This window comes from Nicotiana sylvestris, chromosome 8 (genome assembly GCF_000393655.2).
Source record: "Nicotiana sylvestris chromosome 8, ASM39365v2, whole genome shotgun sequence".
NCBI lineage: Eukaryota > Viridiplantae > Streptophyta > Magnoliopsida > Solanales > Solanaceae > Nicotiana > Nicotiana sylvestris.
Window position 1 is genome coordinate 147078022 of NC_091064.1, and position 72089 is coordinate 147150110.

General features: G+C 40.0%; 1 protein-coding gene across 1 annotated transcript; it reads left to right on the forward strand.

Moving 5' to 3' along the window:
- Window positions 1-23909: 23909 nt before the first annotated feature.
- On the forward strand, window positions 23910-26830 carry LOC138875810 (uncharacterized). The gene is made up of 3 exons (XM_070154680.1): window positions 23910-24098; window positions 24445-24878; window positions 26584-26830. Exons 1-3 carry the CDS (start codon window positions 23910-23912, stop codon window positions 26828-26830), a joined length of 870 nt encoding a protein of 289 aa, XP_070010781.1.
- The last annotated feature ends 45259 nt before the right edge of the window (window positions 26831-72089 follow it).

The following is a 72089-nucleotide window of genomic DNA, read 5'->3' on the forward strand; positions in this document are numbered from 1 at the left end:
CTTCCTGATGGTTGTAGCTTATAAAAATCTGATTCAGTTTATAAACTATCCTATGGTTTGCCTAAGTGTTAAGACGAAGATCTATAGGCATGATGTCTGCTGATTTCAGAAAAAGATGGAGTATACTGATTTTAGAAAAAGGTTGTCAGTTATTCAGGAAAGACGAGTTTTCACAAAAGGATCATGTGTCATTGCTACTGGTTTTAGACTTATAAGCGAGTGAAGCAGTTCAGATTCAATTAAAGCTCCTATAGGCATGCTTTCTATGTGTTGTTGATTTTAAACACTTTACAGACATAACAAGAGTGCCGAAATCTTATAGGCATGGCATCTAAATGATGTACTTCGTTTAAGCCTATGAACATGATATCTAGATGCAGTTAATTATTTAAGCCCTATAACAGGTTTGCATAATGACAGATGCATATGTAGGATTCGGATTTCCAGTTAACTATGAGCATGGTATATATATAAGGGATGCAAAAATTTAACTATAGGCAGGATATCTATATGAATACAGAATTTAAGAAACCTATATGTAGGATATCTATATGGGTACAGAATTCCTTATGGACATGGTATTTATATGAGAATGCAGAAATTCTTATAGACATGATATCTATATGAGAATGCAAGATTCCTATAGGCAGGTTATCTATGTGAGGATGCAAGATTCCTATAGACATAATATCTATATGAGAATGCAGAAATTCATAAACTCCTATAGGCAGGATATCTATGTGATATGCAGAGATCAGAAATTCCCTATGAACAGGATATCTACCCCTTTTACATACATAATTACTCACCCCCTTTTCACTAGTCGTCCCCAATAACTTATTACAAATTTATTACAGCCTAAAAAAATAAAGTAAAGAAAAATACATCAGAAGTTTGAAAATTACAACCAAGGAGAGCCTGATTCAGACTTCCTGTTATGGAAGGGCCAGCCCTCAGGTGTCTAAGTTCAGAGGGAACTCAAGGTCCCAAGGCAAGGCTCACAATAGGGGGGCAGAACTTAGGAACTAAGAGAGAGTGTAAGTGCAGAATTCTGAAATGGGTAAAGGGAAAAAGAAACAGCACACATAGGGATATAGGGAATGGGGAGTTGCAAGAGGTGAAAAGCAGGCTCGTGGGCATAACCCAACAATGGAAGATGTTGGCACACCCATAAGCCTACTAAAACGCATTGTTTAGAGGTTAGGATCCCCCGAGGGATCAAGTTCAAACCATAGACAATAACTTGCATATTGCCATGTTTTAAACTGTCACTCAAAGCACATAAAGGGGAATAGGGAATAGGGATTCATAGCAGAAACATGCAAAAGGAAATCAACATCCTAGTTTAAGTATTTAACTCTGCAGAAGTAGTAAAGTAGACATAGATGCAGAAAAGCTGTAAGTAAACACATTATGGGGATGCTAAAATTTGATGTTAGGACATACCAGTTTCAAAGAAATGAGAAGAGAAAAATGCAGTAGTCTGGTAAAAACCTCAGTGCAGACAAGAAGAGAGAGATCTATTATGTGAGTAAGAGTTCAGAAGAGATTTAGAATTGTGAAGTGCGTAGTCATTTCCTCTGTGAAAAAGGGTCGTGCCTTTTATAGTGTAGAAAGCAAGAAGAAATAAGGCAAGAAGATAATTTGAAAAACTGATTGGCAATCAATGACACAAAGCTTTCCTTAATTAAGCGATTCAGATTCAAATGAGTATAAACCAATTAAGGAAAGAAATTAATCAAACACTTTGTGCAAAATAGCAAATTAGGGGCAAATACATAAACGTTATTTAAGGACAAGGTCTTTGAAATATACGGTTGTACCATTTAAGGAAACAAAATCAATTAACAGCCAAGAAATCAGAGGTCAAAGATTTGTTACGAATGAACCAAGTCAGAAAGATGGAAAAGGCTTTAACTTAAGGAAAATCAGCAGACGATTAATTAGACATGTTTAAAAGGAATTCTGAATCAATCACTAGTTTGAAAGTCTTTTTGAAGAAAGATTCATCATATATAAAAAACATATAGACATGTTAAACATAAAAGAAACTTGTTATGTCATTGTAAAATTAGTAGCAACTCCAGTGTTGAAGAGTTTAGCAAAAGGATCAACATTGTATGAAAACAAAAATGTCCAAACTCAGTTCAGAGACTCAAAGTCAGTCTGAAAGAGTTAAGGGTTCTAAAATAAAACCCTAGTTCAATCAAACCTCGGCAGAACCCCCAAATTCTAGGGTTTCCACCTTGAATAAAGTACAGAGATGAGGAGGCAAGTAGTCGAATCGAAACATGTTTAGAGGTTTCAGAAAAGAACCGAAACTTCTAACATGCTTCTTCTAGCAATAGAATTCAAGAATAGCATGTAAATACAGTAGAGGGCTTCAAGGAAAACAGAGTAAAGAAACTATTTCGAAACATGATGAGAAAAGACTGATAAGAACAACAGAAGAAAGCATACTTAAGAAGATCCTTTTAAAAGAAACTTAAACAAAGATCAATAGAAGAAAAATAGTAAGAACACAGTAGAAGAATACAGTAGGCGAAACATACCAGAACATAGTAGAAGAAAATAGAAGGACATAGTAGAAAAGCATACAAGAACATAGTATAGAAAGCACGGTAGAAGAACGTACAAGAACGGAACATAGAAAACACAGTAGAATAACATACATAGTAGAAGGAAAACATAGAACACAGTAGAGGCAAATACACACAAAAGAAAAGGAAAAAAAGTCAGAGAAACAATTAAGCATTTTTCAGAAAACCCTAAATCGTAAAAGAAAGATTTTGAAAAGTAATTTTCGAAAGAAAAGTTAGGGAGATCGTTTGAAAACTCAAAAGGAGCACAGATACACAGCAGATCTGAGTCGGAGAAAACCTCAAAGGCTTAGGGTTTCAGAAGAACCCTAGAAATGAGAAAGGCTTTGAAAAGGTCACTGATCAGAGTCGGAGAGGTCGGAACCAAGCTCAGACGACAATGGTACGCCGGAACAGAGCCAGAGAGGGTCGTAGAACCTTGAATCGGCAGAGGCCTGGGTGAAAACCTTCGATGTCAGACCTCGAATCTTCAAGTATCAAGTGTATAAGAGCTAAGGGAGGTGAGTATAGGGATCCCATGGCCTAAGAAGCCATGGATTCTGGTGGTTTCAAGGTTGAAGACGATGAGAGGCGGTTAGGGTTAGGGAATGTTCGAGAGAGTTTGAGAAAGGGGAGGGGTTTCAGGGGTGGCGGGTTAGGTGAAATGAATTAGGGTTGGGGGGTGTTTGTGAATTTAAAAAGAAAAGAGGGAATTGTGGTTGTTGATCAAAATGATCAACGGCCTGGATCAAAAGGGAAGGCCAGGTGGGTAAAAATAAATGTGTTAGGGGTGGGTTAAATTGAAATTGGGCCGGTCAATTTGGGGTTTGAAATTGGGTTAATTGGGGAGGCTGATTTGGCTAAAATCGAAATAGTTAGGGCAAAATTTTAAATAGCCACTTTTTCTCCTTTTATTTTATAAAAAATAGTAAAGTGATTTCTGGAAACAAATTAAAGGTACTAAATTAACTAATAATGTACAAATATTAAATTAAAAATACTGGAATCAATTTTTGTATTTATAAACGCAATTAAATCTTAAAATAGGCTAAAATTGCAATTATATGCAATTTAGCTTTAAAAATACTAAATGAATTTGTAAAAATGTGTAAAAATTACCTTAGCTATATTTTTGTATAAATATGAGAATAAAATAAGTTAATCACCAAAATGATAATTCGAGGAACAATTATTGGTTTTTGTACAGTTAAAATAGGGTAATAAATTGATTTAAAAATCTTTTTAAAATTTAGGAAAAATACTAAGACACTTGGACATACTTATATATGCATATACATGCTATTTTGAAAGTATTTTGCAAATAAAAATATACAGGGAAAAATTGGGTATCAACAGTTGTCCCTTTTTACCTGGGAAGGATGAAAGAGTTATCGGGTAAAGATATGATGGCCAATTTTGACCGAACGGAATGGTTTGAAGAATTTGACTGAGATCTGGCTCTTGAGCTGCCTACATACCCTTGGTCTTGTAGGAATCAGGCCTTATGTAGTTCAGGATCCGTCGGCAGAATATGTCGATGGAGGTTTTCCAAGACCGACGCGCTATTTGAGTTGGGATGGACGGTTAAAATCTGACAGGGTTGCAAGAACTGGAGCGGGATTGCTCTTGCTAAGATGGCCATTGCTCGCCGGTTTACCTACAAATAAGCAATACAAGTGTATACTGTGCGAAAAATTTAAACATGATGCAAGTTCCCATTGGACCATGAATTTTGTCTTTGGACGGTTAGGATGATGTCCCCAGACCATGACGTCCTGGGCCATGAAGCGTATAATAAGGATTCCCAGGCCATGAGAATGATGCCTCCGAACTATGATGCCTTTGAATAATGATATACAAAAGATAAAAGGGGTCCTCAGGCCATGGCATGGCATTCTCAGGATATGAAGATGGTGCCTCCGAACAATGACGTCTTTGGACAGATTGGCGATCTTTCAGCCCATGAGATGCAGAAGGTGGCGATCTTTCAGTCGATGCAAGATGTAAGTGCAGTGGCGATCTTTCAGCCATACAAAATGTAAATGAAGTGGCGATCTTTCAGCCATGCAAGATGTAAATGAAGTGGTGATCTTTTAGCTGATGCAAGGTATAAATGAAGTGGCGGTCTTTCAGCCATGCAGGATGTAAATGAAGTGGTGATCTTTCAGCCATGCAATATGTAAATGAAGTGGCGATCTTTCAACCGATACAAGGTGTAAATGAAGTGGCGATCTTTCAGCCGATGCAAGATGTAAATGAAGTGGCGATCTTTCAGCCATGCAAGATGTAAATGAAGTGGCGATCTTTCAGCTGATGCAAGATATAATTGAAGTGGCATTCTTTCAGCCGATGCGAGATGTAAATAAAGTGGTGATCTTTCAGCCATTCAAAATGTAAATGAAGTGGCAATCTTTCAGCCATGCAAGATGGAGGTAGAGCTTAACCTCGGAAGGCAGAATGGCAGCCTTATGCAATGCAGAGAATGCAGATGGAGGTAGAGCTTAACCTCGGAAGGTAGAATGGTAGCCTTATGCAATGTGGAGAATGCATATTGAGGTAGAGCTTAGTCTCAGAAGGCAAAATGGTAGCCTTATGCAATGCAGAGAATGCAGATGGAGACAGAGCTTAGTCTCGGAAGCTAGAATAATAGCCTTATGCAATGAAGAAAATGCATATGGAGGTAGAGCTTAACCTCGGAAGGCAGAATGGTAGCCTCGGAAGGCAGAATAGTAGCCTTATGCAGGAAGTAAAAATGGCAAATGGAAATAAAGTTTTCTTAGCTGATAACAGATTGCGGTATCGTGATTGCTGGGGATATTGTGCCTGCTGGGGGACACTGTTGTACGGATAGTAGTTGCGAGCAAGTGCAACAGTTCGGAGAGTTGTATTCCTGAACTTTGCGAGTGAGCATATAGTATATTTGATGATTTTGCAACTCAAGTGCCTGCATCCAAAGAAAAATCGTGAGTTTGTAAAGGGGGAAAAGTTAGTTCGTATCTTCGTTAGCTTTTCTTGACCTGCTCGGCTTTGATCGGGCGATATTGTACGTATTATTGGGGTAGCATTGCTAAATAAGGCAATTTTAGTAATAAACATGCATGATTTAGTAAAAGCATAATGTAAGTACATAATTAAGAATAGTTTTCTTTAGATGAACCGACGACTGCGACGTGGTTCAAAACATTGCAACTTCGCCTGCTCTGGAATTTTTAGGGTCCTCCTCAAAATTTTGCCCCAGTTTACTGGGTTGATGCTCCTGACAGCTGTTAATGATAAATGGCTGGAATCGACTTAGGAATTTTGAGGGTCCTCCTCAAAATTCTGCCCCAGTTTCCAATTGCGGGGGAAATGAAAATTTTATTGAATTGTGACCGAACCCATAGGGCTGCCTACGTATCCCCTCTTAAACGGAAATCAGGTCAGGCGTAGTTTGAATTACATCATATGGGAAAGCACATAGATTACACATAGTATCGCTTGACTGCATCTGAATTGATCGGCTTTGGCCAAACTTTCCCGTCCATTTCTGCAAGTATGAGGGCTCCTCCTATTAGAACCCGGTGAACCATGTACGAACCCTATCAAATGGGAGAGAATTTCCCTTTGGCTTCATCTTTATGCGGAAAATTTTTCTTTAACACCAGTTGCCCCGGTGTGAATTGTCTCGGCTTGACTATTTTGTTGAAGGCTCTGGACATTCTGTTCTGATAGAGATGATCGTGGCAAACTGCATTCATTCTCTTTCTGTATATAATAGCTAGCTGCTCGTAACGACTCTTCACCCATTCTACGTCATCGAGCTCAGCTTCTTGTATGATCCTCAATGAAAAGATTTCTGCTTCGGCGGGAATGACCGCTTCTGTACCATAAACCAACATATAGGGGGTTGCCCCGGTTGATGTGTGGACTGTGGTGCGATACCCCAATAGAGCAAACGATAGCTTCTCGTGCCACTGCTTATGCTTCTCTATCATTTTCCTTAGTATCTTCTTGAGGTCTATAAGCTATAGAATTCTTGTGTTTGATCTTGAAGGTTTCACACATGGCTTTCATTAGGTCACTGTGGAGGTTGAAACCATTATCAGTGACAATTGACTCGGGGATCCCGAACCGACACACGATACGGTTGCGGACGAAATATGCCATGACTTTCTTAGTCACTGCTCTGTAAGATGCTGCTTCAACCCATTTGGTGAAATAATAAATTGCTACTAGGATAAACCTGTGCACGTTTGATGTGGAAGGTTCGATTGGTCCGATAACATCCATTCCCTAGGCGGCGAACGGCCACGACGAGCTTGTTGCATTAAGCTCATTTGGAGGCACCTTTATCATGTCTGCATGTATCTGTAACAGTGGCACTTTCGGACATACTGGATGCAATCTGTTTCCATAATCATCCAAAACTAACCAGCTCGGAGTATTTTTTTTTCTAAAACAAATCCATTCATATGTGGACCGCAAGTCCCTGCATGAATTTCCTCTAATAGCCTGGATGCTCCCTTTGCATCGACACACCTTAGTAATCCCAAATCAGGAGTCCTCCTGTACAGGATTCCTCCGCTGTGAAAGAAATTATTGGATAACATCCGAAGCGTGCGCTTCTGAGTAGCATTTGCGAGTTCTGGGTATTCTCCTTTTTCTAAGTACTCCTTGATATCATGAAACCAAGGCTTTCCGTCTGCTTCTTCTTTGACATGAGCACAGTAAGCGGGCAATTATGGATCATTACCGGAATGGGATCAATGAAATTCTTATCTGGATGTTGTATCATGGATGATAGGGTAGCCAGTGCATCGGTGAATTCATTCTAGGCCCTGGGAACATCCTAGAATTCTATCTTTGTGAACCTCTTTCTCAACTCCTGTACATGATGCAGATAAGGGAGTTTCTTGGAGTTCTTGGTCGCCCATTCTTCTTGGACCTGATGTATAAGCAAGTCTGAATCCCCAATTACTAGCAACTCTTGGATGTTCATGTCAATGGCCATCTTGAGCCCTAAGATGCAGGCTTCGTACTCGGCCATGTTGTTTGTGCACGGGAACCTGAGTTTGGTGGATACCGGATAATGCTGACCGATTTCTGGTACTAGGACTGCTCCTATGCCAACTCCTATTAAATTTACTACTCCATCGAAAAACATTCTCCAACCGTCATAGGATTCTGCAATGTCTTCTCTTATGAATGATACCTCTTCATTAGGAAAATATGTTTTCAGGGGTTCGTATTCTCCGTCCAAGGGATTTTCAGCAAGGTGATCTGCTAGTGCTTGTCCTTTAATCGCTTTCTGAGTCACAGAGACAATATCAAATTCACTCAACAAGATTTGCCACTTGCCAGTGGGCATGGGCTTCTGAAAGATGTACTTCAAGGGATCCATCGTTGATATGAGATATGTAGTATAGGCACAGAAGTAGTGCCTCAACTTCTGAGCTACCCAAGTCAAAGCACAACAGGTGCGTTCTAACAGAGAATACTGAGCCTCGTATGGGGTGAACTTCTTACTGAGGTAATAGATGGCCTGCTCCTTCCTCCCTATTTCATCATGCTACCCTAGAACACAACTGAATGCTCCATCCAATACTTCAAGGTAGAGGAATAAAGGTCTACTGGGCTCAGGCGTAACTAGGATTGGTGGTGTTGATAGGTATTCCTTGATTCTGTCGAAAGCTTTTTGTCAATCATCAGTCCATTTGGTAGCAGCGTCCTTCTTCAACATCTTAAAGATCGGCTCACAGATAACTGTAGATTGTTCTATGAATCGGCTGATGTAGTTAAGTCTCCCCAAGAAACTCATCACGTCCTTCCTGTTCTTTGGCGATGGCAGTTCTTGAATAGCTTTGACCTTTGATGGATCCAGTTCTATTCCTTGGCGACTCATAATGAACCCAAGTAGCTTTCCAGCAAGAACCCTAAATGCACATTATACGGGATTCAGTTTCAGGTTGTACCTTCGCAGTCTATTGAAGAATTTCCTCAAATCTTCCATGTGATTAGCGACTTTCTTGGACTTGATAATAATATCATCTACGTACACCTCAATCTTTTTGTGTATCATATCATGGAAGATGGTAGTCATGTCCCTCATGTAGGTGGCCCCTACATTCCTTAACCCAAATGGCATCATTTTGTAGCAATACATTTCCCACGGTGTAATGAAGGCCATTTTATGAGCGTCTTCTTCATCCATCCAAACTGATGATACCCAACGAAACAATCTACAAATGATTGTAACTCATGCTTGGCGCATTGTCAATCAGGATGTGTGTGTTTGTCAAGGGGAAGTTGTCTTTCGGACTAGCCCTGTTGAGATCTCGATAGTCGACACAGACTCCGACCTTCCCATCCTTCTTCGGTGCTGGCACGATGTTGGATAGCCATGTTGGGTATTCTACTACCCTGAGGACCTTAACTTTGACCTGCTTAGTGATTTCTTCCTTGATTTTCAGACTCATGTCGGGTTTAAACTTTCTGAGCTTCTGTTTCACCGGTGGACATGTCAGATTAGTTGGTAGTTTGTGCACCACAATAGATGTACTTAAACCGGTCATGTTATCATATGATCAGGCGAATATGTCCTCATATTCCTTCAGAAATTCTGTGTATTCTTCATTTTCTGATGGTGACAAATGAACGGTGATCCAATATTCTTTGCTATTTTTTACATCTCCTAGGTTAACAATCTCAGTATCGTCCAGGTTGGTCATGGGTCTATTCTCAAAATTTTCAACCTCTTTAACAATCTCTTCCGGTATATCATCTTCCTCTGAATCTATGTTCGTTTGTTACGTTATCTCGTTGCAAGTCACAGTCATTGGTTCATCAAGATAGGTAATAGTAATGTTGTGTAAATAAAGTAATGAGAGAAAATAATAAGAGTAAGATTTGTAAGGAAACCGAAATGCTTTGAAATATTTCATAACTGTTTTGAACATTGGAAGATCTTATTGCGAAAATTCAAAATGCGAAAGGCAAGTCAACTAGTAAAAATAAAAGATAGTGCATGATGCTTTGTTCAGCCTTGCTACCCCGAGGCTTTCCGGGCTCTGGTGGTTCTGATGGTCTAATTGTTGAGGCATGCTCCTCGTCTTACGGTCTGTATGGAAGGTCCTTCCTCCCCCTCCTCCTTAAAACTGACACAGCAATCCATGTCATCATCTTCTAGGAACAAATTCCTCACTGTTGCCAGTGCTTCCTCTTCTTTCGAGCCATAGACAACATCGGCTGGTCGGAAAGTCTGCTCCAAATGTGGTATTAGTTACTCCATCGGGTAGTATGGACTAATACTTGTTCATCTGTTCTTCTTCTAAAGCTGGTCTGACCTTAGCAGCTTCTGATCTCCAACGAGTAGCGTACTCGCAGATTGTTTATGTGGGCTTCTTCTTTAAATTTTGGACGTAGAACACATCTAGCGCGTTTATGTGTTGAACATGAACCTGTCCATAATGTCGGATGCCATACTCACCCAGTTCGACCATTTCTTTGGGTTTTGGCTAATGTGCCAGGACAGAACATCTCCCTTCAAACTCCTCATGAAAAGCTTCATGCGAATCCTTTCGTCTTTCCCTACTCCGACGAGCTTGTCGCAGTATGTTCTCAAGTGGACCCTCGGATCCCCTGTACTGTCAAACATCTCAAACTTAGGAGGTTTGTACCCCTCGAGCAGTTCGCCATCCGGTTGTATGCAAAGATCTTCGTAGTTCAACCCTTCAATTCCCTTGCTTCCTTCGACACCCTAAATTTGACTAGTTAATTTCTTGAGTTCCGCAGCCAGATTTCTGATGAGTAAGTCTTTATCATCAGATTTGGGTGTGCTTGAGATAGTTTGGGTGGAGTGTGTCATGGTTTCCACATAGATGGGGGTGTTATGGTGGGCGTGGAAATGATTATTTGTGGAATTCAGAGGTTCTGGGATGAGTAGTGGAGTATTGATGGATGTATGTCATGTATTGCAGTGGTGGTGAGGAGCGGGATGGTTTTGTGGTTTTGGGATGTTTTGAGGAGGCGTGGGGTTCTGAGCGTTTGGAAAATTGATATCTGGAGTGGTGAGGGAAAATGACATGTTTGCCAGATTCCGAACCTGATCAAGTTCCTCCTGAAATTTCAACAGTTTCTGCTTGAGTTGGGACACACTTTCTTTGGAGACCGAAGCACTATGAGTTACCTCTACCTGTTTAGTTGAGTTTTCCTTTCTGGTGTTGTTCAAATCTTCCATCTTTCCTTTGTTTCTGCTTCTGATAGGACTAGGAGGAGGAGTGGGTGGAGGGCCCTTTGATTTTGTGGAATATGATGACGATGCCAGAGTGCACGAACTAACCTTTGGGGAGGGGAGTAAATAAACAAAAAGTAAAAACAAAAAGGTAACAAGTCAGTGGGGATTATAAGAAAGTGCTGCGATATTTAAACATATAGTGCAATAATGTAAATCGCTTCCTAATTTGGGAGACTCATTGTGCCCGAGGAAGGCCTAACGACAAGTTGATTTGGAGAACTTAGAATGCTAAATGCCCCATTTTATTGATAAAAAGTAGACGAGTCCCAAATCAACACTAAATAACAAGGAATGGCACTAGTGGCCATCGGCCTTATTACATTTCATAAACCAAAAGAAAACTCCTATCTATTTGGTCCCAGAAGGACCTTCCTCGGGTTGAATTCTCTTGTTGATCAGATCCTCCAGTTCGCGTAGGTTCACCAGTAAAAATGCCTTTGTCAGGTGTTCTCCTTCGTTTCCCTCAGTGTTCTGGCAGTCGGTGACTCTCTTTCTCATTTTTCCTTCCAATTCCAGTAGACTGTATTCCAGATATTCCAACTTTTCGCTAGCTTTGGCGGCCCTTTCTTTTAACTCATTGATTTGGTCATTTGATAGAATACTCCTCCACCAGTCTAGCAAGAGTGGGGGTGTGCTAATCATACCGAAACTGGGGACCTCGTGCCTCATTTTCTCAAAAACAAAAGGGTTAAGACCATACACCTATTGGACTCGACTATTTAATATCAACAATTAGCATAAAAGCATTTAGTTATCCAAATAAATGCACAAAACGTGATAGTGTTCGTTTGGGTTTTTGGGAAACCCAATGGACTTTGGATAAGGCTATCTTAAAAAGTCATTATGCGGACAACATAACTGACTCAGCTAGGATTGAACATGATGCATAAACAGAGTAAGGTTTCTATGGGGGTTTTAGACTAGTACCCTTGAGCGGATAACTCAAGAGGGAAAGGCACAGAACCGTCGACTACACCGTTGATCGATTGGTTTTACCACAAATACGCCTTTGCTGGATTTAAAGGGTGATAATATCGAAAGAGCGCAACCACTCATTATAAGAGTTGCTATGGTATTTGTTTGGCATGAGTGGAATATGATGTTTAAAACATGCTTATGTAATAATTAAAACAAGTTGTCACGTATTTGCACGTTCATAAAGTAATAATTACAATAATTTAAAACAGTAATAAAGGAGTGCAGTAAAGGAAAGCAGTGAAAGAAACAAGAGACAAGTTAGTTTTTTTCAGTAGAAGAGGGAACTAAATGCTTAAAGGTATTAAAAAAAATAAGGCACATAAGAAATGTAAAGTCACAGTAATAGCTTGAATTGGTAGAAGCCTAAAAGATATCCCCAGTAGAGTCGCCATGCTGTCGAGCCCCCTTTTTTCTCGCGAAATCGGGTTCATGACATTTGGGAAGACAACTCATTCCCTTTCGGGAATTGGGTTTGAATTGAAGAGTCGCCACCTAATGATTTGAGTGCATTAGGATACTATGGAAGTTTTGATTTGAACAACCAGAGATTGGGTAAGGGCTCGCAATTATCTCAAGGGGAAGGTGTTAGGCACCCCTCAAGATCCACTAATTTGGTTCCCGGCCAAGCTATTATTGTGACTTTGAGTGCAAATAAAGACTTGAAATAGGAGGGGATTTTCACGTAATGGTTACAAATAAAAACAAAGCAAGGAAAAGGAACTAAAAGGAGTTGATTAAAGGAATGGTAAAAAAAGATTTAAAAGAAACAAAGAAAACAAAAGGAAGGAGGGTCCTAGGTTTATTAATAATATGGATCACCCTACACAACATCCGGTAATCACTCCTCAAAGAGGGTCTACACGAGATGTTACCGCATGGTCATCATATCCATATCTACCCTTCCCCACCCCGTTGAGGTATTAAAATGCAAAATGGTCTCGTTTACTTATTGCATGCTATTACCCGCCCCAATTCTATCAGTCCCGGAGGCACTTAGGACTACTAATCCTAAAGGGGAGGTATGTTGGGCTTATTTATGGTTTCAAAGTTAAAAATACTAAAGCGACAAGCAAAAACATTTATATAGCAAGTATGGGGAAGCACATAAACAAATAAGGCTCAAACAAACCTCCTTAAATCAAAGAAAAACATATAGTTTAGCATGTCTTACACGTACTGATTAGGGTCTGATTAAACTTAACAGTTGGGGCAGACTGATTTATTACATATTTCATATAAGAAGCCCGAGTCAGGCCTGCCTGATGGTTGTAGCATATAAAAATCTGATTCAGTTTATAAACTATCATATGCTTTTCCTAAGTGTTAGGCGACGATCTATAGGCATGATGTCTCCTGAATTCAGAAAATGATGGAGTATACTGATTTTAGAAAAAGGTTGTCAGTTATTCAGGAAAGGCGAGTTTTGACAAAAGGATCATGCGTCATTACTACTGCTTTAGACTTATAAGCAAGTGAAATGGTTCATATTCAATTAAAGCTCCTATAGGCATGCTTTCTATGCGTTGTTGATTTTAAACACTTTACAGACATAACAAGAGTGCCGAAATCTTATAGGCATGGAATCTAAATGATATACTTCGTTTAAGCCTATGAACATGATATCTAGATGCAGTTAATTATTTAAGCCCTATAACAGGTTTGCCTAGTGACAGATGCATATGCAGGATTCAGATTTCTAGTTAACTATGAGCATGGTATCTATACAAGGGATGGAGAAATTTAACTATAGGCAGGATATCTGTATGAATGCAAAATTTCAGAAACCTATAGGCAGGATATCAATATGGGTGCATAGTTCCTTATAGACATGGTATTTATATGAGAATGCAGAAATTCTTATAGACATGATATCTATATGAGAATGTAAGATTCCTATAGGCGGGTTATCTATGTGAGGATTCAAGATTCCTATAGACATGGTATCTATATGATAATGCAGAAATTCATAAACTCCTATAAGCATGATATCTATGTGATACAGAGATTAGAAATTCCCTATGAACAGGATATACACCCCTTTTACATACATAATTACTCCCCCACCCTTTTCACTAGCCGTCCCCAGTAGCTTATTACAAAGTTATTACAGCCCAGAAAAATAAAGTAAAGAAAAATGCATCAGAAGTTTGAAAATTACAACCAAGGAGAGCATGATTCAGACTTCCTGTCTGAAATATGAAGTAAACCAACTCCAAAATCATATTTCAAAGCCTTTCTCCCTCTTGGGTGTGTGAGAGTTCCCAAGAGTTTCATAAGAACTCCGGGTAGTGCTTACACCTAAATGTATCACCATATTAAGCCCAAGTGTAGTGTGGAAGGTCCAACCTTCAGGTGTCCAAGTTCAGAGGGAACTCAAGGTCCCAAGGCATGGCTCACAAGAGGGGGGCAGAACTTAGGAACTAAGAGAGAGTGTAAGTGCAGAATTTTGAAGGGGGAAAGGGAAAGGAAAACAACACACATAGGGATATAGAGAATGGGGAGTTGTAAGAGGTGAAATGTAGGCTAGTGGGCATAACCCAACAATGGAAGATACTGGCACACCCATAAGCCTACTAGAACACATTGTTTAGAGGTTAGGATACCCTAAGGGATCAAGTTCAAACAATAGACAATAATTTGCATATTGTCATGTTTTAAACTGTCACTCAAAGCACATAAAGGGGAATGTGATGACCCAGCCCGTTATCACGTGAGTTACCGCCCCGTTTCCCTTATTTTATGCTTCTTCATGTTTCATTATCGGTATTCGGTGTGTTAGAGTTAAATCGGATTGGTTTTGATAGAAAATGAGACACTTAGTCTCTTTTAAGAAGGTTTAAGTTGGAAAAGTCAACCAGATGTTGACTTATGAGTTAGAGGGCTCGGATGTAAATTCCGATGATTCGATTATCTTCGGGGGATAATTTGTGACTTAAGAGTGTGATCGGAAGTAATTTTGGAGGTCCGGTGTAGAATTAGGCTTGAATTGGCGAAGTTAGTATTTTGGCAAATTCCGGTTGATAGGTGAGATTTTGATCCGAGAGTCAGAATGGAATTATGAGAGTTGATGTAGCTTCATTAGGTGATTTGGGACATGTGTGCAAAATTTTAGGTCATTCGGACATGGTTTGGTCGGGTTTTTGATCGAAAGTGTATTTTAGAAGTTTTAGAAAATTAGGCTAGAATTCGATGAGTTTTGGGTAATTTGATGTTGTTTGAGGTGTTTTTATGATTGGAAGAGGTTTTAATAATGTTATGGATTATGTTGGCATATTTTGTCGGGGTCCCATGAGGCTCGGATAAGTTTTGGAAGAGTTTTTGGAAGCTTTTTGTCGTTTGAGCATAAACATGTAATGATCCAAAGGTCCATTTTTAGTTCTAGATATTGAAATTTTATTTCGAGATTTCCAAAATTTAAATAATGAATTATAGGAGTGATATGGAAAGTTTGGTCTAATTTAATCAAGTCGCGATTGGGTTTTTGACACGAAACATGAGTTAATTGTTTAACGAGCGAAATGGATATCGCACTAAGCAAACGAGCTCCGAATTGAGTTTAGATTGAAGGACTATGTTCGTATCATTATTTGTGACTCATAAGAACAAGAATCGTCGAATTCCGAGTTCGTATGATGGAGTTAGAGCCATTTTTGTAAAAAGAAAAGTGCTGCAATTTCTGGCTGCTGCTGTATTTTTTTAGCAGCGTGAACAGTAACCGCGCGTGTGAACAGTACTTCTGAAAAAAATTCTGGGCAGAATGTTTAAAGAGATTTCATCTACGAGCTAAGTCATTTCTTTCACCATTTTTGGGCATTTTGAGAGCTACTTGGGAGCAATTGAAGAGGGATTCGAAGAGGATTGATTGGAGGTAAGTCCTATGAACTAAATACATGATTATAGTGTGAAATCATCCTTGAAATTCATGAAAATATCGCCAAATTGTAAGAAATTAGGGCTTGAGATTGAAATTCTAAATTTGGGATTTGAGGGGCCATTTGTGGTCCGATTTGAGAGATTTTAGTATGTATAGACTCGTGGCGAGATAAGGAACCCGATGACATAAAACAAAATTCTTAATTTCGAGACGTGAGCCCAGGGCTCGGGTTTTGCCAAATTCGTGAATTTTGATATTTTTCGAGTGCTTTTGATTGGGTATTGTCTCTTTAGCATTATGTGACATATTCGTTGTGATTTTTGGCAGATTCGACGCACGTGGAGGCCAATTCGAGGGGCGTTGCGAATTAAAGAAATAGTCGGTTTGAGGTGAGTAATGAGTGTAAATGATATCCTAAGGGTTTGAAACCCCGAATTTGCACATCGTAGTGCTATATTGAGGCGAGACACGCGCTGGATAATGCGCGCGAGGTCTTTTTACTACTGGTGATTGTGACTTGGTCCCTCCTGATTGATGATTTTACTGCGTATTTTACTGAAACTTATTTGTTATCATCATGATTTAGGCTGTTTGCCATATTTGGGCTTCGTGCCAATTGTTTGAATCCTTTGGGAATTTTTATCACTATTTTCTCACTGTTTTGACTTGTATTTGAACTCAGTCCCATTGACAATTATTGTTTTACAAACTCTGCCACTTTATACAGATTTGAAACTTAAATGATATTTTTGGGCTGAGAACTACTATTTTACAAATGCCCAAGGGGCTTATGATGATTTACTGACTGAGTGAGGCCGAGTACCATATGTGAGGATATGCTGAGTGATATGAGGCAGAGGGCCTGTGATACTATTTACGCCACGCGGTGGCTTGAGTGATGTGAGGAGGCTTTCAGGCCTCATGAGTGATGTGAGAAGGCTTTCAGGCCTTATGAGTGATGTAAGAAGGCTTTCAAGCCTTATGTTATTATTGCGCTTGGGCTGTAGGAGCCCCTCCGGAGTCTGCACACCCACAGTGAGCGCGGGTACCCATTATGCTGAGTGATTGATACTACGCCCGAGGGGCTGATACTGTACTGAGTGACTGATACGGTGCCTGAGGGGCAAATTTCTACTTGTTATTTTGATACTGAGCCCGAGGGGCAAATTTCTACTTGTTAATTACTGCCAAATTACCTGTTTTACTGGTTTTAAAAGAGATTTCATTGATATTTCTCTGAATTATTGTTTTAAGTGATTTTACTACTTCTGTATAGAATGCTTTATGCCTTTACGCGTTTTCTTGCTTTCAGCCATTATTTATATTTATTACTCACTGGGTCGGAGTACTCACATTACTCCCTGCACCTTACGTGCAGATCCAGGTACACCACAGGCTGAGTGAGGATTTGTTTAGCTGAGCAGCAGTATCTGGGAGTGTTGAGGTAGCTGCATGGCGTTCGCAGCCTTGATCTCTCCCCTCTATCTCTATCTTTTATTCCGTATTTTTCCTAGACAGACTTGTAATAGGTGGATATTCTGTATTAGAGGCTCATATTCGTGACACCGGATTCTATTGGGCTATGGTGTGGTATTTTAGTTGAACTTCCGCAGATTTTATTATTAATTATACACTTGAAAGTGATGACTTAGTAAATTCTCTGTGATATTTATCTATTATCTGAATAAGAATTTGGGATAATGTTGTTGAATGGTCGGGCTTGCCTAGTAGTATGTTGGGCGCCATCATGACCGGGGTTGGGGCCGTGACAGGGAATAGGGAATAAGGATTCATAGTAGAAACAAGCAAAAGGAAATTAACATGCTAGTTTAAGTATTTAACTCTACAGAAGTAGTAAAGTAGACATAGATGTAGAAAAGATGTAAGTAAACACATTGTGGCGATGCTGAAATTTGAAGTTAGGACATACCAGTTTCAAAGAAACGAGTAGAGAAAAATGCAGTAGTCTGGTAAAAACCTCAGTGCAGACAAGAAGAGAGAGTTCTATTATGTAAGTAAGAGTTCAGAGGAGATTCTAAATTGTGAAGTGTGTAGTCGTCTCCTCTGTGAAAAAGGGTCGTGCCTTTTATAGGGTAGAAAGCAGGCAGAAATAAGGCAAGAAGATAATTTGAAAAACGGATTGGCAATCAATTACACAAAGCTTCCCTTAATTAAGGGATTCAGATTCAAATGGGTATAAACCAATTAAGGAAAGAAATTAATCAAACACTTTGTTCAAAGTAGCAAATTAGGGACAAATACATAAAGGTTTATTAGGACAAGGTCTTTGAAATATACGGTTGTACCATTTAAGGAAAGAAAATCAATTAATAGCCAAGAAACCAGAGGTCAGAGATTTGTTATGAATGAACCAAGTCAGAAAGATGGAAAAGGCTTTAACTTAAGGAAAATCAACAGACAATCAATTAGACCTGTTTAAAGGAATTCTGAATCAATCATTAGTTTGAAAATCTTTTTAAAGAAAGATTCATCACATATAAAAAACATACAGACATGTTAAACATGAAAGAAACTTGTTATGCCATTGTAAAATCAGTAGAAACTCCAGTGTAGAAGAGTTTAGCAAAAGGTTCAACATTGTATGAAAACAAAGATGCCCAAACTCAGTTCAAAGACTCAAAGTCAGTCTGAAAGAGTTAAGTGTTCTAAAATAAAACCCTAGTTCAATCAAACCTCGTCATAACCCCCATATTCTAGGGTTTCCACCTTGAATCAAGTATAGAGATAAGGAGGCAAGTAGTCGAATCGAAACATGTTTAGAGGTTTCAGAAAGGAACTGAAACTTCTAACATGCTTCTTCCAACAACAGAACTCATGAATAGCATGTAAATATAGTAGAGGGGTTCAAGAAAAACAGAGTAAAGAAACTAATTCGAAACATGATGAGAAAAGACTGATAAGAACAGTAGAAGAAAGCATGCTTAAGAAGATCCTTCTAAAAGAAACTTAAACAAAGTTCAATAGAAGAAAAATAGTAAGAACACGGTAAAAGAATACAGTAGGCGAAACATACCAGAACATAGTAGAAGAAAATAGCAGGACATAGTAGAAAAGCATACAAGAACATAGTATAGAAAGCACAGTAGAAGAACATATGAGAACGGAACATAGAAAGCACAGTAGAAGAACATACATGGTAGAAGGAAAACATAGAACACAGTAGAGGCAAAAACATACAAAAGAAAAGGAAAAGAAAGTCAAAGAAACACTTAAGCATTTTCAGAAAACCCTAAATCATAAAGGAAAGACTTTGAAAAGTAATTTTCGAAAGAAAAGTTAGGGTGATCGTTTGAAAACTCAAAGAGAGCATAGATACACAATGGATCTAAATAGATCGGAGAAAACCTCGAAGGGTTTGGGTTTCAGAAGAACCCTAGAAATGAGAAAGGCTTTGAAAAGGTCACCGATCTGAGTCGGAGAGGTCAGAACCAAGCTAAGTCGACTATGGTACGCCAGAACAGAGCCGGAGAGGGCCATGAAACCTTGAATCGGTAGAGGCCTGGGTGAAAACCTTCGAGGTTAGACCTCGAATCTTCAAGTATCAAGTGTATAAGAGCAAAGGGAGGTGAGTATAAGGCTCCAATGGCCTGAGAAGCCGTGGATTCCGGTGGTTTCAAGGTTGAAGACGGTGAGAGACGGCTAGGCTTAGGGAATGTTTGAGAGAGTTTGGGAGAGGGGAGGGGTTTCAGGGGCGGCGGGTTAGGTGAAATGAATTAGGGTTGGGGGGTGTTTGTCAATTAAAAAAGAAAGGGGGAATTATGGATGTTGATCAAAATGATCAACGGCCTGGATCAAAAGAGAAGGCCGGGCGGGTAAAAATAAACGGGTTAGGGGCGGGTTAAATTGAAATTGGGCCGGTCAATTTAGGGTTTGAAATTGGGTTAATTGGGGAGGCTGATTTGGCTAAAATCGAAATAGTTAGGGTTAAATTTTAAATAGCCACTTTTCCCCTTTTTATTTTATAAAAAATAGTAAAGTGATTTCTGGAAACAATTTAAAGGTACTAAATTAACTAATAATGTACAAATATTAAATTAAAAATACTGAAATCAATTTTTGTATTTATAAACGCAATGAAGTCTTAGAATAGGCTAAAATTAAAGTTATATGCAATTTAGCTTCAAATACTAAATAAATTTGTAAAAATGTGTAAAAATTACCTTACCTATATTTTTATATAAATATGAGAATAAAATAAGTTAATCACCAAAATGATAATTCGAGGAATAATTATTGGTTTTTGAACTATTAAAATAGGGCAACAAATTGATTTAAAAATCTTTTTAAAATTTAGGAAAAATACTAAAACACTTGGACATACTTATATATGCATATACATGCTATTTTTAAAGTATTTTGCATATAAAAATATTCAGGAAAAAATTGGGTATCAACATTACATACTCAGTATAATTTTCGTACCGACGCCCTATTTCACGGGCCCTGCGTTTCATGCCCGCAGGTGCAGGTAGGCAAGCTGACGGTCCCCCTTCTTAGGATCCTTGATCAACGAGAGTTAGCGCTCTCCACTTGGTCTGGAGCAGCTTTTGATATTGGTACGATATGTTGTGTATATATATATATATATATATATATATATATATGGGTATGGCGTGGCTCAGTCCCGTCTTTGTACATTTATATTTATATTAGAGGTCTGTGGATAGTATGTCTAATTGGATAGTATGTGGACTTGTCAGCTTCTAGTTCTGAGTTATATAGTTGTCTATAGCAGCCTTGTCGGCTTGCCCTATGTATGTTGCACGTATATGTTTATGTATGCCTTTTTGGGCAGATTTCCTTCATGTACATTATTCTCTAATTCAGCAGATGTTATTCAGGTTACATCTAAGATGCATGCTTAAGGGTGTTTGACAGGTAGGACTCAGGCACATGTCGTGGTCTATTGGTTTGGGTCATGACAGAAGTGGTATCAGATCAGTTCTGTCCTAGGGTTTTCTACAGACCGTGTCTAGTAGAGCCTTATTTATGGGTGTATTGTGCACCATTAATGTAGCTCACTTAGCTCAAAATCAAGTAGGACTTCTTTTTGGATGTAATGGAGACTCTTGGATTTGGGAGTGACATAATATGGATAAGTGGTTACACCTTTCTTAAGCACTCCATCTTTCAATTCTCGGCTCACACTTTGCCAATTCCTTGAGGCATTTTCTTTTCCACGGGGGATTAAAGAGACTTAACATCCCTCTTTCTTGATCATTACATTCATATTTATTCATGTTTAGGATCATTGCTTTTCTTCAAATCCTTTCAACTCTTCCATTTATTTACCTTTTGCATTTCTCTTTTTGATTTTTTCTTTTCTTTGCCTTTCCTTCTCATCATTTCATTTCCCTTTTTTTGTGCCTTGATACATTTGTTTTATTTCCTCATCTCTCCCCTAAACTTATGTTTTTAGCCATTTGTTTCACATGAGTATTAAGGAATGCTCGGGTGCCAAGAGAGGGTCATGATAGAACAGGTAAAGGCTTGTAAAATAGTTTTCAAATGAGAAAGGCTAAAGGCTCGAAGGGGTTGACTTGAGATGACATCATTGGTAGGCAATAGAAAACTCAAACAGGCCAAGAAAAGCGTACAATCACTTCTCAAGCCAAGCAAAACAAATGATTTCCCCTTAAAACACATTCGGGGCAAGTTCTAAACCTTTCGCACAGGTACTCGGACTAGCAACAAAGCATCTCACCCCTCACGCAACTAGATTATTAAATAGGGATAGAGTCAAGGGCCCACAACAACTACATTTAGGATTGAAGATCACTATGGCCCACTTAGACCACTCGATGGTATCAAAGTCAACACAAAAGTCACTAAGTCAATAACTAGAGCTATTTCCTTTAAAATCCTTGTGTCTAACCATGTGTTGGTGCCAAATTAAGCATGTTTGAATCTTCGAGTTTTACCTAATCATTCTTGCTACCCGTTAGATATCCACCTAGGTGAAAGTCACTACCCTAGTTCCTTTAAACCCTTAAAAACAATCAAGAAAAACATTGTACTTAGTTTCAAATACCGCATGTTATAGAATAGAAGTAGAAGTAGAAAACAACCAACCATTTGTGGAAGTGCAATTAAGAGCAAAACCTACATCTAGACTTGGATATAAACCTAATTCGAAACAAATTAACTCCATGTGGATTCGATCCCAACCTAGTTGGGTAAAACTGCATCGACCATCCTCGCTACTCAATAGTAGTGCAGGTTAGACCCGATCAATATTTGGCGCCGTTTCTGGCAAGTTAGACAGTTTTAGCTATATATTCGAGTATTTGTGTGTGTTTTTTCTTTCCTTCTATTTTTCTAATTTGTGTGTGAATTGCTTTTAGGTATCGAATGGCTTTTAACATTAATGCCCTCGGAAATTTGCCATTGGGGGAGGAGGTAGATGGTGATAACATGGATGTGATTCAACTCGAACCTCAATTACAAAGGAGAGGCCGACCGCCTCATGATAATATTCCAAACCCTCTCCCACCTCCTGCAAGGGCATCACCAGGTGTTGCCCAATGAAGGCTATGCAAGTGCAATAGTCCCGCCTCGGATTAGGGCGGGCAACATTCAAATAACCAATGTCATGCTTACACTCTTGGAACATAGGGGTTTCTTCACCGTTGCTCCACACCAAAACGCTTACAAGCAGTTTTGTTGATATGTGTTGGGGCAGCAAGAAAACTAAAATTTCTGAAGACGTAGTGAGGTTAAGGCTATTCCCATTTTCTCTAAGGGCAAAGGCTTTGGATTGGCTAGAAAGGTTGGCCAACCATTCCATCACCACTTGGGATGAGTTCCGAGAAGTTCATCTAAAAGTTCTTTTCTCCGGGTCATATGGCAACGCTAAGAGATGAGATCCTTGCTTTTAAACAAGAGCCAAATGAACCGCTTCATGAGATTTGGTAAAGGTATAAGATGATGGTTAAAGAGTGTCTGAATAATGATATGACCGATGCCATTATGCAACAAACAGTCTACTGTGGCATAAATACAACAAACCAATGTTTCGTTAACCAACTCACCGGAGGGAATTTCATGAACATGCCATATGCCGAAGCATGTGAAATACTTGATGAGATGGCGGATACCTCTTCGGTATGGCAAAGTCGAGCTAATGTGCCATAAGGTGACCCTAATGTTATTTACCTACACAAGGAGCTCCATGACCACGGCCAAGCAATAGCCGAGTTGACTACTACCATGAACCAATTGGCCAAAGCTCAGTTGCAACAAGTTCAAGGGCCAAAACAAGTGAATGCCATGGAAGGAGTGAATATGATGATCAATAAGAGAAGGCAACGAGGTTAACAAGTTCAAAATAATCCAGACCAATTTGAGCAAAGTGGTAATCGGTACATTCAAGATGATTCTTGTGATGATCAAAGTGAAGAGGTGCAATATGTCCACAATTATCAAGGTCAATGGGGCAATGCTCCGAATCAACAATAGTGGGGATCACAAGGCAATTAGGGAAATAAAAGGTCAACAAGGAAATTGGAATAGTGGAAACAACAACCAAAGCAATTGGGGGAACAACAACAATCAAAATTGGGGTAACCAAGGAAACCAAGGCAATTGGGGTGGCAACAATAATAACAATTGGGGAGGCAATAACAATCAAGGGGGTTGGAACAACAATAATCAAGGGAATCAGGGGCCAGGCTTTCAAAAGCCTTTGATGTATCAACAACCAAACAACCTGCCTCCATATCCATCACAAGGTCTTAACTCGTCTAATCATGAGATAGGACGGATTGAATCCATGTTTGAGCAAATGCTGAAGAAAATTGCCGACTCTGATGCCCAATTGGCCTCCCACAACACTTCCATCCGCAACTTGGAAGTCCAACTTGTCCAAATTTCTCAAGTATTGAATACTCACCCTAAGGTGGTATTACCAAGTCATATGGTAGTAAACCTGAAGGGTGGGAACAATACGGGCCATACAATGGCGGTGACTACAAGAAGTGGTAGGGGTGGAGTTGCTAGTACCTCTAATCCAAGAAAGATTGTGAGTGACGATGTGTTGGTGCAAGATGATGATGAACCGAGCAATTATTTGCATGTGAATGATGAGAATGTGAATGATGAAGTGATGATAGACATTGATGACGACGTGGAATAGACACAAAATGATGTGAACCCCTCTAGGAAACATGTGATAGGCATACCAAAAATGGTAGTTCCCAAAGCCAAAGCTCCCTTGAGAAGGCCACCTCTACCATATCCTCAAAGGCTCGCAAAGCAAAACAATGAGAATCAGTTCAAGAAATTTATTAATATGATGAAAAGTTTGTCCATAAATGTGCCTTTGGTTGAAACTCTAGAACAAATGCCGGGATATGCCAAGTACATGAAAGACTTGGTAACAAAGAAGACATCCATGAATTGTAAAATGGTCTAGATGACACATCATGTGGGTGACATTGTACATTCCATTGCACCAAATCTAGAAGACCCTTGTGCCTTTACAATCATGTGCACTATTGGTAGTGCCGATTTTTCCAAAGCTTTGTACGACTTTGGGGCAAGCACTAACTTGATGCTATATTATGTGTTCAAGACATTGGTGATTGGGTAGCCAAGGCCCACATCCATAAGGTTGCAAATGGTGGAAGGACAATGAAGAGGCCATTAGGGATAATTGATGATGTGCTAGTTCGGGTCGACATGTTCATACTTTCGCGGATTTTGTGATACTTGACTGTGAGGTTGACTATGAGGTGCTGATCATATTGGGGAGACCTTTCCTAGCTACATGGAATACCTTAGTTGATGTGGAAGAAGTGGAGCTCACCTTCCGGGTGGGAAATGAAAAAGTTGTGTTCCATGTTTTCAAGTCAATGAGGAATCCCAATAGAAACGAAGTATGTTCGTTTGTGGATCTTGTGACCGAAGTGCTTGTTGAAGACACAAGTGTTGTGATTAATGTGGAAGATCCATTGGAAGCTGTGTTGTTGAATCATGATGTGGATGAGAAGGAAGGCTTGGTTGAATATGTCAATGCTTTGCAAGGAATAGGTTCATATACATATGAGCCTCGAAAACTTTCCTTGGACCTTGAGAAATGGAAGGCTCCACCAACAAAGCCCTCAATCGAGGAGCCTCCCATATTGGAGTTGAAGCCTTTTCCTTCACACTTCAGGTATGAGTTCTTAGGCCCCTGTTCCACTTTACCTGTTATTCTTTCCTCGTGCTTAAGTAATGTGCAGGTAGATACCACTCTTGTGGTACTCTAAAGGAGGAAGAAGGCAACAGGTTGGACATTGGCGGATATTCGGGGTATAAGCCTCGCTTTTTGCATGCACAAAATCATATTGGATGAAAATTCCAAACCCTCCTTGGAACATCCAAGAAGGTTGAATGAGGCTATGTAAGAGGTTGTGAAGAAAGAGGTTATCAATTGATTGGATGTTGGGGTGGTCTACCCCATTTCTGATAGTTCATGGATTTCACCGGTACAATGTGTCCCAAAGAAAGGGGGCATGACTATGATTAGAAATGACAAGAGTGAGTTGATCCCCACTAGAATTGTCACCGATTAGAAGATATGCATGGATTATAGGAATCTCAACAAAGTGACTCGGAAGGACCATTTTCCGCTTCCATTTCTTGATCAAATGTTGGATAGGTTAGCCAGACGTGCTTATTATTGCTTCTTGGATGGGTATTCAGGGTATAACTAGATTCTTATTGCACCTTTCTTCTTTTCACTTGTCAGTATGGTACAGTTGCATTCCCAAGGATGTCGTTTGGTTTGTGTAATGCACCTGCTACTTTTTAGCTGTGTATGATGGTAATATTCACGGATATGGTAGAGGACTTTCTCGAGGTTTTCATGGGGGATTCTTTTGATGATTGTTTGGGCAATATTGATAAAGTCTTGGCACGTTGTGAAGAGACTAACTTAGTACTTAATTGGGAAAAGTGTCACTTTATGGTTGAGGAGGGCATTGTCCTCGGCCATAAGATCTCCAAGAATGGTACTGAAGTGGATAAAGCAAAGATTGAAGTGATATAAAAACTCCCTCCCCCTACTTGCATCAAAGGAGTGAGGAGCTTTCTAGGGCATGCAGAGTTCTACTATCGGTTCATCAAGGATTTCTCAAAGGTGGTGAATCCCTTGTGCAAGTTGTTGGAAAAAAGATGCCAAATTTGTGTTCAATGATGACTGTATGAGGGCTTTTGAGCTACTCAAGTATAGGTTGACTACCACTCCAATCATTACCTCACCAAATTCGAGCTTACCGTTTGAGCTCATATGCTATGCTAGTGATGTGGCGGTAGGAGCGGTATTGGGGCAAAGAATCAACAATATATTCCATCTGATATACTATGCTAGTAAGACCATGAACGACGCCCAAATCAACTATACGGTGACAGAGAAAAAACTCTTAGTCATTGTCTTTGCTATGGAGAAGATTCGCCCGTACCTCATGGGTACCAAAGTGATTGTTCACACCAATCATGCGGCGCTTCATTATTTGATGAGTAAGAAGGACTCAAATGCATATTGATGAGGTGGGTATTTCTTCTACAAGAGTATGATCTTGAAATCATAGACCAAAAAAGGAGTGAGAATCAAGTGGCGGACCACTTGTCCCATTTGGAAGATGAATGGAGGCCTCATGATAGCCTGGGATCAATGATTCATTTCCATAAGAACAACTCCTTTCCATGTCTTTGACCGGGATGACTTGGTTTGCCGATGTGGCCAACTATCTTGTGAGCGGAATTGTCACGAATGAGTTCTCTTAAAACCAAAGAAGGAAGCTCAAATAGGACTGCTTGGATTATTATTGGGATGAGCCTTATCTTTTTATAATTTGCACCGATGGTGTTATCCGAAGGTGTGTTCCGGAAGAAGAGCAATTGCGTATTTTTGAAGCTTGCCATTCCTCGCCTTATGGTGGTCACCATGGTGGGGCGAGAACTGCTACAAAGGTCCTAAGCTATGGGTTCTATTGGCCTACCTTGTATAAAGATGCTAGCAAGCTTATTAAGTGGTGTTATGATTGCCAAAGAGCCGGTAGGATTTCCAAAAAGAATGAGATGTCTCTCACTACCATCCTTGAGATTGACATTTTCGATGTGTGAGGTATCGATTTTATGGGTCCATTTGTGAGTTCATGTGGGAATACTTATATTCTTGTTGTTGTGGATTATGTCTCCAAGTGGGTTGAAGCTGTGGCTTTACCAAAAAATGAAGCACGAAGTGTGGTGGCCATCTTGAAGAAAAACATATTCACAAGGTTCGGCACCCTAAGGGCCATCATTAGTGAAATGGGTTCTCATTTTTGCAACAAAGCCTTTGACACTTTACTCTCCAAGTATGGTGTCACTCACAAGGTGTCAACCCCCTATCACCCCCAGGAAAGTGGACAGGTTGAGGTCTCCAACAAGGAGATCAAGAGTATTCCATCCAAGACTGTTAATACAAACCGAATTGATTGGTCAAGGAAACTTGACAATGCTTTATGGGCCTGTGGAACAACTTAGAAGACTCTAATTGGTATGTATCCATATCGATTGGTATTTGGTAAAGCATGTCATCTCCCGATGAAATTAGAGCATAAGGCCATGTGGGCATTTAAGAAGTTTAACCTAGAGTGGGATGTAGCAGCTAATCTTCGGGTGGAGCAATTGAATGAACTTGATGAGTTCCGATTTCATGCTTACTCCAGTTCGTCATTGTATAAGGACAAGATGAAGTAGCTACATGATAAGTATATCCGGAACAAAAAATTCAAAGAAGGTGACATTGTTCTCTCATTCAACCCTCGGTTACATATGTTTTCGAGAAAGATAAAGTCAAAATGGAGCGGTCCCTTTGAAGTAGTGTATGTAACTCATTTTGGTGCTCTAGATTTGAAAAACAAGAATGCTGAGATCTTTAGAGTCAATGGGCATCGAGTGAAGCTCTACATTAGTAAAGTTGATGATGGCCACGTTGTGGCATTGATCCATTTCAAGTGAATGATGGTAACATGCGTCATGTCGTGACGTTAAATCAAGCGCTTCTTGGGAGGCAACCCATGTGTATTCCTTTCTTTTGATTTTCTTCTTAGATTAGGATTTGTTTTGTACTAATTGGTTGTGAAGTTTGTGTAGGAATTGGTTGTGCAGTGCAAGATTTTGATAGGGAAAAATTTGGCTAAGTGTGGGAAGTTCGCGGACTGCGCCCAAAATTTTGTGGTTCGCGTGAGCATTTCACGACCACACCTTTTTGTCTGTGGACGCATTATTGAAAAGAGCAAAATGCCAACTCGCTGAAGTTGAACTGTCAAATATCCCTCAGAGTTCGCGGCCTCATTTATATTATGGCAGATCGCGGTGGATTTCGCTACCGCATCCATTATTCCACGAACAGCGGTCAAGTGCTTGAAGTGGCTCTTCATAATGTAACAAGCACGGACCGCGATAGAATTTCGCGGCCGCGCTCAGGTAAGGCGGTGGGGTCCATATCTGCTAAGTATAAATAGGGGGTCCTTAAGCTATTTACACTTTTTGGACCGTAAAGTTTCACCACACAAAAGTACTGTTCATCTTCTATGGCTCTCAATCTCATCTCTTTCTATTCAAGAGTTTTTTTCCTACTAAAATTTCACAACTGGTATGTTCAAGCCCTTAAATTGATTTTATCTATTTCTTTCCTTTTTCTTTTTGTTTTAATTTTCTTTTTAGTTTTGAGTAGAGTTAAATACATCCCATAATCTAAAATTACTACTTAAATACATGTGGGTAATGTTTACATGCCTACTTGGGGATAGGGTTAGTAACTTTGAATGCTAATTGAACGGATTTTTTGCACACTTAGTGAAAACCCTAGGTTAATGTGTTCATCAGCATCAGTCGCGTTTGAATTTCGAGGCTGTGGTTAGTTTTTCGTTGTTCGTGTTAGGGTATGCGGCTGTATTTAGTTTTTCATAGTTCGCGAAACCCTAGCTTTTAATTTACTGAGTATTGATGAGAGTTTGCGATCGCAGTCACTTTTACGCGGTCCACGATTGGTTCTTCGCATCCACATCCATTTTCGCGGACCGCACTCTTGAACTTTAGAGAGTCTGATAATAGCTTTTGCGGCTGCGTCCACTTTTACGCAGTCCGCATCCACTTTTACGCAGTCCGCGTTTGGCCTTTCACATCTGCCTTCATTATTTCGTGGTCCGCGTTCGACCAAAATCGGAGAGTTAGTATTCTGAACCTAACCTCTTCGTGGCTGTGTTAATTTTTTTGCAATCCGCAATGGGCACTTCGCGGCCGCACTAACTTTTACGCGGTCCACGATGCCCTGTTCTGAGAAGTAATATTGCATTTCATCTGTAGTTTGTTTAACGCATGCTTGAAGCCCTGTTCTAACTATTCTACTTGTGTGTTGCAAAAAATGGTTCGTTCTCGAGGTGAAGGAGCCAAATCAAAAGGAAGGGTAGAATCCTCTCGAGGCAGGGGTAAAGGCAATACTATGTTATCCCTAGCAGCGCAAAAGTCCATCGGCAAGATGAGAGCCTCCATCAATGTTGTAGATAAAGCCGCAGTCCATTATGATACAAGTGAATATGTCGCATCCCGGGAAGTTTCAGAAGGAGACTCCGTGCCAACACATGTTCCCACACATTTCCCGGAGAAGATGCACTTAGTTAATGAGACGACCTCCTCTGAAGGCTCACCTGAGGGTTCACCTGAGATTTCATCTGAGGGATCGAAAGAGGGTAGTGCAGATTCTGAACCCTCTTCCGCCCATGCTTCCCCATCTCCTATTAGTGTTGATGATGACGAGGTCCCGAATGACGGGAGAGGGAGTGAGAACAATGTTGGGGTTTTGTAAGGTCCAGAAAACTGGAGGTGTGGTAGGCTCGGTTTATGAGCGAGAAACCATATATGAAATTCCAGAAATTGTGGCCCTAAAAGTCGCTCACCCTGGAGAGACAGTTCGTAGAGAGAGACCTCCTTCCCCACAATCCAAATGTCAAGAGGCAGTTTGAGGAGAGAATATGATGGAGGTTCTTCACCAGCAAAGTTCTGAATGCTAATGAATACCTTGTCAAAGAGTTCTATGCAAACGTTGCCCACATCAAAAAGGGCACCACTATGACAAAGGTCCGGAACTTGAAAATTCGGTTTGATGGCCACACTTTGAATGAATATGCTGGGTTTGAGGATGTGGAGGCCATGCAATACTTAAAAAAGTTGGCGCTAGTTGAAGCAGCCCGTCTATGGCTAGCAGAGATATTAGCCCCAAGGACGACACTGTCATGGCTCACAAACTGGAGCCCCAATAGCTAGAAACACCCTCAGCTTTGAAGCCAAACAAGCCAAGGGTAGTGTCATCCCACTCTCCCGAGCAGTCCTAATAGCTTCTATCATAGCGGGGTTTCCAATCAATGTGTGGAACCTCATGTACTATCACATCTCCAAAGCAGTGGAAAAAGAGGAAAGTTTTTATGCCTACCCCAACTTTCTCACTATGTACTTCCAGGACCAAGGGGTCGATAAGAAGCTCTATCACACAAATAAGAGCCAAAAAACCTTTCTCCTGGTATAGCACCAAAGGACCGGCAACCCAAAAGCAAAGGGTAAAGCCGCTACCTCCACTGGCCAATATGAAGAGCCAAGGGTAGTTGCCGTCGGGTCAAAGCCTTCCACAGCAAGGGGATCTTCAGCTGCCATACCTCCTCCTTCATTCGGGCAATCCATAACCATGCCATTGTTTGTGCCCTCTTCTGCCACTTACCCTTAGACTGCACTAAGGGTTTCTCAGACATTATCCAGCATCAACAACTGGATGCAGGCAACTACATCAAATCCATCTGTCTTATCCAGCACAGTAGCAACACAGTCAGCCCCAACACAGCCTCAGGTACCTCCATAAGTGGAGGAGTCATTGAAGGAGCTTCTGGAAAACTAGAAAAAGATCCTGAACATTTTGGAAACACATGGAAAGGCCATCAAGGATCTGGGCAAGCAAGTGAAAAATATGAAGAAGACTCGGGCCTCAAAGGAGTTAGTAGTGCAGTTAAAGAAGGAGGTAAAGAGGTTTACTTCTGTTGCAGACATCCCACTGGACTTACTTCTGGAGGAGCAAGTCCCAGTAGCATAGGATGCAGAGCATGAGGCACCAGCAGCTGGCTAGTCTGATGAGCCAGCTGCCACTACACATACTGTTGTGGAGATGATCCAGATGCTCCCCAACCCCGTAGTCCCCCAGTCAGATTTTGAGATCCAGATAGAGGATCCGGAGGGAGCTGTTGATCCTATGTAGTCCGAGGACCTTACTCATGTGCCCGAGCTGATGGAGACAGATACCACGTAGGGAGTTTTCTTTACTCTTTAACCCTTTCCCTTTTCTTATTTTGATATTAGCATTGAGGACAATTCTATCTTTTATTTAGGGGATGGTTCATTTTGATTGGTGATGATTTTATGACATTGGCATGCAATAACTATGATAATATTTTTTTTCCTTACTTCTCTTTATTTTTACTTTTGGTATGTATATATTTGTTACTTTCACATTTGGCATGTATATATTCTTACCATTTGATGTATATATTCATTTTCATTTATGTATATATTCACTTTACTTCATGTTTGTATATATTTAGTTTTTTTTCTGTAGTTTACTTCATAACTTCTTTCATAATTTTACTTAGTAGCTTCTTTTTCCCTTTAGTAGTTTCTTTTTTAAGTTGTTAGCTTCTTTTTACATTTTTTTGTGAACAATACGATTTTGGTTTTCTTAATGCCATGGTTCTTTCCAAAGGCAGATGTTGTGTGAACCAGGTGGCTCTTCCCTGCGATGGATGGCATGACAACCTTCTTAAGGAATTGAGTCCGTTTTTATTTTTGCTTTGATATGTAGTAGTAATGAATAAACGTGTCTCAAGCAGGCTTTGCTTGGGCCTAGCACAGTTACCGTCGACCTTATGGTTAGAAACAAGTTGATTTGCAAATAATAATTCTAGTTGTGACCTTTAGACTCTTGTGTTGACTAAACAATCATCGAGTGGCTTCTCGGGGCCATTTGTGATGCTCAATCTAAGCTAGGGTTATTGTGGGCCTGCGACTCTATTCTCTTTAACAATCCAATAGCTTGTGAGGTGAGGTATTGAACTGCAAGTTCAAGTTTCGTGCCAATATGTCTAGAGCTTGCCTTGAATGTTTGTCTAGGCAAAATTCTAAGTGTAGCTCCAGTTGAGAAATGATTGTAGGCTCTCCTTGATCCAATTTGAAACTTGAAAGCTTATGTAGCCTACCAATATGATATCACTAGTCAACCCTTTTGAGCAGAAGCCCTTTTTCTTTCAATAACCACGTTACAAGCCTTTATCTGTTCTCCAATGACCCTCTCTTGGAACCCGATCTTTGGCATTCGTGATAGACAATTGGCAAAAGCATAAGTTTGGGGGAGAGACAAGGAATGTGAAAGTGATAAAAAGGTACAAAATGAAGAAAAGGTAATGCAAAGGAAAAGAAAGAAAAGCCAAAAAAAATATGTCAAAAAGAAAGTGAATAAGATAGAAAAGTGAAGGATTCAATGATGAAAGGGCATGGAATGATTAGAAAAGGAGAAAAATGATTATCACGAGCAAGAAAGAGTGACAGTGTGTCTCTCTAATTCCCTTAAGGAAGAAGAAAATGACTCAAAGAGTCAAGAAAGTATGAGCTGAAATGAGAAAATTGAGTGTTTAAGGAAAGATGAAACCTTCATATGCCGATAAATCCTACCTTGATCCAAAAGCCTTCATTACATTCCTGCAAAAGCCCTATATGATTTTGAGTTGAGTGAGCTTACATTAGTGGTGATTCACATAAAGGGCAAGCTTATGGTACCTAGAGCCGGACTTGTGACATTCCCTTGTGAGATATGAGCGTACTTCTTCACAATCCTTGTTTCGAGTGCTACAATTCTTAAGTGATATTTGCTTATGGAGAGTTGAGGAGAAAGAGTTTGGGTTCCACAATGACCTACGTAATAGAGCGATCTTCCTTGGTGGACTTAAGTCAACTCTTGATGCTCTAGTGTCGCAATAGAACTATGGTACTCAAAAGTTTTTATGTTGTTGATAATTCATTTGTGTTGAGGGTAATTGTTAGTTCCAATTGATGCATGATTGATTCACATTAGGGTAGCTGAAATATCCTTTTGTTTTGTTTTAGTGGAGGTGGGAACTACCTTATTTGCATGAGGACAAGCAAACGCTTAAGTTTGTTAACCTATTATTTGCTTAATTTTTACTTGCGTTTTGGGCTTAAAATGTTTGAAGCTATTCCTAAAAACTGATGTAATATGCTTGCTTGCAGGGATTGTTCACAGTAAGCCAAAGTATCCATGATCAACTCATAAAAGAGTCAAAACTTGAACAAAGACCAAGACTATGCTAAGAGCTGGGGAACGTGGACCGCGACAGAAAAGTGCGGTCGTGAAAGTGTCAACGCGAACGCGGACATAATTACGTGGTCGGTGAAATGGAGAATCAGAGAGGTTGTTTTTCGCAACAAATATGAACGCGGACCGCGTCAGAAAGAGGCAGTCGCGAAAGTACCATCGCGGTCGCGATTGGAATTCAACGGACCACGCTTTCCAAGATTCAGAGAGTTTACAAGTGAGGCAAAAGTGAGAAGGGTGGTCTGCCTCTAAATTATGCGACTGTGGAAGTCTTTCATGCGGACGTAGTGGAAAGTACGCGGTTCACGAAACAAGGTTCAACTAGACCCAGATGTGAAGAAACATGGACCGCGATCAGAATTACGCGGCCGCGAAAGCAAGTGTGCAGATGCGGTAAGCATTACGCTGACGCAAAACCTCTAAATGGGCTTTTTTGTCCGAAAATTTCAGCTTAGTATAAATAGATCTTTTTGACATTTTTAGGTCGTGTGTTGTTTTTGCTTAGTTTGTGAGACGGCTAGGTTTTCCTATTTGGGCAATTTTGTAAAAGATTTACCTTATAATATCAGATTTCCATCTTTTAATTTAATATTATTCATTTCCTCTTCTCTTTATATTTGATTTCTGCTATTTTCATGAGTAGCTAAATCCATAGCTAGGGTTGTGACCCAACCCTAGTGTGGGTATTTAATTGGTGTTGAATTTTAGGGCCTGAATGTTTAAGGCTTAGCATTTTTAGCCTAGTTCTTGCTAGAACTATTGAATTAGTGGTTGCAAATACTGATTTATGCCTTTATGACTTAGTCTCTACTTGAGAACGAGGGATTGAGTTTAGGAAAACTAGGCTAACAAGGAATTGGGGTGAACTAAAGAAATTGATAGCCCCAATTAAAGGGTTAAACCTAGATATAGTAATACCCGACTTGAGCTAAAATCACTTGAATTTCATGAATACCCATTTTGACTTAAGAAATCCAAATTGAGCAAAATCACTCAAACTACCGCGAGGTATAGAGTGAGTACCCGGGTGTGATAGCTATATTACAACCCCAATTAATCACATAATTGTCCTAGATTCTTACTGCCCGTTAGATATCCACCTAGGTGGAATTCACTACCCCAGTTCCTTTAAACCCTTGTAAACAATCAACAAAAACATTGTACTTAGTTTCAATTACTGCATGTTATAGAATAGAAGTAGGAGTAGAAAACAACCAACCATTTGTGGAAGGGCAATTAAGAGCAAAACCCGCATCTAGACTTAGATATAAAACTAATTCCAAACAAATTAGCTCCTTGTGGATTCGATCCCGACCTAGTTGGGTAAAACTGCATCGACCATCTTCGCTACTCAATAGTAGTGCAGGCTTGGATCCGATCACGCACTTGTGCCCAGGTGACCGCACCTGCAACCTTCCCCTTGGCTAGCCCCTTTGCTTCTGCGATAAGGATCACGTCCAAATGCACACTCTAAAGAGGTATGACACGGTCATTTTCAATAGTAAAACCTAACAAAGAGTTAGGATTGAATCCTTAGGGAACTAAGATGGGAGTTAGGAGTATATATTCAAAATAAGCAAGTGAAGGGTCTAGATTACACTTCCACAAACTGGTTTTGGTTTCTACTTCTAAAATTAAGCTAATGATTGGAAATTTAAAGATATAAAACTAGAGATGATTATTTTTAAGTGTTTTCCATGACATAGGTCTTTGCCTGATGGGATAAAGACTTTTATGCTCGTTTTATTGATTGGGGTGTATTATAGCTCACAACACTATGTGGCGCACTCAATACCTCTCGGTCAGAGAGTGGTTTTGCCCAATTTGGCTTTCGCAAGACCAAATGGGTATCTACCAAAATGGTTGATAAGAGCTCAAGTCGGGTTGTTATTGTACCTAGGTAGATCGCATTAATTGGGTTAATCGATCTCTCAATTTACCCAATTCCTTGTTAGCTAAGTTAACCTTGACTAGGTCCCTAATTCTCAAGAAGAGACTAAGTCAAATAGGGATAAATCAATGTTTGCAACCATTAATTCTACAATTGAAGCATGAACTAAGCTAAATAATAAACACTCATTCATAAACAAGCATAAAACTAATTACCCATAAGGTTTACACACCAGCGTTTGTCACAACCCTAGTAAAAATCTGGCTACTCATAGTGGGTGTAGAAAAAAAAAAGAAAAAAAGGATAATAAAACTCATAGTGGAAGATTAAAATAGAGAAAACAAATGTTAAATCACTAAAATAAGCTAAAGTTTCCTAAAAAAGCAAAGAGAAACAGCTACGGTAATTAAGATATTCCAAAACTTGACCGACTTTCGTGAAACTCTTCTATTTATACAAAGCTGATAATTTTGGACAAAAATGCCCCATGGGAGGCTCTGCGGCCGCACAATTCCATGTGCGGTCCGCAGGTTTATTCATCTTGTCAGGAACTGGAGGTCGGCGGTCACACAATTCTGAACAGGCAATATTACTGCGGTCCGAAGATTTAACACTGTGGTTACAAGGCGCTCTTTTGTGGTCTACGATAGTACGATTGCGGCCGCAGATGGAATTCTATGGACCACACACTGTAAGCTTTAGTGCCTTTTATTACCTTGTGTTTTGAAACTCCTTTTTAGTCAGATTTTATCTCGGGAGCTCAACCTCAATCATTCCTATAATTTTACACAATTTGATCAGTTTCGGGGACACAATTCAATGCTTTTAGACTAAAACGAAAGCTAATAGACGCTAATAAGCAGTCCAAATCCTCACTTATCAACTCCACCAAACTTAAGTCTTTGCTTCAAGAAAATAAAATAGTTCCCTCCTCCAAAAGTTAAGGTACATTACAACTAGCCATGGGTTAACCATTCACTCCTTAGTTGGGACCAATAATGACCCACACCGCTCATGCATTATTGACAAGGCAACAAGCTGAACATTTATGCACATATATCTCTAATGTGACATTCGAGCATCAAGGGTTGACTTTACTCATCAAGGACTCTCACTCTATCTTGTAGATCATGGTAGACTCCAATGACTTCCTCCTCTACCATCCATTTACCAAGCTCACTTAAGAATATAGCACTTAGTTCAAAGGTTTATGAAAGGTTCACTCATCTCTCTTGCGAGAATGTCACAAGTACGTATTTAGGTACCATAGGCTTTCCGGTTATGTAGATCACCACTAATGTAGCTCACTTAGCTCAAAGTTAAGTAGGATTATTTTGGGATGTAATGAAGGCTTTTGGATTAGGGATTGACATAATATGGATAAGTGGTTGCACCTTTCTTAAGCACTCCATCTTTCAATTATTGACTCACACTTTGCCAATTCCTTGAGGCATTTTCATTTCCACAGGAGACTAGAGAGACTTAAATCCCTCTGTCTTGATTATTACATTCATATTTCTCCATGTTTGTGATCATTGCCTTTCTTTGAATTCCTTCAACTCTACCATTTATTTGCTTTTTACATTTCTATTTTTGTTCTTTTCTTTTCTTTGTGTTTCCTTCTCATCATTTCATTTCCCTTTTTTTGTGCCTTGATACCATTTTTTCAATTTCCTCATATCTCCCCTAAACTTACGTTTTTATCCATTTGTTTCACATGAGTGTTAAGGAAAGCTCGGGTGCCAAGAGAGAGTCACGATAGAACGGGTAAAGGCTTGTAACATAGTTTTCAAATGAGAAAGGCTAAAGGTTCGAAGGGGTTGTCTTGGGATGACATCATTGGTAGACAATAGAAAACTCAAACAGGCCAAGGAAAGCCTACAGTCATTTCTCAAGCCAAGCAAAACATACGATTTTGCCTTAAAACACATTCGGAGTAAGTTCTAGACCTTTCGCATAGGTACTTGGACTAGCAACAAAGCATCTCACCCCTCACACAAATAGATTAGTAAATAGGATAGAGTCGAGGGTCCACAACGACCACATTTAAGATTGAAGATCACTATGGCCTACTTAGGTCACTCGATGGTATCAAAGTCAACACAAAACTCACAAAGTCACTAACTAGAGCTATTTCCTTTTAAAATCCTTGTCTCTAACTATAAGCACGTAGTTAAATATGTTGGTGACAAATGAAGGATATTTGAATCTTCGAGTTTGACTTAATCAGGTCTTTTTATTATTTACTACTATTATTATTATCTAAGCACAAATGGGACTCATTTCCTTAAGAAGGTTGTCACACCATCCATCGTTGGGACAAGTCACCCGGTTCACACAACAACTACCTTTGGAAAGAACCAGGCATTAAGAAAACCAAAGTCTTATTATCTACTGAAATATAAAAAAGAAGCTACTAAATCAAACACTAACTAATAAGGAAATAAACTTAAAGAAGCTACAAAATAAAAACTATTGAAAGTAGAACAAATGTACATAATGAGAGAGAAAGAGAAGATATATACATAATGAGATAAGAGAGAGAATATATAAATCACGAGAGAAGATAGAGAGAGTATATATATAATGAGAATGAAAAAATTAGTATCAAGTTAAGTACATGCCAAATATGTAAAAATCAGCAAATAAGATCAAATAAACTCCAACCCCTAAATAAAAATAAACATTGTCTTCAATGCTTACAAAATAAGAATAAAGGAAATGAAAGAGTCAAGAAGACTCCCTATGGCTCCTTGGACATCTTTGTATCCTCAACAATGTCACTGTTGTCATGCTCCAATTGGATCTCATCATCTTCAATTCTGGGAGTGGACAGGTTTGTGAACATCTAGCACACTACCTCGGTAGTGTCGACAGCCAGGTCTGGCACCTCAGACTGGCCAGCTGGTGCCAATAAAGCTGATGGTGTTGTAAGACCTCGATCAATCAACATCTCAAATGGGAGGTCTCTGGATATTTCAATCTTGGTCACCTATCTCGGGGCTTGTCAACTGACTTTTTGGAAGCCTATGACTTTCTTATTTTCTTTACCTCTTTTACCAGCTCCTCAATCACTGGCCCATGTTGTACCAAAGTGTTCATGATAGTAGTCTGGTTCTCCAGGAGCTTCTTCAATGTATCTTCCACTATCCGAGATACCTGAGGTGCCTAAATGGAGGACTGTGTTGCAACAGACTAGATAGGTCAGATAGCTTTGCAGTTGTTGTCTACGCCCAGTTATTGAGGGTCTCTAGTATTTGGGAGAATCAGAGCGTAGAAAGTTGAGCAGTAGGAATGGGCATCGACTTAAAAAATGAGGTCGAATCTGTTGCAGGAAATACAGTGGAACTGAAAATGGTGGTGGAGGCATCGCTGCGGCACTGGAGGATGGCTCGGCCGAGTGGATGGACTATCAACTTCCTCCACAACTACCATAGCTAGATCGTCAGACTGGACAGTAGTGGTAGGAGTCTGAAATTCTTCTTTGGGTTCTTAGCATCCATTAGAGAGTACCATGAGAAAGGCTTCTTTAGCCGTACCTTCGTATCATATTTTCTTGGCTCTACCCCTGCATCCGTGAGATACTCGGTAATAGTGTTGGGATACGGGTAAGACGAGTCATCTTGCCTCATGACCACATATATATTAGTTGACATCACGACACCCACATTGATCGGGTACCTGGCCATGATAGAAGCAACTAGAACTGCCCGCGGTATTTGACGATAAGTCTGATTCTGGCACGGGTCTAGTCTGCTGCAGACAAAGGTCTGCCACCCCTTTACCTCAAATTTCGGTGTGTTCCTCTGAATAAGAACCCCTGATGTGATCCATGGTGGTGGTGGCTCAAGAGCTGCAAGAATATCTGCCAACTAGGGACGAGCTGCCTCCCTAAGTGCATACTTCTCTAAGTACTTTGTGGGCTCGATATCATCAAACCCTAAGTGTGTGTTTAATGTGTGCTGGTCAAATTGCACTTTGAGGTTTCTTACTTTTGTTGACTTTGTGCCCTTTTTGATATGCCCCACATTGGCATAGAATTCCCGGAAAATGTATTTCCTAGCATCCACCACGCTATCGGTAAACCACATTCACTCTTTGCATTCCTTGAATTGTCTAAGCACTGCCGGGTTGTACTTTTCCAAATCCCTCAACTGAAACTGTCGCTCAAGAATGAGTGACCTCAATGGACACCATTCATGGAAGCTGGAAAAGGCAGCCAAACTCACAAATCGGTCTTCCCGAAACTCTTTCTTCTTCGACCTTTCAAGGCCAACATCTGTAGGGTCTCCCCCTCTACCATCATCGGGGATGTCATTAACAGTAGTATCTGGTTCCTCAGGGACAGGTGTAGAGGTTGGCTCAGAAGCCTGACTATCACATTCTGAACCCTCGAAAGCGCTTTGAGATGTGGACGACTCGCCCCTGATTTGATACCTTCCTAGTGGATTTAATTGGACAGTCGGCTGCTCTTGAACCGAGTTTACCCCCGAAGCTTCCCTCGATGGGACATAAGAACTGGACTCTGAGGGCAATGCACCTCTCCCTCGGCCTACTGTAGCCTTCTTTGGAAGGCTCACCCCTCCTATTTGAAGTATCACCCTGCCTCGAGATCGACCCATTTTCTCTACCAGGCAAAGGCAATTGTTAGTTGTAATTCAAGTTTAGACAGACAAGAACACACCAGGGAAGGCAGCGAAGAACACGGTTGAAACATGTTTGTAGGGTAGGGAGTTGCGGTCTATAGAATTTTCACTGTGGCCACAGAATGGGAAGTGCGGACCACACAATTTTCCATTTCGGCCACAGAAATGGATTGTGGTCCTAAATTTCTCACCAAACTCATATAATACCAAGATGCCAGCTCTCTGATGATAGAGAATCAGCTGTTTTACAACCGCAACGAGTTTTCTGCTGTCCACACAAATTGCCTTGCGGCCGAACATGAGAGTCACCAATTTGACAACTCTCAGATCACAAGATATAAGTTGTTCTACGGCCGCAATGAGATTTCTAGGCTCCGCACCTTTTTCATTGCGGTCTTACTAAAGTACCATAGACTTTAACTTCTGCAGAACGCACAATTTCTTGTGTAGCTGTAGATTTCAACCAATTACGACAGACAATCATTTTTACCTAAGACTTGAAATTATTACAAAAGTTTGACATGGAAACAACCTCTAAGAATGAATATTTATTTACCAATTCTCCTTAGAGCATTTTCTAGCCTACCCACTACATATTTACCCCACATGGTTGTTCAAATAGATTCAACAGATAAATGGTCTAAATTTTCACTAAAATTTGAAAATTAAAGAAATTAACAAGATGATGAAGCATACCAGACGTGAATGAGTGCAAGAGATGAGTGATCAACAATTACTAGGCGTGTAGGTGGATAATTTAAGATGAAATTTCAAATTTGTGCAAATTTTGACCTAAGAGAGGGAAAAGGGGAACAATGCCCTAGCCTCTCTATTTAGACTGTCTGGTGCCTGGCAAGGAATAGGGAAGTGAGTGCGGCCGCAAAATTCCAATTGCGGTCTGCATTCTGTTACCTAGGGCCTAGATGCCCTTTTATTTTTGCGGTCCGCAGAATTTGTTGTATGGTCGCAGATTTTGTTACGGACGGTACAGTTTGTCTTGCATTAATAGATTGGCCATTTTTCTGACAAACCAAGTTCAAAGAGTTGTCATTTTCCACCTTCAATTTGCGCGGTTCACAATGTAATTGTGTGGCCACAGAGCACCTTTTTGTTGCAGCAACCATAATTGTGTGGTCCACACATACAATTGTGGTCCACAATTCTTTCCATACTTAACCAAATTCTTGGACACAATTCCTGTAAAGAACACTCGTCCCTGCAACACACTTCAAATCCGATTAGCATAAAAACAACACTGAACTACAAAAAAAAAAAAAGAAACATTGGTTTCCTCCCAAGAAGCGTTTGATTTAACGTTGCGGCACGATGTAGAATACCATCAATTGAAATGAATCACTGCCACTATGTGGCCATCTCTAACTTTTCCCAAATAGTGCTTCACCCAGTGAGCATTGACTTGGAATACCTCATTGCTTTTGTTCTTCAAGTCCAATGCACCAAAGGGTGTCACACCCATAACTTCAAACGGGCCACTTCATTTAGACTTAAACTTCCCAGGAAACATCCTCAACTGTGAGTTGAACAACAACACAATTCTTTGAACTCTTTGTTCTAAATGTACTTGTCATGAAGATATTTCATCTTCTCTTTTTATAAGGACGAACTTTTGTATGTATGTACCGAAACTCATTCAACTCATTCAAAGTGCCACCTTCGAGTTTGCGGCAATATCCCAATCAAGATTCAACTTTTTTAGAGCCCACATGGCTTTGTGCTCAAGTTCCATCGAAAGATGACAAGCTTTTCCGAATACCAACAAGTATGGAGACATTCTGATAGGTGTTTTGTAAGCCGTCTGATAAGCCGATAAATCATCATCAAGTCTCTTGGACCAATCCGTTCGGTAAGCATTCACTATTTTGGACAAAATACTATTAATCTCCCGGTTGGATATTTCCACTTGACCACTTGTTTGTGGATGATAGGGAGTCATGACTTTATGAGTGACACTATACTTGGTAAATAAGGTATCGAAGGCTTTGTTGCAAAAATGTGACCCCCATCGCTTATGATAGCCCGCAGAGTACCAAACCTTTTGAAAATATTCTTCTTCAAGAACGCCACCAGCTCTTTGACATTCATCACATCATTTCACTATATCACTTGCATACTTGTAAAGAGTGGGCCAATAGAAACCACAACTAAGCACTTTGGTTGTCGTTGTCACTCCACCATGATGACCACCATAAGGAGAAGAATGACAAGCCCCAAGAATTTGACCTTTCTCTTCTTCTAGTAAACATCTACTAATCACCCCATCCGTAAAAATCCGGAAAAGGTATGGTTCATTCCAATAATAATCTTCACAATCCCGTTTGAAATTCTTCCTTTTGTTTGAAGAGAACTCATCTAGGATGATATAACACACAAGGAAATTTGCTAGATCTGCAAACCATGGAACCTACTTCATTGTAATAGCCAAGAGTTGCTCATCGGGGAAGAAGTCATTGATTTCAAGACCATCATGTGGCCTCCCCTCATCCAAAAAACGAGACAAGTTGTCCGCCACTTTCACTTCCTTTTCTATCTTGGATGTCCATTTCAAACTCCTTCGACAAAAAAACCCATCTCATCAACCGAGCTTTGGAATTTTTCCTGCTCATAAGATAACGAAGTGCCTCATGATCTGTGTGGATAATAACTTAGCACCCATCAAGTATGGGCGGAAATTCTCAATAGCAAACACAGTGGCAAGGAGCTCTTTCTCTGTAATGTTATAGTTGACTTGGGCACTATCCATGGTCTTACTAGAATAGTATACCGGATAAAAGATCTTGTTGGTGCATTTCCCCAAAATAGCCCCTACCACTACATCACTTGCATCGCATATGAGCTCAAAAGGAACACTCCAGTTTGGAACGGTGATGATGGGAATAGTTGTTAACTTGAACTTTAAATATTCAAAAGCTCTCATGCAATCATCATTGAAGTCAAACTTAGCATCTTTCTTGACACGCTTGCACAACGGGTTCACCACCTTAGAAAATCCTTGATGAAACGCCGGTAAAACCCCAAGTGGCCTAAGAAACTCTGCACTCCTTTCACCGAAGTTGGAGGTGAAAGTTTAGAAATCACCTCAATCTTTGCCTTGTTAAATTAAATGCCATTCTTTGAGATCTTGTGGTCAAGGACAATGCCCTCCTCGACCATGAAATGACATTTCTCGCAATTTTGCCCCAAATTTGTTTCTTAACATCTTGCCAAAAATTTATCTAATTTCGTGAGACAATCATCAAAAGAATTCCCGACCATCGATACGTCATCCATGAAAACTTTAAGGCAATCCTCCACCATGTCTGTGATGATAGCCATCAAACACCTTATAAATTTCACCGGTGCATTACACAAACCAAATGGCATCCGCTTGAAGGAGAAAGCACCATAGGACATGTAAAGGTTGTTTTCTCTTGATCCTCCGAAGCAATAAGAATATTGTTGTAGCCGAAATACCAATCAAGTGAACAATAGAAAGCACAGCCGGCCAATCTATCAAGCATTTGATCTAGGAAGGGAAGTGGAAAATGGTCCTTCCTTGTGACGTTGTTGAGCATACGATGGTCCATACACACTATTCACCTGGTCACCGTTCTTGTTAAAATCAACTCATTCTTTTCATTGGTAACTACCATCATGCCCCCCCTTTTTTGGGACATATTGAATCGGACAAGTTCATGAACTATCGAAAAAGGGGTAGAAACCCCGGCATCCAACCACTTGATGATCTCCATTTTGACAACCTCTTGTATGGCTTCATTGAGTCTCCTTTGATGTTCAATATATGGTTTGGCACCTTCCTCCAAATTAATATTGTGCATGCAAAATGCGGGGTTTATCCCTCGAATATCCACCAATGTCCATCCAATATCTTTCTTCCTCTTTTGTAGCACCGCCAATGTAGAATCTACCTGCACGTTAGTCAAACAAGAGGAAAGAATAACTGAAAGTAGAAGAAGGGCCGATAAATTCATACCGAAGATGTGTAGGCAATGGATTCAACTGCAAAATAGTAGGCTCTTTGATTAAAGGGTTTGTAGGAGGAGTTGTCCTATTTTCAAGGCCCAAGGATAATTTTCGGGGTTCATAGGTGTACGGCCCCATTCCTTGCAGAGATTTTATACATTCCACGAAGCCATCCATATCATCATCATCAAAGTTGAGCAAGACGGCCTCCACCATATTACCAACATTTATCATAGCACTTGTTTCATCCACAATCACATAGGTCACCAAGTCCACAAAAGAGAACACCTCATTGCTATTGGGTTGCCTCATGACTTACACACATGGAAAATCACTTTTTCATCACCAACCCCAAAAGTAAGTTCTCCGGCTTTAAAATCACAAAGAGCCTTCCCCATAGCAAGGAAAGGTCTACCAAGAATAATCGGTACCTTATAATCAACTTCACAATCTAGAATGACAAAATCCGCCGGGAGAATGAATTTATCAACACGAACCAAAACATCCTCAATCACTCCTAATGGTATCTTCATAGTGAGATCAGTCATTTGAAATCTCATAGAGCTGGGCCTTGGTTTCCCAATTCCCAAAGTCTTAAAAACATAATAGGAATCAAATTTATACTTGCCCCAAGATCACAAAGAGCTTTTGCAAACTCAGCACTTCCAATTGTACAAAGAATCGTGAAAGCACAGGGATCCTCCAACTTGGGAGCCATTGAATGCACAATTGCACTTACTTGATGAGTGACTTTGATAGTTTCAAAATTCATTGACTGATTCTTTGTCACAAGATCCTTCATGAACTTTGCATAACCGGGCATTTTCTCCAAGGCTTCAACTAATGGAACATTGATTGAGAGACTCTTCATCATTTGAATAAACTTCTTGAATTAGTTTTCACCATTTTTCTTTGTAAGTTTTTGAGGGTATGGAGGTGGAGGCTTAGGCAATGGTGCCTTAGCCTTTTGCACAACCGGTTCCACCATGTCAATAATGTGATCCTTATATGGGTTCACCTCCTCTTCAGCCGCTTCCACTATCATCAATATAAATCTGAACGCATTATTAGATTGCTCAACATTGCTCGAGATCTCCAATTATTGCACTATTTTCTCTTCATCCACAAGTTGCCTTAAGCTTGAGGTGGGTGCATTCCCACCTTTTCCACTTTTTGTGGTAATAGCCATGGCATGCCCCGTGTTATTCCCACTTTTTAGGTTCACCACCGTGTCACTTGGTAGTTCCCCCTTAGGACGAGTATTTAGAGCTTGAGAGATTTGCCCCATTTGAACATCCATGTTGCAGATTGATGTATTGTGCGAGGCAAGTTGGGTATCAGAACCAATATTTTTCTCCATCATATGCTTGAACATATTCTCAATACGCCGTATTTCATTGTTGGAAAAACTTCGACCATGGGAAGGATAAGGAGGCGGTTTGCTTGGTTGTTGATACATCAGGGGCCTTTGAAAATCCAAACCTTAGTTTCCTTGATTATTGTTCCATCCCCCTTGGTTGTTACCTCCTCAATTTCCTTGATTGTTGCCACCCCAATTACATTGATTATTTCCGCTACTCCAATTTTCTTGATTGTTGTTGTTATGTCAATTCCCTTGATAGTTTCCACCAGTCCAATTACCTTGGTTGTTAGAGTTCCAATTAGCTTGATTTCTTTGAGGTTGCCATTGATGTTGATTCGAGCCTTGAGAGTTATTTCTTTACCCTTGGTGCTTGTTCACATATTACACCTCCTCCTTTTGTTCATTGTAAGATTCATCTTAATCAAACCCACAATCTTCTTGCACATAATTCTCCACTCGGTTTTGCACTTGCAGACCCTTGATCCTTCTTTTGTTCACCATCATGTTTACTCTCTCCATGGCATTGACTTGCTTAGGATTTTGTTACGCCCCGCAATATTGCTTCGATATTACATCCCACAGTATTATATTACGATGATGCTATGTCCTGCAGTATTATATTATGATGATGTTATGCCTTGCAGTATTACATTATGATGATTTTACGCTTTGCAGTATTAAATTATGACGATGTTGCACCCTATAGTATTGTACGTTGAATTTGTCGTAAGGTAATTGACATCAGTCCAAAGTAACGATTATATGGAGATTATAAGGATAATGCTATTTCAAACAAGTGATGAGTAAATTCGTGAAGGTGAGAGGGGAAGCAAGTCAAGGAAAATGCATTTTCATCCAAGTTTGGCATGTTGGGATAAAATAGGGGTCGAGCAATAATACCCGAAATTTATGGACTAGTGTCATACAAGGTACCACATGACCATGATAGTAAGGTGTATAAGGTATGTGAGAAATGAATAGTATTTTAAGTAATTTGACAATTCCTAATTATGCGGGTAATTGGTTAATTATTGAATAATGGGATATTATCGAATTAATTAAAGAACTAATTGGATAAAGATGGGAAAAGAGTAACGTGGCAGCAAGCCACTCTTTATTTATATGACTCTTGATAAAATTTTATTAGGTGGCAACAATGTGTCAATTACACCTTCATTTCCATACAAGTATTTTCCATATCAAATATTACAATGAAAAGTGACATATGCATTGAGATCAAAAGGTGTATGCCTGAATATCAGATGAGATGAAAAAAGCCAAAATATGGGATTGGAAGATTGATTTTACAATCAATGGGCTTGGGAATAAGGGTCAGTTCTGTGTTTGTGTCTGTTGTGTTTCTTTGTGTTTGGGCAGCCACTAGCTCAGAAGGGAATCAGAAGCTTCATTTGGGTAAAGACACGAATGAAGATTTGTCCAAATTAAACATTGTACTTAGAGGTTTAATGCTGTCTAAAGGAGTACGGTGCAACCTTTTCTAATATTATCATACAGATTTTTCCCAACTCCATGTGTATGTGTGTGTGTGTGATATAGGAAAGGTTATGGAGTTATATACGCACCACCTTATCAGCTAGTATACGTTGATGATTTTCCCATAGTGGCTGAGATGATATGATGTGATGCCCTCAGAGACTTGATGATGTTATGAACACATGTACGTATGCACGACATTGTCACACCTCTTTTTTTACACATCCGAGGGTATATAAGGGAGTTTTTCCACTTTAAGTGACATTATTCGAAATGGGATTATTTATTTGATTTCAGAGTCGCCACTTGGAATATTTTAATTGGTGTCCCAAGTCACCGGTTTATTTTAAATCCCAAATCGAGGAAATTCGACTTTCCTTTTGAAGTCTGCGAACCAAAAATTCTGAATAAGGAATTCTGTTAACCCGAGAGAAGGTGTTAGGCATTCTCGGGTTTCGTGGTTCTATCACGGTCGCTTAAACTATTATAATTGGCCTATTATCTTATTTTAATACAAGTTTTAGCCTATGGTACATTTTAACTTTATTAAACCACTTTTAACTATTTTTTAGGAAGATTCAACGTTATTTAAAACACGCCTTGAACCACGTCACATGAAATGCACCCGCGATCCATGACACATTTTATTTAACATTGTTGAGAATTGGAGTTGTCTCACATGAAATGCACACCCGAGTTTAAGGAAATTAATTTAAATTATGCGCCTAAAGCAACTACGCACTTTCAATTTTGCAAGGGCCATGGAAGATTCAACTAAATGGCACGCCTCGATTTCTAAGGATTTAAAATTAAATAAATGAGGGCCATGCATTTTGAAATTTTATTTGGCATGGCGCACCTCGATTCCGACTTTAAAGGAAACTCAAACTAAGCTTTGCGGACCATAGACTAATTTTATATAATATGGCACGCCTCGAATCTATTTAATGGAATCTAATTAATCAACACTAAAGGAATTCGAATTCTCTTTTAAACTGATGCTCAAACTAGTTAAAGGGGAAATTGCTTTAAAGAGAAACACGGCTGATTATTTGGAAATTGGTTTGGGCCAACAAACAGCATTCAGATGGGAATTAAATAGACAGGCCCAGACATGATGAGGCCATGTAGTTCCGTTTACGCAGCCTCACGGTCCAGGGCCCAAGGAAGGGCCCAAGTCATTTGAGAACTAAGGAATTGAGGAGGGCAAAACTCGAGTTCGAGTCTACAGGCATGCATACAACATCAGAAAATTAAAAAGGTATCAACATTTAACTCAACTAACTTTCAACAATGCACAACTATACATCCCATCAGATTTAAATCAGTTCCAGCTAACTTAACGGACATTTGTATAAGATTCCACTTTAATTAAGCCCCTATTCCATACATACAACAACAAATAGAAACCTTATGGGATTATCAAACACACAATTCTGATTTTAACAGCAAACCTACTCAAACATGCTTACAATCACACCAGGAATAATTATGTACATAGCTTAACCCTTAAGGTAATCACTCAGACCATTTTCTTATCCAAATGACTGTAAATTGAATAAAGACTTTGAAAACATTAATGATTTTATAAAGTGAAGCACTACATGATTTCCCAAACAACAGAATACACTTACTAAGGCAAACTACAATTGAAGATTTCTTAATCCACACCTAAGAATATCAACTCCAACAACCTTAAGTCAGAATCACCCCAAAGAACAAACACTGATTCCCAAACAGACTAACAAAGATCAGAACAAATTCCAACCTACTGGACTTAGTAGTTGCACTGAATTCACATCTCACTCATGAAAACAGTATCTCAATTCATTTAAACTAAAGCAAATGGAAGGAAGCATTTGTCCAATACTATAACAGAGTTTGAAAATACAATAGACAAAAATTGAAAAGCTCTTATAAGCACATACAGTTTAATCTTCAAACACAAACAAGCTTAGCTGCATTATTAACAAACTTCATGTTTCCCATGCACAAAAGCACATTTAATAACTTCATTTGTCATTCAATGGTTCGGAAGAAAAACCTGGAAATAAAAAGGAAACAAAAGAAGTGAAGAATCAGCAAACATCAGCAACTAAAATCGGCTTAAAACCTAGAAATAAAACAGCACTCCTAACAGCAGCTCAAAACCAAACTTTTAAAACCCTAAAACTCAAACAATTTCACCCAGATGCAGGCCCTTTGAAACTTTTCAGGAATTTTAGCTTACCAATGAAATCAGAGATCATAAACCAAGCAGAATTTGAGCAATTTTTACCAAACAAACGTAGGGATTTCAAAGTTTTTTTCAAAGTTTCTAAGTCTAGCCGTTTCCTTTTCAGAATTCTTTTTAGTCTCTAAAAATCTTGCTTGTGAATGAAGAAAGAGTGCCTTTATAGGCAAGCCTTAGGGCAGCAAAAATGAATTTAGTTTTACTCTTTTTAATCCTTTTGGAATTTTTAGTTTGCTACTGTACTCTCAGTTTAAAATTCAGGTTTTCAAATAGTCTCAATCCCCACCTTCTAGGAAGCTTCCTTATTCAGTTATTAAAGATTCCTTCACCTAGAATTCCTAGATTACCCCTTAAACCCCTGGTATTTACTTCAGAAATCTCATGGGTCAATTTGACCCAATAGCTCAAGCTCTAAAACTAGGTTGACCAAAACCGGATTGAATACCTTTTGGGCTTCTGAATTCCAAAAACCTAATTCAATCGGCAATCAAAATTACCCAACTAAATGACCTACGTAGTCATAAAGACTCCTAAGGTCTGGGGCTCAAATAAAAATAGAAACAAATAAAACTCGAACAAAGTCTAAAACAACAAAATCATGCTTAAATAATTAAAATAAAACTTAACACTAACATGCATAACAAAAATGACTCTGAGGAAACTAGAAAACAAAAAGAATCAAGAAGAATAGAAAGAAGCAGAAGATACAAAAATGAAAGAAAAAATGACGCAAGGATAACAAAAGAAAAGGAAAATACCTAAAAAGGCTCTGACAAGTAAAGTCTTCAAATCTTCAAATTTAAGTCGAGTTTGACATTAATCGTGTGTTCTTATCAAGAACACACGAATAAAATCCAACTAGACCTCGATTTTCACTGAAACCTCGATTTGGGGGTGGGGTTTGGGATTTTTAGGGCTCAGGTCAGATTTAAGATTCGATGGAATCTGCTGTGATTTCAGGGAAACGTGTTGGCTATTTGGGATGGGGAGGTGAAGGGGAGTTTGTGGTGTTATTTTAGGGCTTATTTGAGGTAGCGCCACCGGCTACGATGGCGGAAATTCAGGGCAGTGCTAGGGCTAAATTCGGTCTCTGAAGATAGGAGATGAAGAGTGAAGGAGATGAGTTAGGGGGTTAAAGGCTTCATACAGTCTTATATTGTCGATCGAACAGTTCCAAGTCGTTTGATCCAGTAAGATCAACGGCTTAGATGATGAGCGACTAAAACAGTGTCGTTTAGTTACTTAAATGACCAAACCGGGTAGGCGAACGGGTTTTGGGCTGGTTTGGTCGGGTTTGGACGGGTAAAGGGTGAAAATGTTTTGGGCCTAGGTGAATTCGAATTAAATTAGCCCAAAATCTGATCCCCTTCCTTTCTTTTGTTTCTTTTTCTTTTTTTTTATTTCAAAATTCTTTTTTCTTTTCAAAAATTAAAAATAAGACCTAAATTAATCCCTAAACCAAATTATCTTACCAAATTAAATTAATTAACTCTAAATAATAATTACCACAACTAATTAAATGCCAAATTAAAAGAAAACTACCAAAATTCGAAGCTAAACATTAAAAGTGCAAAAATAAGTTATTTTTTGTGTTTTTTCCATTTTTGTAAAATAGACTAGATTACTAATTAATCTAAAAAATTTAAAATTAAATCCTAAATGCAATGTATTTTTGTATTTTTATGATTTAAACAAGATTAAACCTGCTCACAAAAATGCAAACAATCAGGAAAATTCTACAATAGTTCCTAAATTAACAAATAATTAAAAGAAAGAAAAATCTAATTTTCGGAATTCTGTAGGAGTAATTCATGTGAGGCAAAAATCACGTGCTCGCAGCTGCCCCTCTTTGCTCGGAGACATGAAGGGTTTTCGGGCAAAGATGAAATGAGCAATTACAAGGGATTTTTGCCTATCTGAAACTTAATGAGAAGCATTTTTGAAAAGAATCTGACCGAACCTTGCTTCGAAGGTTGCCTACATATCCTTGGCTATAAAAGAATCAGGTTAGTGTAGTTCTGGAAGTTTTGGTAGCTGGGACTACGGGGAAGCTGTGATTTCACTGTTGTCGTTGCTTCTACTGCTTGTTGAACTCCTTATTACACCAAAATGAAAAATAAAAACTAACTAGCTAAGCCTATCAACTACGAGTTACACGATTCCTATCTATAAATCTCTTGAGGCTTGATCTTGAGTCTTGGCTGGTTCTTGCTGCAGACTCCGATCTGAATCTTGATGCTCGTCAGCTGTAATCACTGGTTCAATCTTTAGCTTTGGATCAAGGTAGGACATGCGAAGCCTGTGACTTCGACCATATCTTGAGCAGTCCGCATCCTTCTCCACTTCAACACTTTGAGTTCATTTCTTTTGATCTATTTCTTCTTTTCTTTATTTGGATTGAGACTCATTCTTTTGGTCGTCTCAGACCTTGTGCCTCGAGGCCAAACCTGCTCAGAAACCAAAACAAACAAACGAACAAAATTTTTTTGCCCCAATTTTCACTAGGAAAATTTCGTGAGTTAGTTGTAACTAAATCTAAACTAGTTCTTCATTTTTTTGGAAAGCAATAAAATAAAAATTGTGTGTCTTTAAGAGAAAGAGATTAGGGAATGGAGGCCCTATGTCTAAAAAATTTCAACTCAGGGATTGGAGCCATAATGTTGGCAAAAAAGCGACTAAGGAATGGAGGCCCTATGTCTAAAAATCTCAACTAAGGATTGGAGCCCTATATTGTCAAAAGGCGACTAGGGGATGGAGACACTATGTCTAAAAATCTCAATCAGGAATTGGAGCCCTATGTTGGCAAAAGGCGACTAGGGAATGGAGGCCCTATGTCTAAAATCTCAAGTAGGGATTGGAGTCCTATGTTGGCAAAAGGCGACTAGGGAATGGAGGCCCTATGCCTAAAAATAATCTCAATAAGAGATTGGAGCCCTATGTTGGCAAAAAGGCGACTAGGGAATGGAGGCCCTATGTCTAAAAATAATCTCAACTAGCGATTGGAGCCCTATGTTGGCAAAAAGGCAACTAGGGAATGGAGGCTCTATGTCTAAAAATCTCAACTTAGGGATTGGAGCCCTAATGTTGGCAAAAAGGCGACTACCGAATGGAGGCCCTATGTCTAAAAAATCTCAACTCAAGGATTGGAGTCCTAATGTTGGCAAAAAAGCGACTAGGGAATGAAGACCCTATGTCTAAAATCTCAACTTAGAGATTGGAGCCCTAATGTTGGCAAAAAAATGACTAGGAAATGGAGGCCCTATGTCTAAATATCTCAACTCAGGGATTGAAGCCCTAATGTTGGCAAAAAGTTAACTAGGGAATGGAGGCCCTATGTCTAAAAATCTCAACTCTGGAATTGGAGCCCTAATGCTGGCAAAAAGGCGACTTGGGAATGGAGGCCCTATGTCTTAAAATCTCAACTCAGGGATTGGAGTCCTAGTGTTGGCGAAAAAGCGACTATGGAATGGAGGCCCTATCTCTAAAAATCTCAACTCAGGGATTGGAGCCCTAATGTTGGCAAAAAAGGCTACTAGGGAATGGAGGCCCTATGTCTAAAAATCTCAACTCAGGGATTGGAGTCCTAATGTTAGCAAAAAAGATACTAGGGAATGGAGGTCGTTTGTCTAAAATCTCAACTCATGGATTGGAGCCCTAATATTGGCAAAAAAGTGACAAAGGAATGGAGGTCCTATGTCTAAAATCTCAACTAAGGGATTGGATCCCTAATATTGGCAAAACGGCGGCTAGGGAATGGAGGCCCTATGTCTAAAAATCTCAACTCAGAGATTGAAGCCCTAATGTTGGCAAAAAGGAGACTAGGGAATGGAGGCCCTATATCTAAAAATCTCAACTCAGGGATTGGAACCCTAATGTTGGCAAAAAAAGCGACTAAGGAATGGAGGCTCTTTGTCTAAAAATCTCAACTTAGGGATTGGAGCCCTAATGTTGGCAAAAAAGCGACTAGGGAATGGAGGCCTTATGTCTAAAAATCTTAACTCTGGAATTGGAGCGCTAATGTTGGCAAAAATGCGACTTGGGAATGGAGGACCTATGTCTAAAAATCTCAACTCAGGGATTGGAGCCCTAGTGTTGGCAAAAAGGCGACTATGGAATGGAGGCCCTATGTCTAAAAATCTCAACTTAGGGATTGGAGCCCTAATGTTGGCAAAAAGGCTACTAGGGAATGGAGGCCCTATGTCTAAAAATCTCAACTCAGGGATTGGAGTCCTAATGTTGGCAAAAAACGACTAGGGAATGGAGGCCCTTTGTCTAAAATCTCAACTCAAGGATTAGAGCCCTAAAGTTGGCAAACAAATGACTAAGGAATGGAGGCCCTATGTCTAAAATCTCAACTAAGGGATTGGAGCCCTAATGTTGGCAAAAAAATGACTAGGAAATGGAGGCCCTATGTCTAAATATCTCAACTCAGGGATTGAAGCCCTAATGTTGGCAAAAAGTTAACTAGGTAATGGAGGCCCTATGTCTAAAAATCTCAACTCTGGAATTGGAGCCCTAATGCTGGCAAAAAGGCGACTTGGGAATGGAGGCCAATGTCTTAAAATCTCAACTCAGGGATTGGAGCCCTAGTGTTGGCGAAAAAGCGACTATGGAATGGAGGCCCTATCTCTAAAAATCTAAACTCAGGGATTGGAGCCCTAAAGTTGGCAAAACACCACTAAGGAATGGAGGCCCTATGTCTAAAATCTCAACTAAGGGATTGGAGCCCTAATGTTGGCAAAAAAGATACTAGGGAATGGAGGCCGTTTGTCTAAAATCTCAACTCATGGATTGGAGCCCTAATGTTGGCAAAAAAGTGACAAAGGAATGGAGGTCCTATGTCTAAAATCTCAACTAAGGGATTGGATCCCTAATGTTGGCAAAAAGGCGGCTAGGGAATGGAGGCCCTATGTCTAAAAATCTCAACTCAGAGATTGAAGCCCTAATGTTGGCAAAAAGGCGACTAGGGAATGGAGGCCCTATCTCTAAAAATCTCAACTCAGGGATTGGAGCCCTAATGTTGGCAAAAAAAGCGACTAAGGAATGGAGGCTCTTTGTCTAAAAATCTCAACTCAGGGATTGAAGCCCTAATGTTGGCAAAAAAGCGACTAGGGAATGGAGGCCTTATGTCTAAAAATCTTAACTCTGGAATTGGAGCGCTAAAGTTGGCAAAAATGCGACTTGGGAATGGAGGACCTATGTCTAAAACTCTTAACTCAGGGATTGGAGCCCTAGTGTTGGCAAAAAGGCGACTATGGAATGGAGGCCCTATGTCTAAAAATCTCAACTTAGGGATTGGAGCCCTAATGTTGGCAAAAAGGCTACTAGGGAATGGAGGCCCTATGTCTAAAAATCTCAACTCAGGGATTGGAGTCCTAATGTTGGCAAAAAACGACTAGGGAATGGAGGCCCTTTGTCTAAAATCTCAACTCAAGGATTAGAGCCCTAAAGTTGGCAAACAAATGACTAAGGAATGGAGGCCCTATGTCTAAAATCTCAACTAAGGGATTGGAGCCCTAATGTTGGCAAAAAAATGACTAGGAAATGGAGGCCCTATGTCTAAATATCTCAACTCAGGGATTGAAGCCCTAATGTTGGCAAAAAGTTAACTAGGTAATGGAGGCCCTATGTCTAAAAATCTCAACTCTGGAATTGGAGCCCTAATGCTGGCAAAAAGGCGACTTGGGAATGGAGGCCAATGTCTTAAAATCTCAACTCAGGGATTGGAGCCCTAGTGTTGGCGAAAAAGCGACTATGGAATGGAGGCCCTATCTATAAAAATCTAAACTCAGGGATTGGAGCCCTAAAGTTGGCAAAACACCACTAAGGAATGGAGGCCCTATGTCTAAAATCTCAACTAAGGGATTGGAGCCCTAATGTTGGCAAAAAAGATACTAGGGAATGGAGGCCGTTTGTCTAAAATCTCAACTCATGGATTGGAGCCCTAATGTTGGCAAAAAAGTGACAAAGGAATGGAGGTCCTATGTCTAAAATCTCAACTAAGGGATTGGATCCCTAATGTTGGCAAAAAGGCGGCTAGGGAATGGAGGCCCTATGTCTAAAAATCTCAACTCAGAGATTGAAGCCCTAATGTTGGCAAAAAGGCGACTAGGGAATGGAGGCCCTATCTCTAAAAATCTCAACTCAGGGATTGGAGCCCTAATGTTGGCAAAAAAAGCGACTAAGGAATGGAGGCTCTTTGTCTAAAAATCTCAACTCAGGGATTGAAGCCCTAATGTTGGCAAAAAAGCGACTAGGGAATGGAGGCCTTATGTCTAAAAATCTTAACTCTGGAATTGGAGCGCTAAAGTTGGCAAAAATGCGACTTGGGAATGGAGGACCTATGTCTAAAACTCTTAACTCAGGGATTGGAGCCCTAGTGTTGGCAAAAAGGCGACTATGGAATGGAGGCCCTATGTCTAAAAATCTCAACTTAGGGATTGGAGCCCTAATGTTGGCAAAAAGGCTACTAGGGAATGGAGGCCCTATGTCTAAAAATCTCAACTCAGGGATTGGAGTCCTAATGTTGGCAAAAAACGACTAGGGAATGGAGGCCCTTTGTCTAAAATCTCAACTCAAGGATTAGAGCCCTAAAGTTGGCAAAACACCACTAAGGAATGGAGGCCCTATGTCTAAAATCTCAACTAAGGGATTGGAGCCCTAATGTTGGCAAAAAAATGACTAGGAAATGGAGGCCCTATGTCTAAATATCTCAACTCAGGGATTGAAGCCCTAATGTTGGCAAAAAGTTAACTAGGTAATGGAGGCCCTATGTCTAAAAATCTCAACTCTGGAATTGGAGCCCTAATGCTGGCAAAAAGGCGACTTGGGAATGGAGGCCCTATGTCTTAAAATCTCAACTCAGGGATTGGAGCCCTAGTGTTGGCGAAAAAGCGACTATGGAATGGAGGCCCTATCTCTAAAAATCTCAACTCAGGGATTGGAGCCCTAATGTTGGCAAAAAAGGCTACTAGGGAATGGAGGCCCTATGTCTAAAAATCTCAACTTAGGGATTGGAGCCCTAATGTTGGCAAAAAAGCGACAAGGGAATAGAGGCCCTATGTCTAAAAATCTCAACTCAGGGATTGGAGCTCTTATGTTTGCAAAAAGGCGAATAGGGAATGGAGGCCCTATGTATATAAATCTCAACTAGGGGTTGGGGACCCTATGTTGGCAAAAGGCGACTAGGGGATGGAGACCCTATGTCTAAAATATCCCAACTAGGTTTTGGAGACCCTATGTTGGAAAAACGTAAAAGATTGAGATTGGGGATCCTAAACTACAATTTTTTAATTTTCTTCTTATCTCTTTTTTTTTCAATTTGTTTTCCTTTCTCATCTTTTTTTTATTTATTCTATTTCATGGAATGCGTAAATGCGGGAAAGAAAAATTGAAGGGATTTCCCTTTAGGATTGATTATTGCTGAAAAGTTGCTTCTAGCCCTTGCGCAGTTTCTCTTTGGTTGCACCTGCTTCTTGCAATGTTGCTTTGGATTGCACCTATTTCATGTTTTTAAACAAAGAACAATTGTTAGTTTGAAATGGTTGTTGATTTTGTGGCCTTAATTGTTTTTGATCACTTGATCTCGTCCCAACTCTTTTGGTGAGAACCTCTACTGCTTGTTGGCTTTTCTGAAGATTGATCTCTCTCCTAAAACCAAGGAACTCAACTTCCCAAACTTTCCAGATGATGGTTCAACTTTGTGGGGCTTTTGGCCCTTTCACCTTATTTTGCCTCTAGGGGCTTTTGACTTTGTATTTCTTTTCATTTTCAATAACACTGATTTAGAGCATCAACCATCATGGCCAGTCGGGATCGCCTTGATGCACCTGCTGAGGCTGGATACTTTTCTTTGAACTTGGCTTTTATTAAGCAGAACCCTGTAAAACCAATCTTGCCAACTTTTCTTTGTATTAGTTTCATAACAGAATTAGACTGAAAGGGATTCAAGGAAAAGCAAACAAAGGACAAGAAAATGAATTTAAGGAGAAGTGACCCTTTTCGGGGAGGAAAGAAGGACTTATCTGGAGTGCATGCAGACTTCAATAGACATGACATGTTTCTTGGACTGGATACCCGATCTACACAACTATCCAACTTCTCATAAACCCATTGCGACCCATGTTTTAAAACCAAGAAACCTTGCTAGGACTCTTTCAATACCAATAGTGGTGAGGGGTTTCTTCTTTTCGATCAACGGCGCCCTTTGCGGGTTTTCACCGATCGACCTCTCTTATTTGTCATCTCACCGTCGCCTTATAGTGCTATTTATGAGTTTTCACTAACAAGACTCTCTAGTTTTTTAGTTTCTCTGCTCACCATCGACTTATGGTGCTCGTGGATTTTCACTAATAAGACTATCTCATTTTGTTTCCCTCATATTGATCGCATTGAATCTAAACAGATGCGTTGTCCAATTTTGAACACCTTTTGTCGATTGATCGAAAGGACTTGAACAAGGTTTGGGTAAAAAGAATTCGGATCGAATTATTACTTTGGAACCATTCAGGCGGGATCGTCGCCGAACCACTATAACTTCTGCCCAGTTTCACTTTTTTAGGGGGACTTCGGATTATTGTTTTGGTGTGACTGAACCCCAGAGAAAGGCTGCCTACAATATCCTTTCGGAATCAAGTCGAACGTAGTTCAGGGAAACATTTTGTTTCTGTTTTTTGTTTTTTTTATCTTTTGTTTCTGTTTTCTTTTTTTGCTCTTTCTTTTCTTTTCATCATTTCATTTTTTCATTTTTTTTGAATATCTTTAAGTTCCAAAGAGGGTAATGGAAGGAAGGTAACTGGCTCGAAGGGTTAGCGAAAGATTGGAGTGTTTGGGGTAGCGAGAATGAAAGCCTTCGTCATCCCAATCAAATAATGCTATTGCTGCAGAAGGATTAGACATAGTACATTTTGACTGCATCTGCGTTCACAGCTATTTCAGGGTCATTCCCTTCAATGTCTCCTAGATATAATGCCCTTTTGGCAACAATTTTCTGACAATGTATGGGCCTTTCCAGTTAGGAGCAAACTTTCCTTTTGCTTCCTGATGATAGGGAAGAATACGCCTTAAAATGAGTTACCCCACTTCAAAATTTCTAGGCCGCACTTTCTTGTTGTAAGAACGGGCCATTATTTGTTGATACAACTGCCCATGGTAGATTGCAGCCATTCGCTTTTCATCGATCAGGGTTAACTGTTCCAGACAAGTTTTGACCTACTCACTGTCTTCAATTTCAGCTTCAACAATGATCCGCAGAGAAGGGATTTCAACTTTCACGAGTAGTACGGCTTCATTTCCATAAATCAAAAGGTACGGGGTTGACCCGACCGATGTGCGCACCGTGGTGCGATACCCCAATAATGCGAAAGGCAACTTTTCATGCTACTGCCTGGAACTTTGAATCATTTTTCTCAAAATCTTTTTGATGTTCTTGTTTGCTGCTTCAACGGCACCATTGGCTTTGGGACGATAAGGAGTAGATTTCCTATGAGTTATCTTGAATTGTTCACATATCTTCCTCATCAAATGACTATTCAAATTTGCAGCATTATCCGTAATGATAGTAGCAGGAATACCAAAACGGCAGATGAGGTTGGAATGTACGAAGTCTACTACAGCTTTCTTGGTGACAGATTTGAGAGTAATTGCTTCAACCCACTTTGTGAAGTAGTCGATAGCGACCAATATGAATCTATGCCCATTTGAAGCTTTCGGCTCAATTGGGCCAATGACGTGCATGTCCCAGGAAACAAATGGCCAAGGTGCTGACATGGGATGCAGTTCTGTAGGCAGCGCATGAATCAAATCACTGTGCACCTGACAATGATGACATTTCCGGATGAAGCTGAAGCAGTCTTTTTCCATAGTCATCCAGTAATAACCCGCTCGAAGGATTTTCTTTGCCAAAACATACCCGTTCATGTAGGGTCTGCACACTCCTACATGCACTTCATACATGATTCTTCCGACCTCTTCGGCGTCAACACATCTTAACAAGTTGAGATTCGGAGTCCTTTTGTACAAGACATCACCACTCAAGAAGAAACCACTTGCGTGACGTCTAATGGTTCTCTTTTGGTCTCCACTGGCTAGCTCGGGGTATTCCTTAGTTTTCAGAAATCTTTTGATATTGTGATACTATGGCTGAATATTTTATTTTGCCTCAACCGTATTACAGTAACCGTGCCTTTCCTGGATTTGGATTTCCAATAGATCAATATGGGCATTGCTTGGGTTGGACATCTCGGGCCTCTCATTCTCCTTGAGTTTGTCGGATAATTAGATTTGAGTCTCCCATGATTAACAATTCTTTGACATCTTGGTCAATTTCCATGTTCATACCTATAATGCAGGCTTCATACTCAGTAGTGTTGTTTGTGCAGAAAAATTGAAGTCGGGCGATGGCTGGATAATGCTGACCAATGGGTGAGATCAAGATTTCCCCGATTCCAACACCTTTTGCATTTATCGCTCCTTCAAAGAACATTTTCCAAGCATTAGTATCTTCAGATATTGCCTCAACTAAATTTACCTCTTCATCCGGGAAGTAAGTGCTCAAAGGTTGGTATTCATCATTAGTCGGGTTTTCTGCCAGGTGATCTACTAACGCTTGGGCTTTCATTGTCGTGCGAGTGACGTAGACTATGTCAAATTCAGTGAGTAGGATCTGCCACTTTGCTAACCTTCACGTGGGCATTGGTCTCTGGAATATGTACTTTAAAGGGTCCAACCTGATGATGAGATAAGTGGTGTAGGCCAACAAGTAATGCCTCAACTTTTAAGCTACCCAGGTTAGAGCACAACAAGTCCTTTCCAACAGAGTATATTTAGCCTCGTAGTTTGTGAACTTTTTACTCAAATAGTAGATCGCCTGCTCTTTCCTCCTGGTCACGTCATGTTGTCCGAGGACACAGCCAAAGGAGTTTTCCAAGACTGTCAAATATAGCAACAGAGGTCTTCCCGATTCAGGTGGGACCAAAACTGGCGGGTTCGACAGATATTCTTTGATTTTGTCCAAAGCTTCTTGGCACTCGTCTGTCCACTTGATTGCTACATCTTTCTTTAACAGCTTAAAAATGGTTTCACATGTAGACGTCAACTGAGCAATGAATCGGCTGATGTAGTTCAATCTTCCCAACAAGCTCATAACATCTTTCTTGGTTCTTGGAGGAGGAAAATCTCGAATGGACTTTATCTTTGTTGGGTCCAGATTGATGCCCCTCCGACTGACTATGAATCCCAAAAGTTCACCAGATGGAACCCCAAAGACACATTTGGCTGGGTTTAGCTTCAGATCATATTTACGCAGCCGCTCAAAGAATTTTCTCAAATCCCGAACATGGTCATCCTGGGTCTTGGACTTGATGATCATGTCATCCACATCCACCTCTATCTCTTGGTGCATCATGTCATGAAAAATGGTAGTCATGGCTCTCATGTAAGTTGCCCCGGCATTCTTCAGCCCAAAAGGTATAACTCTATAATAGTATGTGCCCCAGGGTGTGGTAAAATCTGTCTTTTCTGCATCCTCTTCATCCATCAACACCTGGTGATATCCTGCGTAACAATCCATGAAGGACTGTATCTCATGTTTGGCGCAGTTATCAACAAGGATGTGGATGTTCGGCAAAGGGAAATTATCCTTAGGACTTGCTTTGTTCAGATCTCTGTAATCCACACACACTCGGGTTTTCCCGTGTTTATTTTGCACTGGAACTACATTGGCTAGCCATGTGGTATATCGAACCACTCAGATCACCCCCGTTTTTAACTGTTTTGTGACCTCTTCTTTAATCTTCTCACTGATATCGGTTTTAAACTTTCTTTGCTTTTGATGGACAGGGGGATAATCGGGGTAAGTTGGAAACTTATGAACCACCAAATCAACATTTGGTCCTGGCATGTCATCGTATAACCAAGCAAACACATCTTTGAACTCAAACAAAAGTTGGATCAATGCATCCCGGGTTTTTTCACCTGTGTGAATGCTTATCTTGGTTTCCCTAATTTTTTCAGAACTACCCAAATTAACTGGCTCAGTATCATTTAAGTTCGGCTTAGGTCTATTCTCAAATTGTTCCAATTCTCGATTTATTTCCCTAAAAGCCTCTTCTTCATCATATTCCGGTTCTTGGTTCATTATTTCACAGTTAGATAGTGTGTTTGAATCTGGGCATGAAGTCCGCAAGCATGTCATGTTATTTAAAGCCGCATTATTAGAACTAAAAGAAGAAATAAAAGAGAAAAATAACAAAAATCAGAAAGAATAAAGAAAGATGAACGATGAAATATTGATTTTATTTCTTTGAATTTGAAGATAATAGGGTTTACATTGGGAATTAAAGGCAGGAAACTAAAGAAAACATCCGAGTTACACCTTGAAATAACTCGTGATGCCAAAAAAGTGGCAGGACTGAACTACTGGGATTCCTTCCTGATTGGGTACGGAGTAGCCTTCCAATTTTGCAGTTTGGCACAGGGTCCCATGTATAGCACCTCAGCGGTTCTTGAGTCTTCCCCTGGTTGGACCATGTGGGTTTCATACAGCATCTTCCTCATAGCCCCCACATATTTCTTCAATTTCCTCAGCCGTAAAGGCCTCATCTTCCTCTTCCTCATTGTACTTAGGCTTGACAAATGTCCTATAAAGATGCGAAATCGGCTGAGGCAAAACCCAACCATTGTTCTTTCTTTCATCCGCCCATTTTCCATTAGCTGATTGGAAATTCATCCCAAAGAACTTCTCACTAGCAGCCAGAGTGATAGGTTCGGCAATTCCTTGTAATGGCTTCCCGAGTCCCTTTCAGGGTTTGTAACCATGTCTGATCATTTCTTTGGCCACCATAATTGATGAATTTGAAAGAAAGGGTTGAGGGTAAGGGTCTCCTTCTTCACATTGGTCCGTGACAACAATCTCAAAAGCCTGATAGACAGTATGTTCACTTCCTTCTCTAGCTTCAAGACAAGGGACTAACGGGTCCCGATAAATTGATTGCTCATCTTCCCCGTGAACTACAATCTCCTGATCTTCATGTTCGAATTTCACCATCTACTGGAGAGTAGAAGGCACAACCCCTGTTGTGTGAATCCACGACTTTCCCAAGAGTAAATTATTGGAAGTATCCATGTCCAAGACCTGAAAGGTCACCTCGAAGTCCACCGGGCAATAGTCAGAATCAAATCAATCTCGCCTATTGTATCACTCTTTATGCCATCAAAAGCACGCACAAAGATGTTATTGGGTCTGATTCTCTCAGTACCAATTTCCATGCATTGCTGAGTTGAGAGAGGGCAAATATCTACCCCAGAACCACCATCTAGCATGACCCTTTTCATATAATACCCTTCGTATTTAACTGTCAGGTGAAAGGCTTTATTGTGTGCGACCCCTTCCTGGGGCAAATCATTTTTGCTGAAAGAGATTTGATTGACTGCAAAAAACCTCTCTGCCATCCTCTCCAACTGTTCTACAGTGGTTTCAATGGGTACGTATGCTTCATTAAGAGTTTTGATCAACACTTTTTATGTTCAGTTGAATTCATTAGCAAAGACAGCAAGGAGACTTGGGCAGGGGACTTTCGGAGCTGGTCGATTATCTCGTAGTCTGCCATTTTCATTTTATAGAAAAACACTTCTGCTTCTTCAGCACTCACTGTCTTCATAGGTGGGAAACGCTTCTTTGTGGCATTATTCACTTCCTCCAGATTGAGGTACTTCTCAGTCGGGTTATTTTCCTTAGCTTCTCCCGAGATCTCTTTACTTTTTTATGTTACTACCGCTTTATTGTAGTTCCATGGAACGGTAGTGGGATCTGTCATGGGCCTTTGCGGTGCGCAGCCAATAACCACGAGCTCATTTAGCCTTCGTGGAGTTATCGGCCCCCGTACCACGTAGGTCCCTTTGGGCACATATATTTTAGCTCTCTTGTTTAGCTCAAACCTTCTAGGAGGACTCAATGACATCTGTTCTTTCTTATGGCCTCGAGGAACATAGAGAACGACATCTTTGGAGGGCGCTGCCCTAGTTTCAACTTCTACTTTCTTTTCTGTATTCTGGAGGGTAAGTTTGCTCCTTTTCTCCTCCTTGTCTTGTTTCGCGACAGCTTTTGGCTTCTTTTCCACATCGGCTATGGCAATGATGTCTTTTAGAGCTGGATCTAATTCTCTATCTTCACATATCATTCCAATAACCGGCCCGTTGTTGTGAGCCAGTAATGGATTGTTGGTTACATTAGGAACGTCTCCGTCCTTTAGCACTATTCTCTTTTGTTCTATCAGATTTTCTACAGCCCTCTTCAGGGTCCAACAGTCATCTATATCATGCCCTTCTGCCCCTAAATGGTAGGCACATCGAGTACCAGCTCTGTAAGCAAGAAACATTGGGTTCTGCCTGGTTTGGGGTACAGGCTGCAACAAACCTATCTGAACAAGTTTAGGGAACAGGCTGGAATAAGACTCACCAATGGGTGTGAAGTTTGTTATCTTGGGTGGTTCCTAGGTACGGAAGTTGTTCTGTAGAGGTCGGGGATTATAGTGAGCTTGGTGAGGAGGTTTATTTCTGTAAAATGGAGCTTGGTTCTGATTAAATTATTGTTGTGACCTAACGTAGGGTTGGGCATTCATCACTGTGTATGGCCGAGGAACCATAGCATAAGCCATATCTTGGTGGGGATAGTAATGGTGTGGGGTTCTTTCAGAGACAAGAGGTCTGGGTGGATGGGGTTTTCTTGCACTAGAAGTTGCCATTACTGCTTCTTCCTTCTTCTTCCGGTTTGCTACTTTTCCAGATCCGCCTTGGATTGCTTGGGACATAGCCCTTATAGCAGACTGACTCAAGATTCACCCTGTTTTCAACCCATTTTTAAATATTTCACCAATTTTGATGGTTTCGGCAAACGGCTTACTCATTGCAGACATCATGTTTTGATAATAATCAGCTTCTTGGGCTTGAAGGAAGACACTAACCATCTCTATTTGGTCCATTGGAGGTTTGACTCTGGCCGCTTGCTTGCACCACTTGATAGCATACTCTCGGAAGCTCTCAGAGGACTTCTTCTTTAGATTTGACAATGAATTCTTGTTAGGGGAGATGTCAATGTTATATTGAAACATCCTGACAAAGTCCCGAGCCAGGTCATCCTAGATATGCCAACGAGATATATCTTGATCCATATACCATTCTGAAGTGATGCCGACCAAACTCTCTCCAAAGTAGGCCATGAGAAGTTCTTCTTTTCTACCCGCTCTCCGCAGTTGGTTGCAGTACCTTTTGAGGTGGGCAATGGGATCCCCATGCCCGTCATATATTTCAAACTTCGGGGTTTTGAAACCCAAGGGTAGATGTACGTGCAGGAACATGCACAGGTCAGCGTAAGATACGCTCTTTTGCCCACTCAGACCCTGTATATTTTTAAGACTTTGCTCCATGCTTCTCATCTTTCTGGTAATCTCCTCTTGCTCAAGGGTTTTTGCAGTTTTCTCCTGCCCTCCGGTAAACTCATACCGAGGCGGCTGAGGGTAAGCATTGGTAGTAAACTGGTTGGTTCCATTGGGAAAGATGGTGCTTGAAATGTGAAGGAACATGGATCGAAGCTAGGCCTGGGTAAAGCAGGTTGTGTCGTAGCTGAACAAGTGGCGCGGTGAATATGTTTGAAGTCGCACCGGAAGTTAGCACCTGGGGGCGAGCCTCAGAAGGTGTTCCAGCAAAGTGGGCTAAAATGGTTGGACATCCTAGTGGGGTATTTGGATAACTTATGGGGATGTTGGAGGTCTCACTTGCCCTATGAAACAACTCATGGAATCCGGGTATCATACTTGGTGTTTCTTTTCCGTTTGCCCAGGTGTCCCACATTTCCATCATGCGGAGACGCAGAATCCTATTTTCCTTAGCAGTTGCTAACTCAGAAGTTGAAATGGCCAAGATCGGACTATCCTCCGGAATAGGAACTATTGGCAGAGGAATTTCCGAAGACATTTCAACACTTCCTTTTGACCTCGTGAAGTATGGATGTGAAGCCAGACTATCACAAAACCAACCACCTTACTATAGAACCTAGACTTAACAGCAGACAACAAACCAGTCAGTTTGGAGCAGTTAACACATAGGTAATCGCACATTAGGGGTGTGATGCACCTATACAGTTAAATGTGTTTCTACGTGTTTCACAACGGTTGCATGTTTCATCCCGACTTTGATTACTTTCCCCAATTTTCTTTTCTTTCCACTTTGGCTTTTGTGCTTCTATTCCCATTTTCTGTTTTTTTCTTTCCTCTCTTTCCCTACTCTTTTTGTTGTTTTTCTTTTGGTTTTTCCTTGGCTCTCTTTTCTTTCTTTTTGTGTTTTCTTTCGGTTCTTTCTTTCACATCCCTCTCTTATTTGAGTTACTTACAAAAATCATGATCGGATCCGATAAGGATTTTCTACGTATCACAACGCCGTGTGAATCAGATCATTACGTAGTTCAAGAAAATAAATGCAAAAAATAAAGAAACAATTTTTTGGAATTTTCAATTTTCATTAATAAAACTACTAAACTCTTCTATTACAAAAGACTTCAAACTACTCATTTCTTGAAATTTTAGAACTACAAAAAGACTCAAAACTACATTTTTAAACTAAAAACTGAAATACAGACTCGATAAATAAAAACAATTATGAATACATAAGTGCTTCGACTCTTGGGGCCCCTGGGACATCATTCGGTCTTGCCACAGGCCTAGGTGCGAGATCCCCTTGAAGCCGCTCCAAATCACTCATTATTTTACGGGCAAATGTCATTACTGCAGCAAAGAAAGTGGTTTGAGTCATGTCTTCACATGCGTGGCATTTCATGATGATGTAGTCGGCGATGGCTCTAACCCTCTCTCGGATAATACCCTTTTCCTGAAACAGGCACCCGATTTGCTGATTCCCAGCTTCCAACACTTGAGTGTCATGATGATTTTGATTCTGCAACTGTTGCATATCTTCTTCCATCTGAGCCATCATTGCATAACAATGTTCCATGTCGGCTTTAAAGTTCCTAGCCTGTTTGTTCGCCTCATTTTCAAGGGTAGTTAGCTTTCTCTTCACATTGGTGATTGTCCCCTCATATTTTCTTTTGATTTGTCGCACAAACTCTGCCCGTCCTTATGCATTCTTTGCCAATTGTGCTCAGACTTTTGCTAGATTGGCCTCAAATTTTTCTAGGTCATCTTGACACTCGAGTACCTTCTTTCTCAGACCACTTATAAGCCTTTCATCTGTTCGGCTTATTTCCGGGTTTCTAGAAGCTATTCTCATTTTCTGGATCTGAGCTTTGAGGGCTTTGTTTTCCTTTGTTAGCTTCTTCTTCTCCCCTTCATCTGCGGCAGCTTGGATACTATTGCCAAATTTGAGGTCCCTGATTTGTCCCTCTAATTTACTGATCTTGGCCCTATAGCTTTCTTCTTTTGCCAACCAGCCTCACTACTCCTGCGAGTCGCTAGTGAATTGGTGGACATGGGGTCTCTTAGTAGGTCTGCTGGGAATCTGAAACCTTTTACCAAACCAAATCATGTAATTGGGGTCTACCTCACCTCTAACTAGATCTCGCACCATAGTGTTAGGTTCGAGAAATCTGCACTCATTCCAAACTTGGCGAACTCTTCCTTCTGGAAATATAGCCTTTGGGCCTAGTTCGACGACATGTCCACTCAAATCTTCATCATGGGGGACGGTTTGAAACCTGCCCAGTTGGCGCAAAACCCTGTGAGAAGCATATGGCTGGATGCTCCGGATGCCCATTAGGAGAAGAAGCACACTTCGGCTGACATGTATACGCCTTCAGTGGCAGGGAGCCATCTGAACGTCCACTCAATTTTATCCGAAGTTAAGGAACTTAAGTGTGCAAACCAAGCCTTGGTACCCTCTGGAAATTCAACACCCTCCACAAGGCTTTCAAATTCTTCGATGCAATCCAAACCGGTCATGCCATAGTTCATATGCCCGACACGGTGGCAGAGATGTTCCTGTATCCACAATTGCAGTAGTAAGTTGCAGCCTTGGCAGAATTTTCCCCCTTCTCGCAGATGGTCAAAGCTCGGTAAATCTCAGATAAGATCAGGGGAACCAGGGTGCCATTAGCTTTCTTGATCGTGACATCAACCATTCCCACGAAGCCCAATTCTATGTTGTCGTCTTTTCGCGAACAGATTATAACACCCAAGAATGCTACTATAAAAACCAAACCCCGTCGTGCCTCCCATTTATCTTTATTTTCGGCATGGATCAGACCAGTATTCCATGCTTCAAAACCTTGGGGGTTGCCATAGCGTTGGTATAAGAACTAGAAAGTACAAAACCCTTAGATAAATACACATCCTGAATATCCCGGCTAATACTCAACATATGCAGAAACATGTGAGGAGACACTGGTCTCGGTGACACCGGGTACCAACTTCTAAGGTTTCTGTTAAGGCCGGTGTAACCCGCAAGTTCCTCTAGCGTGGGTGTGAGCTCAAAATTAGAAAAGCGGAACAGATTGCGCGTTGGATCCCAAAAAGTTATCAAGGCTTCAATCATGTCCAATCTTGGTCGGATGTTCAAAACTCCGATAAGACCACCTAAAATTTTTACCACAGTTCCTTGGGTGACTTTTCCTAAGTCATTCCACCGCATGTGGAGCTGTAAGGGGATATCCTTAAGAGCTGCGAAGGGTTCATTTTCATTTGTGCTCATCCTGCACATTTATTAGGGTGATTTAATTAAAAAAAAAATATTATGACTCATTTTGACTCAAGAAAAACTTATCACTATTTTTTTTTTCAAAATTTTCATACAAAATCCGGCTTGCAAATATGGACTTTCAACACTTCGAGGAAGAAGATTTTAAGGTTGTGTTTGCTAACCAGCTAAAAACCTTGAAAAAGCGACCAAAGGTGGATGTTCTTGCAAAAATGGCCTTCCAGCGCCCTTTTGGGGACATTTGGCTATTTTAAACAAGAATGGCATCACCTTACTTATTTATAATAAAAAAATTTGTTCTTTTTGTGCTAATTTTGCAAAAAGGAAAGTTGGACCCGATGGGGGTTACCTACGTATCCCACATCCGGTGAGAATCAAACTGGCGTAGTTCGGGTAGATTTGACAAAACCAACTATTTTTAAAAACAAAATTTTCTCTTTTTTTTTCAAAATTTTGGCAGAGTTTCAGTATATTGGTTTTTTCAAAAACGGGCAATTATCTCTCTTAGCCCTCACATTGACTCTTCTTTTGCCCAACTTTTCTCCTATTATCCATAAGCCGGTCAATATGCAAATCCGAAGCAAATAAATGCACAAGTAGCAAGTAAGATGCATTAGGATGGTCTTTTCATTTCGGGTACACCTGTCCTAGACAGACTCAACCCCTGTGTTGCGTCTCTAAAGTCAAATGCACGTGATGCAAACAAACATTCCTACTACGGATCCGACATGAGGTTTTGTTATACTAAGTTTAAAACCTGGGTGTATTGTTCTAGACCTGGTTTACCCGAGCGGACAGCTCGAACCGGGGGGGTGGGGGGCAGCATACCGGGAATACAGAAGCTTCACCATCTTTGCAACTTGTCTTAACCTTGTTCTAAAATTGGATAAGACTCTAAATAGAAGAGAAGTCACACGAAGTGCACACTTCCCAGATGATTTAGAAGACTCAGGGAGAAGAAGGGTTTTGAAACAGTTTATATATACAGTATAAGCAATATCAGAGCAGTAAAAAGCGGCAATTAGCACATTAGGCCCAATATGTAAAAATCAGATAAAACAAGCCAACTACAACAGTTATTCTAAGCTCGAATTCTTAAACCCTGAACCAAAGATGTCGGTTCCTATCCCCAGCAGAGTCGCCAGAGCTGTCACACCTCCTCTTTTACACACCCAAGGGTATATAAGGGAGTTTTTCCACTTTAAGTGACATTATTCGAAATGGGATTATTTAGTTGATTTTATAGTCGCCACTTGGAATATTTTAATTGGTGTCCCAAGTCACCGGTTTATTTTAAATCCCAAATCGGGGAAATTCGACTTTCCTTTTGAAGTCTGCGAACCAAAAGTTCTGAATAAGGAATTCTGTTAACCCGAGAGAAGGTGTTAGGCATTCCTGGGTTCCGTGGCTCTAACACGATGGCTTAAACTATTATAATTGGCCTATTATCTGATTTTAATACAAGTTTTAGCCTATGCTACATTTTAACTTTATTAAACCGCTTTTAACTATTTTTTAGGAAGATTCAATGTTTTTTAAAATACGCCTTGAACCACGCCACATGACATGCACCCGCGATCCATGACACATTTTATTTAACGTTGTTGAGAATTGGAGTTGGGTCACATGAAATGCACACACGAGTTTAAGGAAATTAATTTAAATTACGTGCCTAAAGCAACTACGCACTTTCAACTTTGCGAGGGCCATGGAAGATTCAACTAAATGGCACGCCTCGATTTCTAAGGATTTAAAATTAATTAAATGAGGGTCATGAATTTTGAGATTTTATTTGGCATGGCGCACCTCGATTCCGACTTTAAAGGAAACTCAAACTAAGCTTTGCGGTCCATAGACTAATTTTATTTAATATGGCACGCCTCGAATCTATTTAATGGAATGTAATTAATCAACACTAAAGGAATTCGAATTCTCTTTTAAACTGATGCTCAAACTAGTTAAAGGGAAATTGCTTTAAAGAGAAACATGGCTGATTATTTGGAAATTGGTTTGGGCCAACAAACAGCATTCAGATGGGAATTAAACAGACAGGCCCAGACATGATGAGGCCATGCAGTTCCGTTTATGCAGCCCCACGATCCAGGGCCCAAGTCATTTGAGAACTAAGGAATTGAGGAGGGCAAGACTCGAGTTTGAGTCTCCAGGCATGCGTACAACAATAGAAAATTAAAAGGGTGTCAACATTTAACCCAGCTAACTGTCAACAATGCACAACTATACATGCCATCAGATTTAAATCAGTTCCAGCTAACTTAACGGACATTTGTATAAGATTCCACTTTAATTAAGCCCTTTTTCCATACATACAACATCAAATAGAAAACTTATGGGATTATTAAATACAGAATTTTGATTTTAACAGCAAACCCTACTCAAACATGCTTACAATCACACCGGGAATAATTCTGTACAAAGCTTAACCCTTAGGATAACCACTCAGACCATTTTCTTATCCAAATGACTGTAAATTGAATAAAGACTTTGAAAACATTAATGATTTTATAAAGTAAAGCACTACATGATTTTCCAAATAGCAGAATACACTTACTAAGGAAAACTACAATTGAAGATTTCTTAATCCACACTTAAGCATATCAACTCCAACGGCCTCAAGTCAGAATCACCCCAAAGAACAAACACCGATTCCCAAACAGACTAACATAGATCCGAACAAATTCCAACCTACTGGACTTAGTAGTTGCATTGAACTCACATCTCACTCATGAGAACAGTATCTCAATTCATTTAAACTAAAGCAAATGGAAGGAAGCATTTGTCCAATACTATAACAGAGTTTGAAAATACAATAGACAAAAACTGAAAAGCTCTTATAAGCACATGCAGATTAATCTTCAAATACAAACAAGCTTAGTTACATTTTTCAACAAACTTCATGTTTCCCATACATAAAATCACATTTAATAACTTCACTTTCCATTTAATGGTTCTGAAGAAATACCTAGAAATAAAATGAAAACAAAAGAAGTGAAGAATCATCAAATAGCAGTAACTGAAATCGGCTTAAAACCCAGCAATGAAACAGTACTCATAACAGCAGCTCAAAACCAAACATTTAAAACCCTAAAACTCAAACCATTTAACCTAGATGCAAGAACTTTGAAACCTTTCAGGAATTTTAGCTAACCAATGAAATCAGGGAGCAAAACCAAATAGAATTTGAGCATCTTTCACGAAACAAACGCAGAGATTTCAAAGTTATTTTCAAAGCTTTCTAAGTCTAGTTGTTTCCTTTTCAGAATTCTTTTTAGTCTCTAAAAATCTTCCTTGTGAATGAAGAAAGAGTGCCTTTATAGGCAAGCCTTAGGGCAGCAGAAATGAATTTAGTTTTACTCTTTTAATCCTTTTGGAATTTTCATTTGTGCTGTTGTACCCTCAGTTTAAAATTCAGGTTTTCAAATATTCCCAATCCTCACCTTCTAGGAAGCTTCCTTATTCAGTTACTAAAACTTCCTTCACCTAGAATTCCTATATTACCCCTTAAACTCCAGCTATTTACTTCAGAAATCTCATGGGTCAATTTGACTCAATAGCTCAGGCTCTAAAACTGGGCTGACCAAAACCGGATTGAATCCCTTTTGGGCTTCTGAATTCCAAAAACTCAATTCAATCGGCAATCAAAATTACCCAACTAAATGACCTACAGAGTCATAAAAACTCCTAAGGTCTTGGGCTCAAAGAAAAATAGAAACAAATAAAACTCGAACAAAATCTAAAACAACAGAATCATGCTTAATTAATTAAAATAAAACTTAACACTGATATGCAAAACAAAAATGACTCTGAGGAAACTAGAAAACAAAAAGAATCAAGAAGAAGAGAAAAAAGCAGAATATAGAAAAAATGAAAGAAAAAATGACGAAAGGATAACAAAAGAAAAGGGAAAATACCTAAAAAGGCTTTGACAAGTAAAGTCTTCAAATCTTCAAATTTAAGCCGAGTTTGACATTAATCGTGTGTTTTTATCAAGAACACACGAATAAAATCCAACTAGACCTCAATTTTCACAGAAACCTCGATTTGGGGGGTTTTGGGATTTTTAGGGCTCAGGTCAGATATAAGATTCGACGGAATCTGGTGTGATTTGAGGGAAATAGGTTGGCTATTTGGGATGGGGAGGTGAAGGGGAGTTTGTGGTGTTATTTTGGGGCTTATTTGAGGTAGCGCCGCCGGCTACGATGGCGGAAATTCAGGGCAGCCCTAGGGCTATATCCGGTCTCTGAAGATGGGAGATAAAAAGTGAAGGAGACAAGTTAGAGGGGGGGGATAAAGGCTTCAGACAGTCTTATATTGTCGATCGAACAATTCCAAGCCGTTCGATCCAGTAAGATCAATGGCTCAGATGATGAGCGACTAAAACGGTGTCGTTTAGTTAATTAAATGACTGGACCGGGTAGGGGAACGGGTTTTGGGCTGGTTTGGTCGTGTTTAACGGGTAAAGGGTGAAAATGTTTTGGGCCCGGGTGAATTCAAATTAAGTTAGCCCAAAATCTGATCCCCTTCCTTTCTTTTGTTTCTTTTTCTTTTCTTTTTATTTCAAAATTCCTTTTTCTTTTCAAAAATTAAAAATAAAACCTAAATTAATCCTTAAACCAAATTATCTTACCAAATTAAATTAATTAAC

Bases quoted from the DNA above. Each gene is read 5' to 3' on its own strand.
- LOC138875810 (XM_070154680.1), top strand. From the start codon at position 23,910: ATGGTAGTTCCCAAAGCCAAAGCTCCCTTGAGAAGGCCACCTCTACCA. The intron at 24,099-24,444 runs GTAACAAAGAAG...CTTGACTGTGAG, and splicing joins CCAAGTACATGAAAGACTTG to GTTGACTATGAGGTGCTGAT. The intron at 24,879-26,583 runs GTATGAGTTCTT...TGTTATCCGAAG, and splicing joins CCTTTTCCTTCACACTTCAG to GTGTGTTCCGGAAGAAGAGC.